The sequence below is a fragment of the Heterodontus francisci genome, unplaced genomic scaffold (genome assembly GCF_036365525.1).
Source record: "Heterodontus francisci isolate sHetFra1 unplaced genomic scaffold, sHetFra1.hap1 HAP1_SCAFFOLD_503, whole genome shotgun sequence".
NCBI lineage: Eukaryota > Metazoa > Chordata > Chondrichthyes > Heterodontiformes > Heterodontidae > Heterodontus > Heterodontus francisci.
The window spans coordinates 654,310-726,398 of record NW_027141682.1 but is presented as its reverse complement, the minus strand read 5'-3'; the positions used below and the strand labels follow the sequence as shown (position 1 = coordinate 726,398).

General features: G+C 45.5%; 1 protein-coding gene across 1 annotated transcript; it reads left to right on the top strand.

The window, feature by feature from the left end:
• The first annotated feature begins 43,222 nt into the window (after positions 1-43,222).
• On the top strand, positions 43,223-44,050 carry LOC137364383 (probable G-protein coupled receptor 139). The gene has a single exon (XM_068027636.1). The coding sequence runs from the start codon at positions 43,223-43,225 to the stop codon at positions 44,048-44,050; it is 828 nt and encodes a 275-aa protein (XP_067883737.1).
• Positions 44,051-72,089: the final 28,039 nt, after the last annotated feature.

Sequence of the window (72,089 nt, the reverse complement as noted above, 5' to 3'; positions counted from 1 at the left end):
TTTGGCCCACTCAAGGACAAAGCAGTGAATCTATGTCTGGAGCCAGAGGAAATGGGCGAGGTACTAAATGAATACTTTCCATCAGTATTCACCAAAGAGAAGGGCTTGGTGGATGATGAGCCGAAGGAATGGAGTGTAGATTGTCTGGGTCATGTCGTTAACAAAAAAGAGGAGGTGTTGCGTGTATTGCAAAGTATTATGGTAGATAAGTCCCCAGGGCTTGATGGGATCTACCCCAGAATACTGAGGGAGGCAAGCGAAGAATGTTCTGGGGCCTTGACTGAAATCTTTGCATCCTCATTGGCTACAGGTGAGATCCCAGAGGACAGGAGAATAGCCAATGTTGTTCCTTTGTTTAAGACTAGTGGCAAGGATAATCCAAGAAATTATAGGACGGTGAGCCTTACATCAGTGGTAGGGAAATTATTAGAGAGGATTCTTCGGTACAGGATTTACTCCCATTTGGAAACAAATTGACTTATTAGCGAGAGACAGCGTGGTTTTGTGAAGAGGAAGTCGCGTCTCATTAATTTGATTGAATTTTTTGAGGAAGTGACGAATTTGATTGATGAAGGAATGGCAGTGGATGTTGTCTATATGGACTTCAGTAAAGCTTTTGACAAGGTCGCTCAGGGCACACTGGTCCAAAAGGTGAAATCACACGGAATCAGAAGTGAGCTGGCAAGATGGATACAGAACTGGCTTGGTCATAGACGACAGTGGGTAGCAGTTTAAGCGTGCTTTTCTGAATGGAGGGCTGTGACTCGTGGTGTTCCGCAGGGATCAGTGCTGGGACCATTGCTGTTTGTAATATATATAAATGATTTGGAGGAAAATGTAGCTGGTCTGATTCGTAAGTTTGCGGATGACACAAAGGTTGGTGGAGTTGCGGATAATGATGAGGATTGTCAGAGGATACAGCAGGATACAGATCGGTTGGAGACTTGGGCGGAGAAATGGCAGATGGAGTTTAATCCGGACAAATGTGAGGAATTGCACTTTGGAAGGCCTAATGCAGGTGTGAAGTATCGAGTAAATGGCAGAACCCTTAGGAGTATTGACAGACAGAGAGATCTGGGCGTACAGGTCCACAGGTCACTGAAAGTGGCAACGCAGGTGGATAAAGTAGTCAAGAAGGCATATGGCATGCTTGCCTTTATCAGTCGGGGCATAGAGTATAAAAATTGGCACGTTCATGCTGCAGCTGTACAGAACTTTAGTTCGGCCACACTTAGAATATTGCGTGCAATTCTTGTTTGCCATACTACCAGAAGGACGTGGAGGCTTTAGAGAGGGTGCAGAAGAGATTCACCAGGATGTTGCCTGGTCTGCCGGGCATTAGCTTGAGGAGAGGTTGGATAAACGCGGATTGTTTTCACTGGAATGACTGAGGTGGAGGGGCGACATGATAGAGATTTACAAAGTTATGAGCGGCATGGTCAGAGTGGATAGTCAGAAGCTTTTTCCCAGGGTGAAAGAGTCAGTTGCTCGGGGACACAGGTTTGAACTGAGAGGGGCAAAGTTTGGAGGGGATGAGCAAGGCAGGTTCTTTACACAAAGGGTGTTGAGTGCCTGGAACTTGCTGCCGGGAGAGGTGGTGGAAGCAGGTACGATAGCAACGTTTAAGAGGCATCTTGACAAATATATGAATAGGATGGGAATAGAGGGATACGGTCCCCAGAAGTGCAGAAGGTTTTTGTTTAGGCACGCATCAAGATCGGCGCAGTCTTGGAGGGACGAATGGCCTGTTCCTGTACTGTACAGTTCTTTGTTCTTTGTTCCTTTCCATAACTATCTTGAAGCTAATCGAGTTATGGTCACTGGTCCCAAAGTGCTCCCCCACTGACAGATCACTCACCTGCCCAGCTTCATTTCCTAAGAGGACGTCGAATGTAGCCCCTTCTCTCGTAGGGCCATCCACACACTGCTTCAGAAAACTATCCTGGGCACACTTAACAAATTCTTCCCCATCTGATCCCTTAGCACTAAGGAAGTCCCAGTCAAAATTAGGGAAGTTAAAAAACGTACTATTACAACCCTGTAATTCCTACATCTATCTTTGATTTCCCTCCATATATTCTCCTCCAATTCCGTCTGACTATTTGGGGGCCTATAGTATAATCCCATCAAAGTGATCACCCCATTCTTATTTCTAAGTTCTACCCATATGGGCCCGCTGGACATTTCCCCCGGGATATCCTCTGTTAGTACTGCCGTGATGTCCTCCCTAATCAATAGTGCAACTCCTTCCTCCTCTCTTACCTCCACCTCTGTCACGCCGGAAGCATTTGTACCCCAGAACATTGAGCTGACAGTCCTACCTATCCGTCAACCACGTTTCTGTAATAGCTATAATATCACAATCCCATGTACTGATCCATGCACTGAGTTCATCTGCCTGTTACCTGTAAGGCTTTGTACATTAAAGTAAATGCTGTTTAGCCTCCCAGACCATCCACTCTCCCTGTCCTGCCCCTGCCCGGCCTGCCTGCTGGATTTGCTTGCTTTAAATTCTATATTTGCCTCAATTATCTCATCAGAGAGACTAATCCTTTGGGTCCCACCCCCACCCCCTGCAAGCCTAGTTTAAACCCTCCCGAATAATTCTAGTAAACCTCCCCGCAAGGATATTGATGCCCTTCCAGTTCAGATGCCACCTATTCTTATTGTACAGGTCATCTCTGTACCAGAAGAGATCCCAATGATGCAAGTAGCTGAAGCCCTCCCGCCTACACCAGCTGTTCAGCCACGCATTAATTTGCCTTTTCCTCCTATTCCTACCCTCACTAGCACGTGGCACAGGGAGTAATCCAGAGATTACAACCCTCGAGGTCCTGCTATTTAACCTTCGGCCTAACTCCCCGTATTCACTTTGCAGGACCACATCTCTCTTCCTGCCTCTTATTTATTTATTTTGTTTGTTCATTCGAGTCGCTGGCAAAGCCAGCATTTATTGCCCATCCCTAATTGTCCATGAGAGCGTGGTGGTGAGCATTTTCTTGAACCACTGCAGTCCATGTAATGTAGTTAAACCCACTGTGCTGTTAGGAAGTGAGTTCCAGGAATTTGACCCAGCGACAGTGAGGGAACGGCGATACAGTTCAAATTCCGGATGATGTGTGACTTTCGTTGCTGTGTGTGACCGGTATTTTCAGTAGACAGTCGATACCAATTTTTAATTCATATTTAGACATGTATAGATGTACAGTTCCTCCTAGAATCTTCCTGTATCATCCCGTCCTCCACCCCCCACTTTGTTAAGACCAAGATCTCATATGTTTTGCTAATTATTCTCTCCATCTCTCCTGCCGACTTCAAAGATCACTGCTCGAGCACCACCAGTTCCCTCTGTACCTGCACACTCTTGAGAACTGTGCCTTGTTCTGATCAAACAAAACCAACATGGTTTCACGGAAGATAAATTGTGTCTTTTCAGGATATATCTAGTAGGCTAGATAAAGAGGATCCAGTAGATATTTTATACTTGCATTTCAAAAAGGCTCCACACAAATGGTTAAACTGAAAGTTAAGGCTCATAGAGTCGGAGGTAATATATTAACATGAATGGAGAATCGGCTAAGCAAAGAGTAGGGATAAAAAGGACATTTTCAATTTGGAAGTCTGTGACTAGTAGGGTTCCCCAAGGATCAGTGCTGGGGCCTCAGCTATTTGTTCTGAACATATTTGTTCCGACTCTCGCTAACTTTCACTGCCTCTCTCGGTTCCTTGGTCACTCTTTGTCACTCTCACTGTCCACTTCTCTCTGTGATCCTCTGTTTAAATCCACATGCAGAACCTCAATAACAGAACACAATCACAATATTAGCCATTCAGACGGTTAATATTAGTTTACAAACATCAGACAGCCTTTTTAGGCTTGTTCCCGGTGGCCATATTAAGTTACCACAGCACTGGGACAGCTATTTCAGAGACTGACTGCTCACTAATGTAAAGTTAGTGTTTAAAACGTGGCAGAGACACAGACATGGAGACACTGAGACACATATTACTGGACAGGAGTGAATCATTCCTTTGTACTCATTGTGTACTGTATGTGTACAGCAGCTGACACGTTGTTAAATACATTCACGGGATCTGGGCATCAGTGTCAAGACCAGCATCTGCTGCCAAACTTCCCTTGGAAGTTGATGATCATCAACCCTCCTTGTTAAACCCAAGAAAAATTCAATCAAGTTAATCTGACACAATTTCTAAATGGTAATTAATATTGTTTACCAGAAATTTTCCCCAATAATTAGCCCCCCACCGAGGTGAGGCTGAGTTGCCTTTAATTATGCAGTCTACCCATTCTCCCTTTTTAAGCAACAGTACAACATTCGCAGTCCTCCATTCCTCTTGTCTGTAACCAGAGAGGATTGGAAAATTATGGTCAGAGCCGTCGCTTTCCCCCCCCCCTGTACCTCATAACAGTCTGTACCTGGTGAATTATCAGCTTTCAAAGATGCTAAACCCCTTAAATATTTCCTCTCTCACTTTTTATCCCATGCAATATTTCAAACCCGTCCTCCTTGACTATAATGTCTGCATTGTCCATTATTTTGTGAAGTCTTGTAAAATATTCACTAAGAAACATGCCCACATCTTACGCTTCCACAGGTAGGAATAATGAGGAGAGGGGATATAAACTAGAGGGTTCAATTCTAAAGGAGGTGCAGGAAGAGAGATCTGGGACTATATGGGCACAATTCATTGAAGATGGCAGGGCAGGTTGACAAAGTGGTTAAAAAGCCACACGGGATCCTCGGCTTTACAAATAGAGGGAAACGTGGAGTACAAAAGCAAGGACATTATGATGCAAAGCACTGGTTCGGCCTCAGCTGGAGTACTGTGTCACACTCTGTACTGCACCACACTTTGGGAAGGATGTGAAGGCTGTGGAGAAGGTGCAGAAAAGGTAGACGAGATTCTTCCAGTCAAAATGAACACCCTGACTTTTCTCCACAGTGTATTCCATCAGCCACGTTCTTGCCCACTAACTGAACCTGTACATATTCCTTACTCCATACCTTCTCAGTGTCCTCCTCACAGCTTATTGTCTCAACTGAATTCGTATTATCAGCGAACTGGATACATTACATTCCATCCTTTAATCGTCCAATCATTTATCCCCACGATTAGCGACCTCACTTTTATATGTTAAAGACAACAATCTGTTTCAGGTATTATTGCACGAGATCCTGCCTCTGTTCATAAAACACCAGACTCTGCCTCCGTTATTACTGCACTAGACAACATCTCGATTTGTTACCCCAGGTCAGGTCTCTGCTTATGCTGCGTTTCACCTGGTCTCAGTTTGTATTGCACACCATTTCTCTGTTTCTCATACAATAGGCCCTGCCTTGACTCCATATCTAACAGCATGCTGCCCATGCCCTGGGAATGTTTGACGGGAAAGTGCAGAGGGAAACTTTCTTCTTTGGCCTCTTTGTCTCGAGAGACAATGGTTAAGCGCCTAGAGGTGGTCAGTGGTGTGTGCAGCAGCGCCTGGAGTGGCTATAAAGTCCATGTCTAGAGTGACAGACTCTTCCACAGGCGCTGCAGATAAAATTAGTAGTCGGGACTGTTACACAGTAAGCTCTCTCCTTGCATTTCTGGCTTTTTTCCTGCCAACTGCGATGTCTCTTCGACTCGCCACTCTTTAGCCACGCTTTTATGGCTGTCCGCCAGCTCTGGCGATCACTGGCAACTGACTCTAACGATTGCCGTCAATGTCACAGGACTTCATGTCACGTTTGCAGACGTCTTTAAAGCGGAGACATGGACGGCCGGTGGGTCTGGTACCAGTGATGTGCTCGCTGTACAATGTGTCCTTGGGGATCCTGCCATCTTCCATGCGACTCACATGGCCAAGCTACCTCAAGTGCCGCTGGCTGTGTAGGGTGTATATGCTGGGGATGTTGGCCGCCTCGAGGACTTCTGCATTGAAGAAATAGTCCTACCACCTGATGCCAAGGATTTTCCAGAGACAGCGAAGATGGAATGAGTTGAGATATTGCTCTTGGCTGACATATGTTGTCCAGGCCTGGCTGCCGTAGAGCAAGGGACAGAGGACACAGGATTGAAACACTCAGACTTTTGTGTTCCGTGACAGTGCGCCATTTTCCCACACCCTCTTGGCCAGTCTGGACATAGCAGCAGACGCTTTTCCCATGCGCTTGTTGATTTATGCATCGAGAGGCAGGTTACCGGTGATAGGTGAGCCTAGGTAGATGAACTCTTGAACCACTTCCATAGCGTTTTCGCCGATATTGATGGATGGAGCATTTCTGACGTCCTGTCCCATGATGTTCATTTTCTTGAGCCTGATGGGTTCGGCCAAATTCTTTGCAGGCAGCCGCAATCGTGTCGATGAGTCTCTGCAGACACTCTTCTGTGTTGGATGTTAATGCAGTATCGTCAGGAAAGAGGAATTCCCTGATGAGTACTTTCCACATTTTGGTCTTTGCTCTAAGAAGGGAAAGGTTAAACAACCTGCCATCTGATCCTGTGTGGAGGAAAATTCCTTATTCTGAAGACTTGAACGCATGTGAGAGCAGCAGTGAGAAGATGATCCCAAACAGTCTAGGTGCGCGAGGACAGCCCTGTTTCACGCCACTCAGGATAGTAAAGGGGTCTGTTGAGGCACTGCTATGCTGAATTGTGCCTTTCATGTTGTCATGAAATGAGTTGATGATACTTAGTAGCTTTGGTGGACATCTGATCCTTGCTAGTAGTCCAAAGAGACAAGGTCTTCTGATGAGGTCAAAGGCTTTGGTGAGATCTATGAAAGCAACGTAGAGGGGCAACTCTTATTCGCGGCATTTCTCCTGTAGCTGGTGAAGGGAGAACAGCACATGTTGATCTCTCTGCTCGAAAGCCACACTATGCCTTAGGGTAGACACCGTCAGCCAGCTTCTGGTTTCAGATGACTCTTTTGAAGGCTTTCCCCACTATGCTGAGCAGGGAGATTCCACAGTAGTTCTTGCAGTTACCACAGTCACCCTTGTTCTTATAGTGGATGATGGTATTGGCATCGCACATGTCCTGCGGTACTGCTCCCTCACAGCAGCACAGGCAAAGCAGTTCATGAAGTGCCGAGAGTATAGCAGGCTTGGCACTCTTGATTATTTCAGGGCTAATGCCGTCCTTCCCAGGGGCTTTTCCACTGGCTATAGAATCAATGGCATCACTGAGTTTCGATTTTGTTTTTTGATCGTTCAGCTCATCTATGTGTGGTAGAGACTGCGCTGCATTGCGGGCAGTATCAGTGGCAACATTTTCCCTAGAGTAGAGTTCTAGCTAGCGCTCCACCAAGGGGTACATTTGCTTGTGTTTCTCAGTGATCGTTTCCTCTGATTTAGACTTGAGGGGGGCGATCTTCTCGATGATTCACCCAAAAGATCTCTTCATGCCATCGTACATTCCTTTGATGTTTCCAGTTTGGAAGGCCAGCTGAATACGACTGCAGGGGTATTGCCAGTCGTCATTTGCACAGCGCCTGGCTGTTCTTTGTGCAGCGCGTCTGGCTACTTTAGGTGCTACGGATGATAACTCGCTGGGCGCTTTCTTGTAGTTCAACCATGCAGAGCACAGAGCGGCTATGACAGGTTGCAGCTCTTCAAAGTGTGATTGAAACCAGTCTGCATTCTGCTTCTCACGTTTGCCATAGGTGGTCATTGCTGAGTCAGAGATGGCGTCTCTCATGTAGGCCTACTTCGTCTCTGCATCCCCTGCAGGAGTGTTTTGAAGGGTTTTTTCAAGTGAATTTAGAAACTTATGCAACAGCTCTGGATAAGAAATTCTGTTAGTGCTGGTGCGCGGGCGGCCCTTCTGCTTGGAGTTATGTAGCTTCTTTGGTTTGAGTCTAACTTTGCTGCACACCAGCCAGTGGTCAGTGTCGCAGCCCGCACTGTGGAAGCAGCGTGTGATTTGGATACTGTTTATAAAGGCTCGCCTTGTGACGATGAGGTCCAGCTGGTGCCAACGACGTAATCTTGGGTGCCTCCGTGAAACCTGGTGACAGCGTTCAGTATGAAAGAACAAGTTGGTGATGCAGAGGTTATGATAGGTACACACGCCAGCAGTCTCTGTCCATTCTCATTCATCTTTCCAATAAAACCGCGCCCAAGGCAGTAGGACCATGAGTCATGGTTCGCCCCATCCCTGGCGTCACAATCCCCCAGCAGGAACAAATGTTCAGTATTGGGAATGCTACTACTGATATTATGGAGTTGCTCGTCGAACTGGTCTTTAACTTCAGGTGCGGAGCAGATTGTTGGAGCAGAGATGCTGAGTAGGTGCACCGGACCAGAGGCGGTGAGCAGTCAGATGGGCAGTATGCGTTCTGAGCCATTTGAAGGTGGCTCTATCATGCTGAGCAAAGAGTTTCTGATGGCGAAGCCCACTGAATGCTGTTTTGGTTCTTCAGGATCCCTAACCTGCCAGTGGAAGGTGTATTCTTGCCCTCTTAGAGATCCACTTGCAGGAAGGCGTGTCTCCTGAAGTGCGGCAATGTCCACATTGAGTCAATTGAGCTCCTTGTTAATGATGGCAGTCTTATGAGAATCGTTAATTTGTGTAAGGTCTTCCGACAAGCCAGGACACATAGTTCTGACGTTCCAGCAGAAGATGCGTAGGTAGGTGGGAGGGAGTGGGGATCGAGTGTCTGTACAGTTGGTGCTCCCCTCCTGTCCCTCCTCTGTTAAATATGAAAGTGCACAGGTTGGAAGTGGGTTGATGACATGGTTGAGGTTTTTATGTTTTAAGCACTGAGTCGATCCCAACCCACCCAATTTTTGTGGTAAACTTTAACACCAGTTATGAGAAGCATGGCTGGACTGGGATCTCTGCCCTGCATTCTGGATATCTGGAACAAGTGCAGCGGCCTACAGACTTCTGGGATTTCCACGGGGAGGAGCAGGTGGCCCAAGTGCCCATGAGGCTCAGGGCCACAATCCAGTCATGGTCGCCCTTCCACCGTCACTGCTGGGAGCCGGGAAAGAATCTTCACCGTGAGCTGGATGGCGACCACGAGCGCAGCGAAAGCCTGGAGTGCATGGATGATGCTGACATCAAGGAGGCCGTGCAGGCTGTGGACTGGCCCGCTCTCCAGGCTTGCGACCTGCGCTGGACGCCTCCCCACTCCCACCCTCGCACCACCTTATCACCACTTTCTCCCTCGCACCCCCTTCCCCCACCCCCTCCTCCCTTGCAGCCCCTTCCCCCTCCCGCACCCCCTTTCCCCAAACCCTCTCCCTCGCACCCCTTCCCAACTCACTCCCCACCCCATTCCCCCTCCCACCACCTCCCTCCTTGCACCCCTTCCCAGCTCCACCCTCGCACCCCCTTCCCATTTCCCCCCTCGCTGCCCCTTCCCCACATCCCCTGAACCCTTTCCCCTCGCACCCCCTTACCCCTTGCAACCCCTTCCCCCCCTCTCCCCTGCAGACCCCGCTCCCCCTTCCCCTCGCACCCTGTCTCCCCTTCCCTCTCCCTCCATGAAATCGCACAATTTACTTGTTAGGGTCCCTGCTCATGGATAGGAGCTAACAACCCCACTGCCTTGTGGGTGTCCCGGGAGAGACTAAGGCTAAGGGACTAAACCATAAGAGAAAATCCGGAGCAGATCCTGTCAGGCTTTCATGTGTCAACTTTGGCATGTTTCCGGCATTTCCTGCAGCCATGCCGATGTCAAACGTCGTGCTATACACTCCTTTGGACCTCACTAGGAAGGCTGAGAGGGGTGTTTTTAGCTTGGATAACTCGCAACCACGATACATCCGCCTAGGCATGCACCATGGAGAGGTCACTCCATAGTCGCCTCACAGCGACCAAAACAATACGGAAGGCAGCAGGTATGTGTTATAAATCCAGCTCAATTGGGGATTGGGAGCCAAGGGTTGCCTTTGTCGGTGGGAGATATCATCATATCTCACTGGACAGCTACCGCCCCCTCAAACTGGGAAGCCCCCGATCAATATGGTTCTGTCCCGCCACAGTCCACCTGCTTCACTGGGTGCTTGGAGCTCTGGGTCATGGAACGACAAGTGAACTATGACTCAGCACCAAACAGCACGACAAAAAAATGGAAAGAAGGTACCAGCCCTTCGTTTTGAAAACTGGAACGTCACAAATATGTATCCTGGCCTGTCGGAATGTTTATTAACTACACACAAAACAGAAGTGCACGTGCTTTTTTTTAAAGATAGGTCAATTAAGTCATTTTTATTGTTCTTTCTTCAGGCGCCTTTTCAAAGACTGTAATAAAGCCAAAAACTAAAGAAAAAGTTATTTAACATTTTTATATCAAAAGAGCTAACACCACTTCTGAAACAAACTTTAATCTTTCCAATATATCATTTGCTTATCATTCTCTCACTAAAATCAATATCCAATTTCTGACGTTGTTACTGAAATCAGTCAGCAAGACATGTCTTCCAGTTTTAACTGCAAAATAAAACAATAGCCGATTTTAGACGTTGATCCAATAAAAGCAGTGTTTACAACTTTAAATTGGATTTCTGCCAGACATCTTCAGACTTTCAAGGTAGACTCTTATCTCTTAGAAAATTGTTAATTGCCTTTTTACAGTTGCAAAGCCAACTTTTAAAATAAAAATGTAACTTTAACTTTTATAACCCATTCCTGGGTCCACAATCTGAAATTGGAATGAACACACTCAACAGTCACTTTTCACACTCATTCAATTCCAAACAACTTACTTTAAAAATTGATTCCTGCAATGCGTTATGTATTCAAAATACCAAAATTTGTGTCAAATTCCCCGTGCTGATGCCAAGGAATGCATAGGTTCAACTAATTCACGACTAAACATGACTCAAGGTTCCAACAAAATATACACGTGCAAAAGAAAAGAAAAGGTAACAGACTCATGTTTCATCTTTAAAGCCAGACAACAAAGAGTTAACGACAGTCAGTTCTACAGAACACAAGGTGAACATCCCAAGGTCATTCATTTCATTCGTGGAAGCTTCAAACATTCACAATATGTGCTCACCTAGAGACAACAAATATTGACCCTCAAACTGAGGTGTCAACTGACGTGGTGGACAAAAGACAACTGCACGAGATACTTCCTCTAAACACTTTCATTGATACTTAGATCACTTATCTGCTGTTATATTCCCCGTAGTGATGGGGAAGCAGAATTATTGCAGTACAGAATAAGGGACAGTTTGAGGTTTCTGTCCTGCTCTGGCTTTTCACAGAAGGATGCTCACCTTTGAATGGAAGGTTTTTTAAATTTTACTTTGTGTCTTTGGCAAAGGCGAAGCGAAAAATTGATCAAGAGGAGGTAATGGAGAGGCTAACTGTATTTAAAATTGATAAGGACCCCGACCAGATGAGATACATCGAAGGATATAGAGGGAAGTGAGGGTGGAAACGGCTGAGGCACTGTTCATAACTTTGCATTCTTCCTTAGACTGACGGGTGACGCCAGAGGACTGGAGAATTGCAGATGTTACACCGGAGTTCAAAAAAGGGTGCAAAGTGAAGCCCAGTACCCACAGGTCAATCAAGTGAACTTCGGTTGTGGGAAGGTTTTTAGAAACATAATTTGCGAACCATTAAATAGACATTTGGACAACGGTGGATTAATTAAGGACAGGCAGCAGGGATTTGTGAAGGGCAAATCGTATTTAACTAACTTGCTTGAGTTTTTTTTGTATGGTTTTCAGAGAGTGTTGATGAGGGGAATGCGATGGATGTGGTGTACATGGACTTCCAAAGGCATTTGACAAAATGCCACATAACAGGCTTATAAGAAAAGGTAGAGCCGAAGGAGTAAAATGGAAAGTAGCTGCCTGGATGCAAAATTGGCTGAATAACAGGAAGCAGAAAGTAGTGGTGAATTCAGACTGAAGGAAGTTTTTTTAGTGAAGTTCGCTATGTGTCGGTCTTCGGACCCTTGCTTTTCCTGACAGATATTAATGGCCTAGACCTGAATGTACAGGGCACAATTTCAAAATTTGCGGGCGACACGAAACATGGAATTTCTGTGAACTGTGGGAAGGAACGTGGTAAAAATGAAGAGGGCATTGACAGTGGAAAAGGCGGAGAAGAAGCAGGCAATGTTTAATACAGAAAAGTGAGAATTGGTTAATTTTTGTAGGAAGAACGAGGAGAGTCGATATAATATCAAGAATGCAATTCTAAAGGGGGTGCAGGAGTAAAGGGATCTGAGGTATAAGGACACGAATCATGGGAAGTGGCAGAGAAGGTTGAGAAAGTCGTTAATGAAGCATATGGGATTCCGGGCTTCACAAATAGAGTACACAATCAAGGACAAAAGAACAAAGAACAAAGAACAGTACAGAACAGCAACAGGTCATTCGGGACTCCAAGCCTGCGCCGCTCCTGATGCCTGTCTAACCTAAAATGTCTGCACTTCCGGGATCCATATCCCTCCACTCCCATCCTATTCATGTATTTCTAAAGCTGCCTCTGAAACGTCGCTATCGTACCTGCTTCCACCACCTGACCCGGCATCAAGTTCCAGGCATTGACAGGCACCCTCTGCGTAAAACACTTGCCTCGCACATCCCCTCCAAACGTTGCCCCTAACACTTTAAACCTATGTCCCCTAGTAACTAACTCTTCCACCCTGGGAAAAAGCTTCTGACTATCCACTCTGTCCATGCCACTCATAACTTTGTAAATCTCTATCATGCCGGCCCTCCACCTCCGTCGTTCCAGCGAAAACAATCCGAGTTTATCCAACCTCTCCTCTTAACTAATACGCTCCAGACCGGGCAACATCCTGGTAAACCTCCTCTGTACCCGCTGCAAAGCGTTCACATCCTTCTGATAGTGTGGCGACCAGAATTGAACACAATATTCCAAGTGTGACCTAACAAAGTTTCTGTACAGGATTAGAATTAGAACATTAATGCGCAGTACAGGCCCTTCGGCCCTCGATGTTCCGCCGACTTGTGAAACCAGCTGCCCTCCGCTATTCCATTTTCATCCATATGTCTATCCAATGACCACTTAAATGCCCTAAAAGTTGGCGAGTCTACTACTGCTGCAGGCAGGGCGTTCCACGCCCCTACTACTCTCTGAGTAAAGAAACTACCTCGAACATCTGTACTATATCTATCACCCCTCAACTTAAAGCTATGTCCCCTCGTGTTTGCCATCACCATCCGAGGAAAAAGACTCTCACTATCCACCCTATCTAACACTCTGATTATCTTATATGTCTCTATTAAGTCACCACTCCTCCTCCTTCTCTCCAACGAAAACAACCTCAAGTCCCTCAGCCATTCCTCGTAAGACCTTCCCTCCATACCAGGCAACATCCTAGTAAATCTCCTCTGCACCCTTTTCAAAGCTTCCACATCCTTCCTATAATGCAGTGACCAGAACTGCACGCAATACTCCAGGTGCGGTCTCACCAGAGTTTTGTACAGCTGCAGCTTGACCTCGAGGCTCCGAAACTCGATCCCCCTACTAATAAAAGCTAACACACCATATGCCTTCCTAACAGCCCTATTAACCTGGGTTGCAACTTTCAGGGATTTATGCAGCTGGACACCAAGATCTCTCTGTTCATCTACACTACCAAGAATCTTCCCATTAGCCCAGTACTCTGCATTCCTGTTACTCCTTCCAAAGTGAAACACCTCACACTTTTCCGCATTACGCTTCATTTGCCATCTCTCAGCCCAGCTCTGCAGTCTATCTATGTCCCTCTGTACCCGACAACATCCTTCGGCACTATCCACAACTCCACCGACCTTCGTGTCATCCGAAAATTTACTAACCCACCCTTCTATACCCTCATCCATGTAATTTATAAAAATGACAAACAGCAGTGGCCCCAAAACAGATCCTTGCGGTACACCACTAGTAACTAAACTCCAGGATGAACATTTGCCATCAACCACCACCCTCTGTCTTCTTTCAGCTAGCCAATTTCTGATCCAAATCTCTAAATCACCTTCAACCCCATACTTCCGTATTTTCTGCAATAGCCTACCGTGGGGAACCTTATCAAACGCCTTACTGAAATCCATATACACCACATCCACTGTTTTACCCTCACCCACCTGTTTGGTCACATTCACGAAAAACTCAATAAGGTTTGTGAGGCACGACCTACCCTTCACAGAACGTTGCTGACTATCGCTAATGAACTTATTCTTTTCAATATGATTAAAAATCCTGTCTCTTATAACCTTTTCCAACATTTTACCCACAACCGAAGTAAGGCTCACAGGTCTATATTACCAGGTCTGTCTCTACTCCCCTTCTTGAACAAGGGGACAACATTTGCTATCCTCCAATCTTCCGGCACTATTCCTGTCGACAACGACGACATGAAGATCAAGGACAAAGGCTCTGCAATCTCCTCCCTGGCTTCCCAGAGAATCCTCGGGTAAATTCCATCTGGCCCAGGGGACCTATCTATTTTTACACGATCCAAAATTGCTAACACCTCCTCCTTGTGAACCTCAATCCCATCTAGCCTAGTAGTCTGTATCTCAGTATTCTCCTCGACAACATTTTCTTTCTCCACTGTAAATACTGACGAAAAATATTCACTTAAGGCTTCCCCTATTTCCTCTGATTCCACACACAACTTCCCACTAATATCCTTCATTGGCCCTTATCTAACTGCAGTCATTCTTTTATTCCTGATATACCTATAGAAAGCCTTTGGGTTTTCCTTGATCCTTTCCGCCAATGACTTCTCGTGTCCTCTCCTTGCTCTTCTTTGCTCTCCCTTTAGATCCTTCCTGGCTAGTTTGTAACTCTCAAGCGCCCTCACTGAGCCTTCACGTCTCATCCTAACATAAGCCTTCTTCTTCCTCTTGACAAGCGCTTCAAGGTCTTTAGTAATCCACGGCTCCCTCGCTCGACAACTTCCTCCCTGCCTGACAGGTACATACTTATCAAGGACACGCAGTAGCTGCTCCTTGAATAAGCTCCACATTTCGATTGTGCCCATCTCCTGCAGTTTCCTTCCCCTTCCAACGCATCCCAAATCTTGCCTAATCGCATCATAATTTCCTTTCCCCCTTTTAAAGCTGCAGCATGAGCTTGTCAATTTTTATACTCTATGCCCGGACCGATGAAAGCAAGCATGCCGTATGCCTTCTTGACTAAGTTAACCATAGCGTTGCCACTTTCAGTGACCTGTTGACCTGTCCGCCCCGATCTCTGCCTGTCAATACTCCTAAGGGTTTTGCCATTTGCTGTGTACTTCCCACCTGTATTAGACCTTCCAAAATTCATTACCTCACGTTTGTTCGGATTAAATTCCATCTGCCATTTCTCTGCTCAAGTCTCAAACCAATCTATATCCTGCTGTATCCTCTGACAATCCTCATCACGATCCGCAAATCCACCAACCTTTGTGTCCTCTTCAAACTTAATAATCAGACCAGCTACATTTTTTCCAAATCATTTATATATACTGCAAACAGCAAAGGTCCCAGCACTGATCCCTGCGGAACACCACTAGTTACAGCCCTCCATTCAGAAAAGCCTCCTTCACTCTACCCTCTGTCTTCTATGACTGAGCCAGTTATGTATCCATCTTGCCAGCTCACCTCTGATCCCGTCTGACTTCACCTTTTGTATCAGTCTGCCATGAGGTACCTTGTCAAAGGCTTTACTGATGTCCATGTAGACAACATCCACTGCCCTTCCTTCATCAATCATCTTCTTCATCACTTCCTCAAAAAACTAGATCGAGTTCGTGAGACACGACCTCCCCTTCACAAAACCATGCTGCCTCTCGCTAATACGTTCATTTGTTTCCAAATGGGAGCAAATCCTGTCGCGAAGAATCCTCTGCAATAATTTCCCGACCACTGACTCACCGGCCTGTAATTTCCTGGATTATTCTTGCTACCCTTCTTAAACAAAGGAACAACATTGGCTATTCTCTAGTCCTCTGGGACTTCACCTGTAGCCAATGAGGATGCAAAGATTTCTGTCACGGCCCCAGCAATTTAATCCCTTGCCTCTCTCAGTATTTTGAAGTAGATCCCACCAGCCTCTGGGGACTTATCTCCCTTAATGTTTTTCAAGACTCCCAACACCTCCTTTTTGATAACGACACGGCCCAGGCTATCTGCATTCCCTTCCCGAGACTCATCATCCACCAAGTCCTTCTCTTTGGTGAATACTGATGCAAAGTACTCATTTAGTGCCTGGCCCATTTCCTTTTGCTCCACACATAGATTCGCTCTTCAGTCCTTGAGTTGGCCAACCTTTTCCCTGGCTACCCTCTTGCTCTTCATATACGTATAAAAAGCCTTAGGATTCTCCTTAATCCTGTTTGCCAATGACATTCCATGGCCCCTTTTAGCCCTCCTGACTCCTTGCTTAAGTTCCTTCCTACTTTCTTGATATTCCTTAAGGGCTTTGTCTGTTCCTAGCCTTCGAGCCCTTGAGAATGCTTCCTTTTTCTTTTCGACCAGTCTCGCAATATCCTTCGTTCTCCAAGGTTCCCGAAACTTGGAAAACTTATCTTTCTTCCTCACAGAAACATGCCGGTCCTGGATTCTAATCAACTGACTTTGAAAGACTCCCACATTTCAAATGTTGATTTACCTTCAAACGGCCGCCCCCAATCTAAATTCTTCAGTTCCTGCCTAATATTGTTATAATTAGCCTTCCCCCAATTTAGCACCTTCACCCGAGGACTACTCTTATCCTTATCCACAAGTACCCTAAAACTTATGGATTTATGGTCACTGTTCCCGAAATGCTCCCCTACTGAATCTTCGACCTCCTGGCCCGTCCCATTCCTCAATACCAGGTCCAGTACGGCCCCTTCCCGAGTTGGGCTGCCTGGAGATTGTTTCAAGAAGCCCTTCTGGATGCTCCTTACAAATTCTGCCCCATCCAAGTCCCAAGCACGAACGGAGTCCCAGTCAATAGAGGGGAAGTTAAAATCACCCACCACTACAACCCTGTTGCTTTTCCATCTTTCCAAAACCTGTCGACAAAACTGCTCCTCTACATCCCGCTAGCTGTCAGGAGGCCTGTAGTAAACTCCCAACATCGTGACTGCACCCTTCCTATTCCTGAGCTCTACCCATATTGCCTCGCTGCATGACCCCTCCGAAGTGTCGTCCCGCAGTACATGTGATATTCTCCTTAACCAATAATGCAACTCCCCCACCCCATTTTACATCTCCCTCTATCCCGCCTGAAACTGGTAAATCCCAGTACATTTAGCTGCCAATCCTGTCCTTCGGTCACCCAAGTCTCTGTAATAGCAGCAACATCATAGTTCCAAGTACAGATCCAAGCTCCAAGTTCATCTGCCTTACCTTTTATACTGCTCGCATTGAAACAAATGCACTTCAGACCACCAGTCCCGCTGCGCTCAGCAAAATCACCCTGCATTCTCTTCCTCTTAGTCTTACTAGCCTTATTTACTTGTCCCCCCTCAGTCATTTTACCTGCTGACCTCCTGCTCTGGTTCCTACACCCTGCCACACTAGTTTACTCCCTCCCGAGCGATGCTAGCAAACCTCGCAGACTGGATAGTTGTGCCCCTTCAGTTTAGATGCAACCAGTGCTTCTTGTACAGGTCCCACCTGTCACGGAAGAGATCCCAGTGATCTAGATATCAGAAACCGTCTCTTGCACACCATCTGTTCAGCCACGTGATTTGGCGCCCTATCTTCCTATTTATAGCCTCACTGTCAAGTGGCACAGGGAGTAATCACGAGATTACAACCCTAGAGGTCCTGTTTTTTTAACTTTCTGCCTGACGTCCTGATCTGCCCCTGTAGGACCTCGTCACTCTTCCTGCCTCTGTCGTTGATACCAATGTGTACCACAACCTCTGCGTCTCACCCTCCCCCTTCAGAAGGTGCCCTGTCCATTCAGAGACATCCTTGACCCTGGCACCAGGAAAGCAACAGATCATCTTGGAGTCTCTTTCACGTCCACAGAAGCGCCTATCTGTGCCCCTGACGATAGAGTCCCTTATAACTATTGGTCTTCTGTGCTTTGTCCGTCCCCGCTGAACAACAGAGCCAGCCGTGGTGCCACTGCTCTGGCTGCTGCTGTTGTTTTCCCCAAGTTATGATACTCTTGTATAAAACACTGATTCGGTCTCAACTGGAGTATGAGGTTCCTTTCTAGACACCACACTCTAGGAAGAATGTTAACCCATTCGACAGGTTGCAGAACAGATTCGTGAGAATGGTCCCAGGGATGAGGAGCTTCATTTACCTGGACAGAGTGGAGATTTTGGGTCTGCTTTCCTTGGAGATCAGAAGGTTGAGAGGACATTTGATCGAGGTATACAAAATCATGAGTGGTCCAGACAGAGAAGAGAGGAGAAACCGTTCCCATTGCCATAGAGTCACAGAGTCGTAAAGCATACAAACAAGCCCTGCGGCCCACCACGTCCATGCCGACTGTAATGCCTATGTGTACTAATCCAACCTTACTGCATTAATTCCATATCCCTCTATGCCTTGTAAATTCAAGTACCTGTCCAGATGCCTCTTAAATGTCGCTACTGTTCCTGCCTCCACCACCTCCACAGACAGCTCATTCCAGTTACCCACTATTCTTTGTGTGAAAAATGTGCCCCTTTGCTCTCCTTTAAACCTCCTCACTCTCACCTTAAACCTATGCCTTCTAGTTTTATTCATGCATACCATGGGAAACAGATCCGATCTATGCCTCTCATAATTTTATATACCTCTATCATGTCCCCTCTCAGCCTCCTTCGCTCCAGGGAAACCAGGCCCAGCATTTCCAATCTCCCTTTGTAATTAAGCCCTCCAAACCAGGCAACATCCTTGTGAATCTTTTCTGCATCCTCTCTAGCTTAATCACATCTTTCCTGCAGTGTGGCGACCAGAACTGCACACAGTACTCCAAATTCGGCCTAACTAACGTCATGTACAACTGTAACATGACGCCCCAACTCTTTTATTCAATGCCTCGGCTGATGAAGGCAAGCATGCCATAAGCCTTCTTCATCACCCTGTCTACCTGTGCTGCCACTTTCAGGCAACTATGTACTTGCACCCCAAAGTCTCTCTGCTCAACATAACTCCCCAGGTCATTCACGGTTTCTGTCCTGCCCTGGTTTACCTTCCCAAAATGCATCACTTCGTACTTATTTAGAAATACAGCACTGAAACGCGCCCTTCGGCCCACCGAGTCTGTGCTGACCATCAACCACCCATTTATACTAATCCTACATTGATTCCATTACCCTCTCACATCCCCACCTTCTCTCAACTCCGCTAACACCTACTCGGGGCAATTTATAATGTCCAATTTACCTATCAACCTGCAAGTCTTTGGCTGCGGGAGGAAACTGGAGCACCCAGCGAAAACCCACACGGTCACAAAGCGAACTTGCAAACACCACACAGGCAGAATTCAGAACAGAACCCGGGTCGTTACAGCGGTGGTGCTAACCACTGCGCCACTGTGCCGCCCCATTGTCTGCGTTCAATTCCATTTGCCACTCCCTTGCCCACTTTCCCAGGTGATCGATATCCTGTTGTAACCTTAGACAGCCTTCTTCACTGTCCACGGTACCACGATTTTTTTTGTCATCTGCAAACTTACTAATCATGCTCCTTACATTCACATCCAAGTCATTAATATATATGACAAACAACAGAGGGCCCAGCACTGATCCCTGAAATACCACTGGTGACCGGCCTCCAATCTGAAAAACAACCCTCCACTACAACCCTCTGCCTCCAATCACCAAGCCAATTTTGCATTCAATTTGCTAGCTCACCCTGGATCCCATGTGTTCGAACCTTCTGGATCGGCCTGCTATTCGGGACATTGTCAAAGGCCTTGCTAAAGCCCATGTAGACAACGTCCATCGCCCTGCCCTTGTCAATCCTCTTGGTCACCTCTCGAAAAACGGAATCAAATTCGTGCGACATGATTTCTCAAACACAAACCCATGCTGACAATCCCCAATCAGACCATGCCTTTCCAGATGCATATAAATCCTGTCTCTCAGAATCCCTTCCAATAACTTTCCCACCACTGATGCAAGGCTCACCGGTCTGTAGTTCCCTGGATTATCCCTCATGCCCTTCTTAAATAAAGGCACAACATTAGCAATCCCCCAGTCTTCCGGTACCTCTCCCGTGGGTAACGATGATGCACAAATCTCTTCCAGGGCCCCAGCAATCTCCTCCCTTGCTTCCCATAGCATCCTAAGTTACACCTGGTCAGACTCTGGGGATCTATCCACTTGAATGCGCTTCAAAAGTTCCCGGCACCTCCTCCTTTGTAATCTTGATATGCTCCAGGATATCGGTGTTCCATCCCTTGAACTCATTAGCTTCCATGATCTTCTCCACGGTAAATACGGACGAGAAATATTCATTTAAGACCTCACCCGTTTCCCGTGGCTCCACACATAGAATGCCACACTGATCCTTAAGGGTCCTATTCTCTCCCTAGCGACCCTTTTACTCTTGTAGAAGGGTCGATAATGAGAGGATACAGATTTAAGGTGATTGTAAAAGAAGCAAAAACATCATAAGGGGAAAAAAGTTTTGATACAGTGACTGATTGGTATCTGGACTTCACTGCCTGACCGTGTAGTGGAGGCACACTCAATCGAAGTATTCAAAAGAGAATTGGATAATTATCTGAAGAGAAGAAAAATGCAGGGCTGTGGGACTAGGTGAGGTAACTGCCAAGCTTTGTTTGAAATGTAAACCTTGACTCTGATTGGCAGTTAACTGTCAGTCACCATAAACTGGCACATTCTCCATGACAACGTCTCGACCATTCAGAGTCCATTTTACAACAAATCAGCACTCTCTTATGCAATATAAATTTACTGTTTACCCTTGCATTGGTATTCTTTCGAAGTGTACTGATGAGTGAAAGACGAAAAGCTTCGACAAAATGTCTCTGTTTTCAGCAATTCACAAGGAAATTGGAAGTTTATGAAATTGTCTCGAAACTAAAGTTATCAATTAATTCTTGTTGGGTAACTTAAGGTCTAGTGAGAATGAAAAACTGTGTTCAATCAGTATTAGGAGGGAAATTGTGTTAGTGAAATTGATGGGATTAAAGGCCGATAAATCCCCAGGGCCTGATAATCTACATCCCAGAGTACTTAAGGAAATGGCTCTAGAAATATAAGATGCATTGCTGGACATTTTTCAAAATTATATTATCTCTGGAACATTTCCAACGGATTGGAGTGTAGCTAATGTAACCCCATTAATTACAAAAGAGGTAGAAAGAAAACAGGGAATTATAGACTGGTTAGCCTGACAACAGTAGTCTGGAAAATTCTATAGTCCCTTATAAAAGACGGAATAGCAGACCCCTTGGAGAACAGTGACAGGATCAGACAAAGTCAAAATGGATTTCCGAAAGGGAAATCATGCTTATCAAATCTTCTGGAAATTTTTGAGGAAGTAGCTAATAGAATACATAAGGGACAGCCAGTGCAGGTGGTGCATTTGGACTTTCATAAGGCTTTCCATAAGGTCCCAGAGAAGGGAGTAGCGTGCAAAATTAAAGCACATTGGATTGGGGGTATGGTACCGACATGGATCGAGAACTAGTTGGCAGACAGTGAACAAAGAGCAGGAAAAAACGGGTCGTTTTCCGAGTGCCAGGCAGTGACCGGTGGGGTACCGCATGGATCAGTGTGAGGACCCCAGATATTCACAATATATATTAATGATATAGATGAGGGAATTAAATGTAATATATCCAGGTTTGCAGACGACACAGAGCTAGGTGGGAGTGTGAGCTGTGAGGAGGATGCACAGAAGCTCCAGAGTGATTTGGACAGGTTGAGTGAGTTGACAATTTCATGGCAGATGCAGTATAATATGGATAAATACGAGATTACACTCTTTGGTGGCAAAAAAGAAAAGACAGATTGTTATCTGAACGGCGATAGACTGGGAAATGGGCAGGTGCAGTGAGACCTCGGTGTCCTTGTGCACCAGTCGCTGAAAGTAAGCATGCAGGTGCAGCAGCAGTTAAAATGGCAAATGCTATGTTCGCCTTTATAACGAGAGGATTCGAGTACAGGAGCAAAAATGTCTTGCTGCAATTATACAAGGCCTTGATGAGAACAGATCTGGAGTATTGTGCGCAGTTCTGGTCGCCTTATCTGAGGAAGGATGTTCTTGCTCTGGAGGGAGTGCAGCGAAGGTTCACCAAACTGACTCCTGGGATGGCACGACTGACGTACGAAGAGAGATTGGGTTGATTAGGCTTGTATTCGCTGGCGTTTACAAGAATGAGAGGGGACCTCATAGGAACCTACAAAATCCTAACAGGACTGTACGGACTAGATGCAGGAAGAATTTCGCGATGGCGGGGGGAATTCAGGACCAAGGGGCACAGTCTAAGGATAAGCGGTAAGCCGTTTAGGACTGAGATTAGGAGAAATATCTTCACCCAGGGATTGGGGAGCCTGTGGAATTCTTCACCACGGGAAGCAGTTGAGGCCAAATAATTAAATATATTCAAGAAAGAGTTAGATATAGTTGTTGGGACTAAAGGAATCAAGGGATGCAGGGAGAAATAAAGAATAGGTAAAATGGGAATAAGGAGGCCGAAACTGCACATAACACTCCTGTACTCGAATCCTCTCGCTATGAAGGCTAACAGCAGCTGCATGCTTACCTTCAGCGACTGGTGCACAAGGGTACTGAGTTTGGATGATTAGCCATGATCGTATTGAACGACGGAGCAGGCTCGAAGGGCCGACTCCTGCTCCTATTTTTCTATGTTCTATGCTTCTAATTCACTTCTGTCCCACTTTGTAATTGGCGGGCTTTTTTCTGCCATATTGCAAAGGCCAGTGGCAGGCTGGAAGATTGGGAAACTTTTAAAGGTAAACAAAGCGTGACTAAAAAGGTAATAAAAAGAGCAAAGGTAAGTTATGAAAGAAAACTAGTGCAAAATACAAACACGAATAACAAAAACTTCTATAATTATATAAAAGGGAAGAGAGTAGCTAAAATGTATGTTGGTCCATTGGAGGATGAGAGAAGGGAACGCAGAAATGGCAGACACTAAATCAGTATTTTGATTTAGTTTTCACGGTGGAGGACACTAGTACCATCCCAACAGCAGCAGGTAATACAGAGGTTATTGAAAGGGAGGAACTTTGAACAATCATCACCAAAAGGGAAAAAGTACTGAGCAAACTATTGGGATTGAAGTCAAACAAGTCCCCAGAGCCTGGTGGCCTACATCCGAGGGTCTTAAAGGAAGTGGCAGTGGAGATAATGGATCCATCGGTTGTAATATTTCAAAATTCTCTGGATACAGGAAAGGTTCCAGTGGATTGGAAAAAGGCTAATGCAACGCCCTTATTGAAAAATGGATGGAGGCAGAAAGTCGGAATCTATAGACCAGTTAGTTTAACATCTGTCATTGGGAAATTGTTAGAATTTATTATTAAGGAAGTAATAACGGACCATTCAGAAAGTCAGAACGTAATCCATGGTTTTATGAAGGGTAAATCGTATTTGACTAATTTGCTAGAGTTCTTCGAAGCTGCAACAAACAAAGTGGATGTAGTTTATCGAGACTTCCAGAAGGCATTTGCCGCACAAAAAGTTAATACACAAGGTAAGTTCACATGGGGTTGGGGGCAATTTATTGGCTTGGATAGAGGATTGGCTAACCAACAGAAAACGGAGAGTCGGGATAAATGGGTCTCTTTCTTGTTTGCAAGATGCAACTAGTGGGGTACCAAAGGGTTCGGTCCTCCGGCCCCAACTATTTACAATATATATAAATGACTTGGATGCAGGGTTCAGAAGGTATTATAGGCAAATTTGCAGATGGCACTAAAATAGGTGGGACATTAAGTTGCAATAAAGAAATAGGAAATTATCAAATGGTTATGGATAGATTAGATAATTGGACCAAAATTTGGCAGATGGATTTTAACGTGGATAAATGCGATGTTATCCAATTTGGTCAGAAGAATAGAAAGGCAAATTGTTATCTAAATGGAGAGAAACTTCAGGGTGTTTCGCTGCAGAGGGATCTGGGTGTCCTCGTGCATGAATCGCAGAACACTGGTTTGCAGGTACAGGAGGTGAGAGGAAAGCAAATGGAATTTTGGAATTTATTGCTAAAGGAATAGAGTGTAAAGGTAAGGAAGTGTTGCTGCAACTTTACAAGGAATTGGTGAGACCGCACCTGGAGTATTGCCTACAGTTTTGGTACACTTACTTGAGAAAGGATGCAGTTGCATTGTAGGCAGTTCAGAGGAGTTTCACGAGATTGATTCCAGCAATGAGGGGGTTATATTATGAAGAGAGATTGAGCGGTTTAGGCCTTTACTCTCTAGAGTTTATAAGAACGAGAGGAAATCTAATTGAGGTATATAAGATGATTAAGGAGATTGACAAAGTGGATTTAGAGAGGATGTTTCCTCTTGTGGGACAATCTAGAACGAGATGTCATAGTTTTAGGATTAGGGGTAGCAGATTTACAACAGAGATGAGGAGAAATTACTTCTCTCAAAGTGTCGTGAATCTGTGGAATTCATTACCCCAGAGTGTGGTGAATGGCGGCATATTGGGTGAATTTAGGGAGGAGATAGACAGTCTTTTAATTCGAAAAGCATTGAAGGGTTATGCAGAACTGGCAGGAAAGTGGAGTTGAGGCCGAGATAAGATCAAACATGATCATATAGAATGGCAGAGCAGGCTCGAGAGGCTGTATTGTGCACTGCTGCTCCAAGTTCTCATGTTCTCACCAGTCGAAAATTGAAGCCATTGACTTAATGTACTGTTTTATAATTGGCTCTCTAATTCGTTAAGAAATATAGCATTTGAGATCCCGCCGGGCGGCGGATTACTGCGCTGATGATTTTATTACCAAGGCAGTTTTGTGTGGCCACTTGGCTCCCGCTTTGTCCGGTCCTTTTCTTCCTTCGCCTCTCCTAGACATGTCGCCTGTTCACTCGAATCGCTCCTGAATGAGAAGGGAACATCTACAGGCTCCTTTTAAAAACAGCCTGTCCCAACCTACCTTAGAATCGGGACAGATGGAGCACAGGAAGGGAAGGAGACCAAGGGAGGATTAAAAGTAGGAGAGGAGAGAGACAGAGCAGGAAATGGTCTCTGATCTCTCAGCTTAAAACCGTTTCTCCATAATTGAGCCAAAGTGCCATCCCTAACAGACTGGGACTCCATCGCCAGGTATTTCCAGATGCCCGCAGTTTTTCACTTCACTTCTATCACAATGAACAGACAGTAATATTCCTGTCTAAATATTTTCCATCTTAAATCAACCTGTCTCCTTCAATTCCAGTCTGCAGGTTACTCCAGTCCTTGTGCTCCTAACCCGACTGACTCGAATTTCAACAGGGTTCCTGCTTGCACTGAATGCCCCAGAGCAGAGGAAATTTCTCTGCAGCTTTTGTATTGGATCTGGACGTCACTGGCAAGGCCAGAATCTGTTATTCATCCCTAATTAACAACTGAGTAGCTTGCAACGCAATTTCAGAGGGCAGTTAAGAGCACACCACGTGTAGTCCGGACAAGGTAAAGCCAGCAGTTTTCAATCTCTAAATGGCATTAGTGAACCAGTAAGGTAAAATTGACGATTGATTCATGGCACCATTACTGGGACCAGCTTTCATAGATTCATCGAATAGAATCATAGAAAGTTTATGGCACAGAGAGAAGCTACTTGACCCATTGTGTCTGCACCCGTGGAGAAACGAGCCACCCAGCGTAATCCCATCTTCCAGCATTTGGACCAGAGCACTGTAGGTTGTGTCACTTGCGATGCATATCCAGCCACCTTTTGAATGAGCTGAGGGTTTCAGCCTCTACCACCCTTACAGACAGTGAATTCCAAACCCCCATCACCCTCAGGGTTAAACACCTTCCCTCATCTCCCCTCGAATCTTTCCAGCAATCACTTTAAATCTATGCACTCTTGTCGCTGACCTCTCTGCTAAGGTGAATACAGATTACAACTCCACTCTATCCAGGTCACTCAGGATGTTGCACATTTCAATCAAATCTCCCCTCAGCCTTCTCCGTTCCAAGGAGAAAAATCCCATGTTATCCAATCTTTCCTCACAGCTACATTTTTCCATTTCTGGCAACATCCTCGTAAATCTCCTCTGTACCCTCTCTAGTGCAATTACATCCTTTCTGAAATGAGGTGTCTGATTTTTCAGTTACAGATTGTTTTTCTATTAATTAATTGACTTTAAATTCCACCAGCTGCTGTTGTGGGATTTGAAACCATGTCCCCAGAACATTACCCTGGACCTCTGGATTACCAGCTCAGTGACCTTACTGCGCATCGTTTTCCTTTCAGCAGAGGGAATGGGCGCTCAGCTGTCAGTTCCTTCTCAGCCTTTCAGTCTGATTCAAACAAAGCAACTCTCTCTCTACAACCTTAGCTCATTCTTCCATTCACCACCTCCCTTGCCACCACCACCCCACACCGCCACGACACATTCACATCGAACTGATTGATATGTTAACTCCAGAGATGCTGCCAGACCTGCTGAGTGTTTCAGCACTTTCTTCGTCCATGTCACCTTGAATGCTGTTGCGTTCTCCACGTTCTGCCTGCTCGCCATAAACCTTGATTCCATGAGAGACCAAAAATCTATCCCAGCCTTAAATGTATTCAATGATAGAGAATCCACAACACAATGGGGCAGAGAATTCCAAAGATTCACAACCCTTTGAGTGAAGTAATTTCTCCTCACCCTACTCCTAAATGATCACCCCCATATCCTGAGACTGTGTCCCCCTGTGTTACATTCCCTGACCAGCGGAAACAATCCCTTAGTGTCTACCCTATCTAGCTCATTCAGAATCTTGCATGTTTCAATGAGATTGCCTCACTCTCTAAACTCCAGGCAATATAAGTTCAATATACTCAGCCTCTCTGAATAGGAAAACCCCGTCATCCTATGGTTTACCTAATCTTCACTGTTCCGCCTCCAATACAAGTATACCTTATTTAAATGTTGAGATGAAAATTGCACACAGTACTCCAGATGTAGTCTCACCAAAAGCCTGTAAAATTGTAGCAAGACTTCTTTATCCCTTTACTCCAACTCCCTTGCAATAAAAGCCGACATGCCATTTTGCCTTGCTAATTGGTTGCTGTGACTGCACGCTAAATTTCTGTATTCCAGTACAACCACACTCAAGGTACTTTGAACAGCAACACTTACAAGTTTCAGGGACGGGTTAGGTACTGAATAATCAGCGCTCCGGAAGACAGTGCACAGTAAGACATTGACAGTTAGGTTCTCTCCTGACTTCCAGGCAAACTTGGCACGGATAAACTCACCCAAACATCAAAGAACAAATAACAAAGAACAGTGCAGCACAGGAACAGGCCATTCGGTCCTCCAAGCCTGCGCTGATCCTGATGCCTGCCTAAACTAAAACCTCTGCACTTCCGGGAACCGAATTCCTCTATTCCCATCCTATTCATGTATTTGTCAGGGTGCCTCTCAAACGTCGTTATCGTACCTGCTTCCACCAGCTCCCCCGGCAGCATGTTCCAGGCACTCACCACCCTCTGCGTAAAGAACTTGCCTCGCACATCCCCTCTAAACTTTGCCCCTCTCACCTTGAACCTATGTCCCCTAATAACTGACTCTTCCACCTGGAACAAAGCTTCTGACTGTCCACTCTGTCCATGCCGCTCATAACTTTGCAAACCTCTATCATGTCTCCCCTCCACCTCCGTTGTTCCAGTCAAAACAATCCGAGTTTATCCAACCTCTCCTCATAGCTAATACCCTCCAGACCAGGCAACATCCGGATAAACCTCTTGTCCACCCTTTCCAAAGCCTCCACGTCCTTCTGGTAGTGTGGCGTCCATAATTGCACGCAATATTCTAAGTGTGGCCGAACTAAAGTTCTTTAAAGCTGCAGCATGACTTGCCACTTTTTATACTCTATGCCCCGACCGATATGGGTAAGCACGCCGTATGCCTTCTTGACTGCCTTATTCACCTGCTTTGCCTCTTTCAGTGACCTGTGAACCTGTACGCTCCGATCTCTCTGCCGTTCAATACTCCTAAGGGTTCTGCCATTTACTGTGTACTTCCCACCTGCATTGGACCTTCCAAAATGTAGTACCTCACATTTGTCCGCATTAAACTCCATCTGCCATTTCTCCGCCCAAATCTCCAACCGATCTATATCCCGCTGTGTCCTCTGACAATCCTCATCACTATCTGCAGCTCCACCAACCTTGTGTCATCCGCAAACTTACTTTTCAGACCAGCTACATTTTCCTCAAAATCATTTATATATACTACAAGCAGCAAAGGTCCCAGCAATGATCCCTGCGGAACACCACGAGTCACATACCTCCATTCAGAAAAGCACCATTCCACTGCTACCCTCTGCCTTCCATGACCGAGCCAGTTCTGTATCCATTTTGCCAGCTCACCTCTGATGCCGTGCGACTTCACCTTTTCTACCAGTCTGCCATGAGGGACCTTGTCAAAGGCTTTTCTGAAGTCCACATAGGTAACATCCACTGCCCTACCTTCATCAATAATCCTCATCACTTCCGCAAAAAACTCAATCAAATTAGTGAGACACGACCTCCCCTTCACAAAACCATGCTGCCTCTCGCTAATATGTTCGTTTGTTTCCAAATGGGAGTGAATCCTGTCCCGAAAAGTCCTCTCTAATAATTTCCCTACCAATGATGTGAGGCTCACCGGCCTTTAATTTCCTGGATTATCCTTGCTACCCTTCTGAAACAAAGGAACAGCATTGGCTATTATCCAGTCCTCTGGGACCTCACCTGTAGCCAATGAGGATGTAAAGATTTCTGTCAAGGCCCCAGCAATTTCTTCCCTTGCCTCCCTCCGTATTGTGGGGTAGATCCCATTCGGCCCTTGGGACGTATCTACATTAATGCTTTGCAAGACACCCAACACCTCCTCCTTTTTGATAATGAGACGACTAAGACTATTTACACTCTCTTCCCTCGGATGAGACAACATCTGTCTCACACACAGCACTTAAGGTATGCTCTCAGACACAGTAACTGCCCACCTGTCCATACAGTCTAGGAAAGAAGTCCAGATGAGACACTGCCCCTGCGATCGCCCATCAGCTTTCCATCAACGGAGCGAAAGGCAACAATGAGATCAGGAGAAGTCCCAGATTGAGCAGAATCCCCTTCCCATTGGTACGTCACCTTGAAGAGACAAGAGATGTAGTCTTGCCCCTGACAGATATTGTACCAGAGGTAGGGACATTTTTATTCCCACACTTTGGTAAAATGTCAGCGAGTGAGAAATAACAACGTTCCAGATTAACCCTCTCTTGCCTGTTGAGTTCTCTGCAGTCTGGCAGCTGCGGGCATTTCCTTGATACTCTCAGCGATCGTGTGTATCACTCTGATTAAATTAATCTGATACTTGAGTCATGAAGAAAATTTCAAACAAAACTTGGTAGTTAACTGTCAGCCACCATAAACTGGTGCATTCTCCATGGCAACGCTTCGACCAATCGGAGCCCACTTGCCAATCAATCTCTCTCATACAGTATAGTTTAATTCCCCTTACATTGGTATTCTTGCGACTTGTTCTGATGAATGCGTGACAAAAAGCTTTGAAAAAGTCTCTCCTTTTCAGAAATATTCAAGTTCTGTCCTACCAAGCGACTATTTTAACCTTGTACTGTTACTCTCAGAGATTAACTCCTGCACGATCCCAGCAAACACACTGAGACCCTCTTCCCTCCTATCTCTCACCAGGATTGGATTGAGAAATTTTCCTTCAGGGTCACGGTCATTAAAGGTTCTTTACATCAAAAGATACTGAGAGATACTGTGACAAGGCTTGTATCTAGCTGAATAATTCTAGACTGCAAAGGCAGTTTCAATTACAAGAACTCAGTTGGACGGTGGTGAAATCAATTTCAGTCAGAAATCTTGGCGCACACTCCACTTCCAGTAGGAGGGATTGCACTGTCAAAAGTGCGTCTATCAGATGAGACTTTGAAATGAGACACTGTCTCAGATCGGCTGCAGAACATTCTAAAGTGGGAGGGTGAACAGCCAGTTGTCACTGTGCACATAGGCACGAATGATATAGGTAAAAAACGGGATGAGGTCCTACAAGCAGAGTTTAGGGAGTTAGGAGCCAAGTTAAAAAGTAGGACCTCAGAGGTAGTAATCTCAGGATTGCTACCAGTGCCACGTGATAGTCAGAGTAAAAATGAAAGAATAGTCAGGATGAATGCGTGGCTTGAGAGATGGTGCAGGAAGGAGGGGTTCAGATTTTTGGGACATTGGGACCGGTTCTGGGGGAGGTGGGACCATTACAAATTGGACGGTCTACACCTGGGCCAGACTGGAACCAATGTCCTTGGGGGTGCTTTTGCTAAAGCTGTTGGGGAGGGTTTAAACTAATGTGGCAGGGGGATGGGAACCAATTGAGGAGGTCAGTTGACAGTAAGGAGGTCGTAACAAAAGCAGTAAGGAACTAGATAATGAAGTCAGTGTGACTGAGGGGAAGAGCTGGCAGGGAGCAGATGATGAATATAAAGGGACTGGTGGTCTGAGGTGCATTTGTTTTAATGCAAGAAGTGTAGTAGGTAAGGCAGATGAAATTAGGGCTTGGATTAGTACCTGGGAGTATGATGTTATTGCTATTACTGAGACTTGGTTGAGGGAAGGGCATGATTGGCAACTAAATATCCCAGGATATCGATGCTTCAGGCGGGATAGAGAGGGAGGTAAAAGGGGTGGAGGAGTTGCATTACTGGTCAAAGAGGATATCACAGCTGTGCTGAAGGAGGGCACTATGGAGGACTCGAGCAGTGAGGCAATATGGACAGAACTCAGAAATAGGAAGGGTGCGGTAACAATGTTGGAGCTGCACTACAGGCCGCCCAACAGCGAGCGTGAGATAGAGGTACAAATATGTAAACAGATTATGGAAAGATGTAGGAGCAACAGGGTGGTGGTGATAGGAGATTTTAATTTTCCCAACATTGACTGGGATTCACTTACTGTTAGAGGTCTAGATGGAGCAGAATTTGTAAGGAGCATCCAGGAGGGTTTTCTAGAGCAGTATGTAAATAGTCCAACTCGGGACGGAGCCATACTGGACCTGGTGTTGGGGAATGAGCACGGCCAGGTGGTTGAAGTTTCAGTAGGGGACTACTTTGGGAATAGTGATCACAATTCCGTAAGCTTTAAAATACTCATGGCCAAAGACGAGAGTGGTCCGAAAGGAAGAGTGCTAAATTGGGGGAAGGCCAACTATACCAAAATTCGGCAGGAGCTGGGGAATGTAGATTGGGAGCAGCTGTTTGAAGGTAAATCCACATGTGATATGTGGGAGGCTTTTAAAGAGAGGTTGATTAGCGTGCAGGAGAGACATGTTCCTGTGAAAATGAGGGATAGAAATGGCAAGATTAGGGAACCATGGATGGCAGGTGAAATTGTGAGACTAGCTAAGATGAAAAAGGAAGCATACATAAGGTCTAGGCGGCTGATGAAAGACGAAGCTTTGAAAGAATATCGGGAATGCAGGACCAATCTGAAACGAGGAATTAAGAGGGCTAAAAGGGGTCATGAAATAGCTTTGGCAAACAGGGTTGAAGAAAATCCCAAAGCCTTTTATTCATATATAAGGAGAAAAAGGGTAACTAGAGAAAGGATTGGCCCACTAAAGGACAAAGGAGGAATGTTATGCTTGGACTCAGAGAAAATGGGTGAGATTCTGAACGGGTACTTTGCATCGGTATTCACCGAGGAGAGGGACATGACGGATATTGAGGTTTGGAACAGATGTTTGATTACACTAGGTCAAGTCGGCATAAGGAGGGAGGAAGTGTTGGGTATTCTAAAGGGCATTAAGGTGGACAATTCCCCAGGTCCGGATGGGATCTATCCCAGGTTACTGTGGGAAGCGAGAGAGGAAATAGCTGGGGCCTTAACAGATATCTTTGCAGCATCCTTAAACACGGGTGAGGTCCCGGAGGACTGAAGAATTGCTAATGTTGTCCCCTTGTTTAAGAAGGGTAGCAGGGATAATCCAGGTAATTATAGACCGGTGAGCCTGACGTCAGTTGTAGGGAAGCTGCTGGAGAATATACTGAGGGATAGGATCTATTCCCATTTGGAAGAAAATGGGCTTATCAGTGATAGGCAACATGGTTTTGTGCAGGGAAGGTCATGTCGGACCAACTTAATAGAATTCTTTGAGGAAGTGACAAAGTTGATTGATGAGGGAAGGGCTGTCGATGTCATATACATGGACTTCAGTAAGGCGTTTGATAAGGTTCCCCATGACAGGCTGATGGAGAAAGTGAAGGCGCATGGGGTCCAAGGTGTACTAGCTAGATGGATAAAGAGCTGGCTGGGCAACAGGAGACAGAGAGTAGCAGTAGAAGGGAGTTTCTCAAAATGGAGACGTGTGACCAGTGGTGTTCCACAGGGATCCGTGCTGGGACCACTGTTGTTTGTGATATACATAAATGATTTGGAGGAAAGTATAGGTGGACTGATTAGCAAGTTTGCAGACGACACTAAGGTTGGTGGAGTAGCAGATACTGAAGGGGACTGTCAGAGAATACAGCAGAATCTAGATAGATTGGAGAGTTGGGCAGAGAAATGGCAGATGGAGTTCAATCAGGGCAAATGCGAGGTGATGCATTTTGAAAGATCCAATTCAAGAGTGAACTATGCATTAAACGGAAAAGTCCTGGGGAAAATTGATGTCCAGAGAGATTTGGGTGTTCAGGTTCACTGTTCCCTGAAGGTGGCAACGCGGGTAAATAGAGTGGTCAAGAAGGCATACGGCATGCTTTACTTCATCGGACGGGGCATTGAGTACAAGAGTTGGCAGGTCATGTTACAGTTTTATAGGACTTTGGTTCGGCCACATTTGGAATATTGCGTGCAGTTCTGGTCGCCACATTACCAAAAGGATGTGGATGCTTTGGAGAGGGTGCAGAGGAGGTTCACCAGGATGTTGCCTGGTATGGAGGGCGCTAGCTATGAAGAGAGGTTGAGTAGATTAGGATTATTTTCATTAGAAAGACGGAGGTTGAGGGGGGACCTGATTGAGGTGTACAAAATCATGAGAGGTATAGACAGGGTGGATAGCAAGAGGCTTTTTCCCAGAGTGGGGGATTCAATTATTAGAGGACACGAGTTCAAAGTGAAAGGGGAAAAGTTTAGGGGGGATATGCGTGGAAAGTTCTTTACGCAGAGGGTGGTGGGTGCCTGGAACGCGTTGCCAGCGGAGGTGGTAAATGCGGGCACGATGGCTTCTTTTAAGATGTATCTAGACAGATACATGAATGGGCAGGAAGAAAAGAGATACAGAACCTTAGAAAATAGGCGACATGTTTAGAGAGAGGATCTGGATCTGTGCAGGCTTGGAGGGCCGAAGGGCCTGTTCCTGTGCTGTAATTATCTTTGTTCTTTGTCTGCCCTCTCAGGTAGATGTAACAGATCCCATGGCACTCGTCTGAAGATGAGCGGTGGTGGTGGAGGGAGGGGAGGACAGTTCTGGGGCCTAACATTTATCCCTCAACCAACATCCCCACAACATATTATCTGGTTATTGTTGCCGTGTTGTCTGTGGGATCTTGCTGTGCACAGAGTGGCTTCCGATTTTCCTACATTACAACAGCGGCGACACTTCCCACAGTACTTCATTGCATGTTGAGCGTTCGGTGATGCACTGAGGTCGTGAAAGGCGCTGTAGAAATTACACATCTTTCTTCAATGCTGACAACATATCCATGCAGGAACACAAAGTCTGAATTTCCAAGTTCAATATTTAATTCACGTGTACAAAAACCGTGTGTCAGCATTGTTAACAAAATATCAACTCTCTTTCGTACTCTGGTGCTTCCCAAATGAGGACCCATAGTTTAAGTATGAGGCTTGTGCCGTGTACTGTCATCAGTCAGGTTATAATAGATGCTCATAGTCTGTGGCCTCTCAGACGCCGAGTCCGAGGGGTCTTGCTCACAGTCTGCTGTATCATTGCTGTCGCCAGTGCAGATGGTTCCTTCCCGCATTCTGGCCGTATGGCAGTGGTGGTTTGAGGAATGGGCGCTGACAAGATACGCTGAGGTCTTGTGGCAGGGCATCACCCAGTATGGACACAGACTCCTCCATCCTCTCAGACAGGGTGAGGCAGTTCCTGGAGGTTGCCCAGTGCCTCCAGCAGTTGATGATGCACATGGAAGATCCTCCTTTTAAAGGCTGGGTTGGTAAACTGTCCATCCTTGTCCTTTTCGGCAGAGCTGGAAGCTGAGCTTGCCCTTCGGTCATCCTTCTCCTGCACTCTCTTTTCCACAATGGCCAGCTTCTGCTCACCATTCCTGAATGATTCGCTCTCCGTGCATCCTGACAACTGGACATCTCTTCCACCAGCGAATCCCGTGCTGGTGTACTGGAATCTTTGTGCTGGTGACAAAGCATTTTCTGTTCGCTGTTCCCCTTCCATCACATGCACAGCTGGTCCTAAATAATGGCTCAGACCTGGAACAGAGGAGCGAGGGGAGAGGGGCAAGTGTCAGTGTGTGATTGGAAGGTTCGACAGCGGCAAGATGAGGGGCAGCACAATGTGAGTTTAGGGGCGCCACAACGCCCACGTTTTTGCTTAAGGAAAGAGAGAGGATAAGAGGATAATGTCTTCATCTTGTGTCAACCGGCCTCCGACAGCGTCATTCTGCATTCTTCTCCAGTTGCCGAGATATATGATGTCCAGAGCGTCTTGCTCCATCTGGGTAAGTTCATGAATGCAGGTCCTCGTCCTGGGCTTGTGTGCTAGTTTGTCCTGTGGAGAGAATAGGAGGGAGTTAGTGTCTGCTTTCTGAGGCTGTAATCACGGAATCACAGAACTGTTACAGTGCAGAAGGAGGCCATTCGACCCATCATGTCCGCGATGATTGTCTGAAAGTGCAACTTCCTCAGTTCCATTTCCCTGCCTTCTCCCCATAACCTTGTACAGTCTTGCTTTTAATATCACTGTCTAACTGTCTAATTCCCTTTTGAAAGCTCCAATTGAACCTGCATCCACCACGTTCTCAGGCAACACATTCCAGACCTTAACCACTCGCTGTTTGAAACGTTTTCCCTCATGTCAGTTTTGCTTCTCTTACCAAATATCTTAACTCTGTGCCCTCTCGTTTTCGATCCTCTCACCAGTGGTAACAATGTATCTCCATCTACTCTGTCCAGACCCCTCACGATTTTGAATACCTCAATCAAATCACATCTCAGTCTTCTCTTCTCCAAGGAAAGCAGTCCCAACTTCTCCAATCTATCTTTGTAACTGAAATTCCTTATCCCTGCAACCATTCTCGTGAACCTTTCTGTACTCTCTCCAATTCCCTCATGTCTTTCCTCAAATGCAGCGCCCAGAACTGGACGCAACATTCCAGTTGAGGACGAAACAGCAAGTCTCATACAAGTTCAGCATAACTTCCTTGCTCTTGTACTCTATGCCACTATTAATAAAGCCCAGGATACTGGATGCTTTATTAACCACTCTCTCAACCTGCCCTGCCACCTTCAATTACTTATGCACATATACACCTATGTCCCTCTGCTCCTGCACCCCCTTTAGAATTCTTCCCTTTATTTTATATTGTCTGTCCATGTTCTTCCTACCAACATGAATCACATCTCATTTCTCTGCATTGAACTTCATCTGCCACCTGTCTGCCCATTCCACCAACGTGTCTATGTCCTTTTGAAGTTCTGCACTATCCTCCTCACAGTTCATAGTGCTTCCAAGTTTCGTATCATCTGCAAACTTTGAAATTGTGCCCTGTGCACCAAGGTCCAGGTCATTAATATATATTAGGAAAAGCAAGGGTCTCGGCACTGATCCCTGGGAAACTCCACTACAAACCTTCCTCCAGCCCGAAAAGCACCCATTAACCACTGCTCTTTGTTTCATATCACTCTGCGAATTTCATATCCATGGTGCTACCGTCCGTTTTATTCCATGAGCTACCAATTTGCTCACAGGTCGTAGAGAGATGCAGCACTGAAATAAGAACCTTCGGCCTACCGAGTCTGTGCCAACCATCAACCACCCATTTGTACTAAGCCTGCATTAACCCGATAGTTCCCAGCAGCCCACAGAATTCTCCGACATACGACCTACATACACTGGAAGTAATTTGCTGTGACTAATTTACCTTTCAACCTTCAAGTCTTTGGATGTGGGAAGAAAACAGAAAACCAGGTGGAAATGCACCAGGTCACAGGGAGAGCTTGTAAACTCCACGAAGGCAGCACTCAGAATAGAACCTGAATTGGTGGAGTTGTGAGGTTGCAGTGCTAACCACTGCGCCACCTTTTAAAAGTGAATGCATGCCAGCTCAGCAGCATTGCCTTATAAACCCTTTCTGTCACCTCCTCAAAAAACTCCAGCAACTTAGTTAAACATGATTTTCCCTTAAGAAATCCATGCTGGCTTTTCTTAATGAACTCGCAGTTGTCTATGTGACCACTGATTTTGATCCGAATTATTTTTTCCATACGTTTTCCCACCACCGAAGTTAAAATAACTGACCGAAGTTAAAATAACTGAACTAAGTTGCTCGTGTCGTCTCCACACTCTTTGTCTCTCTATGTCTCTGTCTCTCTGCCTCTGTCTCGCTCTCTCACCCTCTCTCTCTTTGTTATGTCCCTTTCTTTGTCTCTGCCTGTCTGTCTCTGTCTCTATCACTCTTTCTTTCTCACCCTCTGTTCCTCCCTCTCTCGCCCTATCTCTCTGTCTCTGCCTCTCTCTCTGTCTCTCCCGGTCTCTCCCTCTTTCTCGGCCTCTGTTTCTGCCAATCCCTCTATCTGCCTCTCTATCTCTCTCCCTCTCCATCTGTTGCTCTGTCTGGCATTCCAACTCCCTCTGTCCCTCAAGCTCTCTCCCCCTACCGTCCTCCTCCTCTCTCTCTTTCTTCCGCTCAATTTCTGTTTGTCTTTCCCTCCCTCGCTGTTTCTGTCTCCCCTGTCTCTATCTCCCTGTTTCTGTCTCTCCCTCCTTCTCTGTCTCTGTTTCTCCCTCTATGTCTGTATCTTTCTCCCCTCTCTCTATCTGTGTCTCCCTTGTCTCTCTGTCCCACTTTCTCTCTCGCTCTGTGTCTCTCTCACTGTCTCTCCTTCTTTCTCTGCCTCTTCCTCTCTCTCCCGCATTGTCTGTATCTCTCTCATACCATCTCTCCCTCTCTTTCTGGGAAGACTGTGCAGAAAATGAGGATTGTTACTGATTGTTACAACTTGTCTCATCCTCTCTCTGTCTCTCCATCTCATGTCTGTCTCTCTCAATCTCTCCCTCTCTCTCTCTGCTTCCTCTGTCTCTGCCACTGTCTCTCCCTCTCTCTCTCTCTCTCTCTCTCTGCCTATCCCAAGCATCCTCTCTCTCTCTGCCTCTCCCTCTCTCTCCCTCTGCCACTGCCTCTTTCTCTGTCTCTCCATCTTTCTCCGCAGCTGTCTACGACTCTGTCTGTGTCTCTCTCACGCCATCTCTCCCTCTCCTTGGAAAGAAATGTTTTTATCCATTTCTTAGTTAATTTTGAGCCTGTAAATCTTGCCCTTGCTGGAAACGTCAACGCGATTTGAAAATATCAAACACTGATCAACACTCGCCCCTTAAAATCCCGCATCAAACTCCCAATTCCGGACTGGACAGATAATAGGGATTGTTCCTGAGGTTCTGTCAAGGGCACCTCACACCCTGTCTCCCATTTCCCTGCTCTAAAGTTTGTCAGTGTTTAATAATACTTTTTCAACAACATTAAATGTCACTGCAGTTTGAAAATATCAAACACCTATCCAGCACTTGCCCCCAAAACAGTCACAGTAAACCCCCAACGTTTCCTTCAAATTTAGTTCTTGCACACAGTTATAATTTTTAATTTTATCTTTTCTAAACGTTATTAGATATAAAGATTTTCCGCTAATCTTGCACTTTCTCTCTCTATTTCTCTGACTCCCCCGCTGTCTCAGTTTCTCCTTTTGTCTCTCTCCCTCTGGCTTTGACTCCCTCTCTTTGTCCTTTTCTCCCTTTGCCTTTGCCTCTCTCCCTCTGTCTTTGTCTCTCTCCCTCTGTATCTGTCACTTTTGCTTCCTTCCCGCCTTTGTCGCTCTGAATCTGCTTGTCTCCCTCTTTGTCTGTCTCTCTCCCTCCAGCTCAGTTTCTCACTTTGTCTCTCTCACACTAGTTCTCTCTTTCTCTGTCACTCTGTCTCTGTACCATTCTGTCTGTACCTCTCTCCCTCTGTCTCGCCCCTCCTCTGTCTCTGGACAGCAATGCTTTGAGCCATTTATTGGTTAATTTTGAACACATAACTCTTGTCCTTATTTGGATTGTCACTGCTGTTTGGAAATATCAAACACATATCCAACACTCACCGCTTAAACGCTCACACTAAACCCCCAAAACAGGACTGGGCAGACAATGAGCATTGTTACTAGGGTTCTCTCTAGGTTTCATTTCGCCATCTCTTCTGCATCTCACTGTCTTTCACTTAGTCCCTCTCTCCATTTCTCCAATTGTTTCCATTTCCTCCTCTCCTCTGTCCTGCAATTCCCTCCACTTTATACATAGAGAGGGAGCTCCCTCACTTTACACATAGAGAGGGATCACCCTCAACTTTATATGTAGAGGGAGAGCTCCCTCTATTTTATACAGCTACCATAGTGGGATTTGAACCCCTGTCCCCAGACCATTAGGTTGGGCCTCTGGATTACTTGACCAGGAAATGGAAGTTATCACCATGCGACTGCCTCCCCAATGGATGTGGACAGTGTCTATCCCCGAATATCACCCACACTAGTTTATAGGCCATAACGCAGAACGTGGTCCCGAGTTTGAGACTCAAAATCCACATAACTTGGAAAAAGGCAGGAACAGTGTGAAACGGGAATGTTTTTGTCCCTGGATTCAGTGTCCACTGCAGACAGATCAGTTACATTTACAATAGAACCGCCAAGAGTGAACAAGTTCAATACAATAATATGGAAAATGTAAATGACGACATTCAGAATTGTACATCTGTCAAGTATGAGTACAGATTTCAGGTTTATTACCGAGAGAGGTCTTATGTAGAAAATGTCATTGACATTGAAATGATTGTGTTTTATCCACCACATTATTTACATCAGAGTCAAAGCTGCTGATGTAATGTGTTTGTTCAGTTGAGTGTAACAAATAGCTCTGAGCAGGGGTATAACATGTCAGTGGAGACTTACCCCAGTATAAATCAGGACCTCTTGGAATGGATCAGTTCAGAATGCCTGCTGGAGCTGTGGATTCCAAGCTAACAGCATTCTCTGCTTCTCACAGAAATGGGATATCCAGTAATTTATCAGATAGAAGATATTTGCTATCCTGTACTTGCAGCAACTGGAGTTCCTGGTAAACCAGTACCTCAGCTGTTAATGGTGTAAATCGATGTAAACTGTGCTGCTGTACTCGGTATTATTTATCATTGTGTGTGTTACACAGCCAACTGTTCTTTCCCTACCGGTGGTATTGTTACTGGATTATTCTGTTTATTGACTGCATTCAAATCAAGTATCTTTGTTAGGATAAAGAATCAGATTATCAGGAGCTTTTAACAGTTTCATGACGTTGATCTAAGCGGTCCTGGAATATATTTATGATTTTATTTTCAGTGACTGATAATGATACATCTCAAGATCTCAGTGTTACAAGGCGCACAATGTCCGCCCTGCCCAGTAACATGGCCCGCTTTTATTTGACTTTCGATGTATTTATTGGTTATCGCTGTCATCAAATATTATTTATTTCAGTGACTGTGCCTGACTCTGCTTCACAGGTCTGGCTACTGAACTGAGTTTGCTGATGACACTTTCACGTTTCCTTCTCTGCTTTATTGTGGAGCCTTCACTGTCATTGGGCAACATTGTAAAATAGAAAGTATTGATATGATGTTTTATTGGTTTACACTCTGTCAATTGTAATCTAGATTCTTTCCATTTTTGTGTAGATTATCAGCTGCAGCGCTGATATTGGTAGTTGATTAATTAATTTATGAACTTATTATTTGGAGTCTAAAAGGGATGGTTGAGGAACCAATATGTTGAGGAACCAACTACCGAACAGGCCATCCGAGACCAGGTACTGTGTAATGAGAGAGGAATAATTGACAATCTAGTGGTACGAGATCCCATGGGGATGAGCGACTATAACATGATAGAATTCAGAATCAAGGTGCAGAGTGACATAGTTGATGCTGAGACTTGGGTCCTGAATCTTAGTAAAGTAAACTAAGAAGTTATGAGGTGCGAGTTGGCTATGATGTATTGGGAAACGTTACTTAAAGGGATGACGGTGGAAAGGCGATGGCAAATATTTAAAGTGCGCATGAATGAGCTGCAACAATTGTTTATTCCTGTCTGTAACAAAAGTAAAACGGGAAAGGTAGCCAAACCATGGATTACAAGGGAAATTAGAGATAGCATTAGATCCAAGGAAGAGGCATATAAATTCACCAGGAAAACCAACAAAGAAAAAACAACAGACCCGAGGATTGGGCGCAGTTTAGAATTCAGCAAAGGAGGACCAAGGGATTGATTAAGAAGGGGAAAATAGAGTACGAGAGCAAGCTGGTGGGGAACATAAAAAACTGACTGTAAACCTTTCTATAGTTATGTGAAGAGAAAACGATTTGTGAAGATAAATGTAGGTCCCTTACAGTCGGGAACAGGACAATTTATTATGGGGAGGGAAGAAATGGCTGACCAACTGAATGCATACTTTTGTTCTGCCTTCACAAAGGAGGACACAAATATCATACCAGAAATGTTGGGGAACACAGGGCGTAGTGAGAGCGGGAGAACAGAATGAAAATAGCATTAGTAGAGAAATGGTGTTGGAGAAATTGATGGAATTGAAGTACTTAAGGAAGAAGCCATAGAAATAGTGGATGTATTGGTGGTCATCTTCCAAGATACTATAGGCTCTGGAACAGTTCCTACAGATTGGAGGTTAGCTAATGTGACCCCACTATTCAAAAAGGGAGGTAGAGAGAAAGCAGAGAATTATCCACCAGTTAGCCTGATGTTGGTAGTGGGGAAATTCTAGAGTCCATTATCAAATATTTTATAGCAGAGCACTTGGGAGAACAGTGGTAGAATCAGACAGAGTCAGAATGGATTTATGAAAGGGAAATCATGCTTGAAAAATCTACTAGAATTCTTCGAGAATGTAACTAGTAGAGTTGATGAGGGAATGCCAGTGGATGTGGTTTATTTGAACTTTTAGAAGGCTTTCGAAAAAATACCACATAAGAGATTAGCGTGTAAAATCAAAGTGCATGTGATTGGGAGTAGTGTATTGCGATGGATAGAAAACTGGATGTCAGACAGGAAACAAAGAGTAGGGATAAACGGGTCTTTTTTTCCAAATGGCAGACAGCGACTTGTGGGGTACTGCAGGGATCGATGCTCGGACCCTAGCTATTCGGAGTATATATTAATGATTTAGAAGAGGGAACCAGCTGTAATATCGCCAAATTTGCAGATTACACAAAACTGGATAGGAGGGTGAGTTGTGCAGACGATGCAGAGAGGCTTCAGGGTGAATTCGACAAGTTGAGTGAGTGGGCTAATGCATGGAAGAAGGAATTTCAATGATTGTGAGATTTATCTGGAAAAAGCTTTCGATCCTGTTTATTCCATGTATTGTAGATGAAGTGAAGAGTGTATGTGAAGATAGGGAGTTTTAGGTGCTCTATAGATACATTACATTATTCACAGTGGTTTTACCATTGAACAAACTGACTCTGAGAATAGAATCATTGAACCTGGGGCTGGTGGAAAGAACAAAGGCGCAGAATGTTAGGTTTCAATCGTATAAATCGAAAAGCAGCATTAAGGAGCAGTTTGCAGGGTGTGATAGGGAAGGAGAAAAGGAGCAGGGAGAACGAAACCGAGGGAATGAGATAAGCAGAAGTAAAGAGAAAGAGGCAGCAGTGTAAATAATTCACTATCATTAAGTGCTGGAATGTCCAGAACAATTAGTGACAGAAACTGGGAGTTGAAGTTGTCTTTTGTCAGATTGCGTTCATTTTCCTGTTGGACTTGATCATCTGTGTTGATTTCTGTCAGGTTCTCATTTCGTTTTGTACAAAGTTCTAAGCCCTTACTTAGTGACTGAATAAACAGAATAGAATCAGTTCTTCTGCGATGGTAATTCATTATTTAAAAACTGCTCTTTAAAATCTCTGTGACTGCTGAATTCAATTAAGAGCAAGGTTGATATCGGAAATATATTCTTTTATTTAACTGCCTGTACAAAATAAATAGATTGGCTATATTTTATAAACAATGAACTGTTCGACAACACCAATGACCACAGGGATTATTGTTTAAATGTAAGAATTGAGTTGTATTACTGGGATCGATAGATTAGATTTCCTCGAACACTGTGCTGCAGTCTCTCCCTGTGAATCTCAGCCTCTCCTCTCACGGTATCGAATCCTAAACCTCCTCATCCATTTCTTCAGTTTATCCACTTTCCCAAACCATCTGCTCCAGTCTCCCCTCCAGTTCCAACATGTGCTTTTCCTTCTCTCCTTCCCAATCTCACTCACTGGCTCCGCCTCTAGCTGCCTTGCCCACCCTGATCGGAATACAGGAACATTGGAGCGGGAGGAGGCCAGTCAGCCCTTCGAGCCTGTTATGCCATTATAGATCATTGCTGATACTCAAACTCAGTGGTGCAGTTTTCAACCTTTTCACATTTACTAACAATCCTGTCGGGTCCATGAACACCGAGCAGCAAACCAGCTGTACATCCCCCTCTCCCCAAATCTTCTCAACCAACAGTCTGTAGACAAATTCCGAATTAACCCATTGCACTCCATCTCTGTAAAACCTCTTCTCATTTCCCCACTAGTACTTCCAGTAGATCCGGTGCGAATTATATTCACTTTCTGTATCAATTTCCCAATTGTTAATAGTTGTGTTTTTTATACATTTCACTATGACAAAGCACTCGCCACTGTTCAATGAATCAGTTTTCACTCTTCGATGCAGCAACGAAGCTGGAAATTTCAGCCCAGATCCTGTCAAACTGCTGCTTTGTCTACAGGTCTGATCAGTAAATTTTCTGCTTCCTTTTCTCTCTCTTCCAGTTAACTTGGTGGCGATTGTGATCCTGTCCCGGGGAAAGTGCGATCTCTCCAAATGTGTCACCATCTACCTGGTGGCAATGGCAGTGGCTGATCTGGTGGTCGTTATTACTGGTCCTATATTGAATGAAATTGTTTTATACCATTTCCCAAATTCATTCCTGAGCATTACTCCTGTTTGTTCTCTCATTGCCGTTCTGCATAATGCAGCTACAGTTCTTTCTGTCTGGCTGACAGTCACTTTCACCTTTGATCGATTTGTGGCCATTTGTTGTGATAAGCTTAAAACAAAATATTGCAGTGAGAAAACGGCGGCTGTGGTTGTAGGAACAGTGAGTTTACTGGGATGTTTAGTGTCTCTCCCCTGGTACTTCACACGGAAACAATATTACATTTTTGATAATGTTCCCATGTGTTGTACTATTATATCGAACTTCTTTACTTCCCCCATATGGGAGGCGTTTGAAATGTTTGACCGCGTTTTAACTCCTTATTTCCCGTTACTTCTGATTTTGCTGCTCAATGCTCTGACTGTCAGACGGATTTTATCCTCCCGTAAAGTCCGCAGGGGATTACAGGGCCACAGCAAAGGAAAGAAACACAAGGATCTAGAGATGGAGAATCGCAGAAAATCAATTATTTTACTCTTTACTATATCCGGAAGTTTTGTACTGTTGTGGATGACACAGTCTGTGTTTATCATTTATAGGCGAATTGCAGATATTCTGTATTTTGTCTCCTCCACTGACCCTGTCTTTATCACAGAACGCACATCAAATATGCTTCAGCTTCTCAGTTCCTGCACCAACACATTTATTTACACTGTGAACCAGACTAAATTCAGACAGGAGCTGAAGAAGGCGGTGAAATACCCTCTCAATCTCATTGTTAAATTAGTGAAATCATAAAAAGAGTTGAAGGTTTTCAAACACTGGAACTAAATCGCATTTCATATTCTATTCCCTAATCTCCCCACAGGGCAGAAAATACATTTTATATTCGTAGCACTGAGCCTTGAAATTATTTTAATTCTGATTCTGAGCTTATATTTTTTGATAATCTGATCTCTTGAGGCAGGCCTAGCTCTGCAGAAGATTCATGATCTGTTCCTCAAAAAGGGTGTCAGTCCAAAGCTCAGCTGGCTTCAACTAAACCCACCCTGGACCCAGAGCAAAATGGTCAAAAGATTTCCCCAGAATTGGACAGAGAGAATTAGAGGGAGGCAAGGCTCTGAGATGGACCATGTGCATGTGAGAGAAGGGTGGAAATTGGAGACAAATTGACAGAAATGTTCCAGCTCAGGGCAAGAGCAGGAAGTGGCATGGAGACAGTCATCAATGTACCGGAAGAAGAGGTGAGAGAGGGGACGGAGATGGACTCAACAAGGAATGTTCCATACATCCTATAAAAAGGCAGGCATCGCGTGGACCCATGCGGGTACCCAACGCAACACCTATAAATTGGACCTCACATAAAATGCTAGGGAATGGCCCTGGACCTGATTTGACCACTGGTTTCTCTCTCTCTACAGATGCTACCAGAGTTGGAGAGCAATTCCCACCAATTTTGATATTCATTAGAATTGGATAACTGGAATTGTCTTTAATTACCAATCAGATTCAACTCTTGCAACCATTCATAATCCTCTGTGTAATCAGGAAGTCCATTTCCAGAAGACTCAGTGCAGCCACGGTATGCACTGAAATAGTAACTCACTGTGTGAAGATACACTGGGAAAAGTCACTGCTCTGTCAGTAAGACTGTGTCCTTCTTTTCAGGGCATTTGCTCACATAGTGATTACCCTGATGTGTGATTTCTGTCCCTTGCGATTGATAATCATTATTATCCACCATCAGATTGGTTAAGCGGCAGAATTAGCCAGATACAGTGAAGCACGTTGATTTTATGAAATCAATTTTCCCCTCTGTTGATTCATGCTCCTGATTTAAATGTCGATTCCCTCCCAGGACCTGCTGGATGTTTTGCCTTCCTATTCAGCTCCTCTGAAACGTCCTTTCAAGCCCTGTAGAGTACTGCTTCAATCCTCCTGGCCAGCGTTGTGAAATGGCTCTTGGGATGAAATGATCTGCCAATCCAGCAGTCTGTTGACTGGCTGATGTTTCAGGACGTTCCACATTGAGTTGGAGAAATTCAATGGCAGAGATTCAGTCCCGAACTGTACAGAGGCACTCCATGGGTCAGCTGAGAACAGTCAGAAGCGAAATGCATGTGTCGAGTCAGTCATTGTCCCTGGAGAGAGTATGATGTTCTCAACACTCATGTGTAGATTTGATCCAGTAATCATTGCCACTAGCTGCAATTAATGAAACATTTCCCTGGTCCCATTTACAAAGTCAATATCTAATGAAACAATTGACGAACGAATGAAACAATTTGGAATTTTGATGAACCTGTAGAGAACAGGTTCAGCCTCAACTGGAGTATTAGAACATAGAACATTACAGCACGGTACAGGCCCTTCGGCCCTCGATGTTGTACCGCACTTTCGGAAGCATGTGAAGACTTTAGAGAGGGTGCAGATACATAGAGAAGCTGGCGTTGTTCTCCTTCGGGAAAACAGAAGGTTCAGAGGTTGATTTGATAGAGGTGCTCAAAACCATGAGGGCTTTGGAGAGAGGAGATGGAGAGAAATTGTTGCCATTGGTGGAAGGGTCGAGAACAGTTGAGAAAGAAACGCTCAACTCATTTAAAAGGAGTCCTGGGACGGGGACGAGGTGGTGGGGGTAATGGAGGAGTGGACCAGGGTGTCGCGGAGGGAACGATCCCTTCGGATTACTGACAGGGGAAGGGAGGGGAAGATGCGACTGGTAGTGGAATCAGGCTGGAGGTGGCGAAAATGGCGGAGCATGATCCTTTGGATATGGAGGCTGGTGGGATGAAAAGAGAGGGCAAGGGGAACCCTGTCACGGTTCTGCGAGGGAGGGGAAGGGGTGAGGGTAGAGGTGTGGGGAATAGGTCGGACACGTTTGAGGGCCCTGTCAACCACAGTGGGGGGAAATCCTCGGTTGAGGAAAAAGGAGGTCATATCAGAAGCACCGTCATGGAAGGTAGCATCATCAGAGCAGATGCGTCGGAGACGGAGAAACTGGGAGAATGGAATGGAGTCCTTACAGGAGGTAGGGTGTGAAGAAGTGTAGTCGAGGTAGCTGTGGGAGTCAGTGGGCTTATAATGGATATTGGTAGACAACCTATCCCCAGAGATGGAGACAGAGAAGTCGAGGAAGGGCACAGTCCCCGTCCTAGGGCACCTTCCACTGCAATCGCAGGAGGTGTAATACCTGCCCATTTACCTCTTCTCTCCTCACGATCCCAGGCCCCAAACACTCCTTTCAGGTGAAGCAGCGATTTACTTGTACTTCTTTCAATGTAGTATACTGTACTCGCTGCTCACAGTGTGGTCGCCTCTACATTGGGGAGAACAAGCGCAGACTGGGTGACCGCTTTGCGGAACATCTCCGCTCAGTCCGCAAGCAGGGCCCTGAGCTTCCGGTTGAATGCCATTTCAACACTCCCCCCTCCTCTCATGCTCACATCTCTGTCCTGGGATTGCTGCAGTGTTCCAGTGAACATCAACGCAAGCTCGAGGAACAGCATCTCAGCTACCGATTAGGCACACTACAGCCTGTCGGACTGAACATTGAGTTCAATAATTTCAGAGCATCACAGCCCCCCATTTTACTTCCATTTTTAGTTATTTTTTCTTTCTCTTTTTTCTTCCTTTTTTTTACATTCTTTTTTACATTTTTTACAATCTTTTTTTTGCATTTATTTCATTTCATCTTTGTTTGTTCAGTTTGCTTACCCACTGTTTTTTTCAGGGTTTTTTTCACGTTTGCACTTGCTGCTGTTCAATATTCAGTGTATTTACACCTAATCTGTACTAATGCTTTGTCTTTCAACACACCATTAACATATTGTTTGCCTTTGCTCCGTGACCGTTTGGTCAGCTATGTGGCCTTGTCCAATCTGCACCTTCTCCTTTGTTATCTCTTGCCACACCCCCACCTCACTTGCTCACAATCTGTGACTTTTCGAATATTTGTCAGTTCCAAAGAAGGTTCACTGACCCGAAACGTTAACTCTGCTTCTCTTTCCACAGATGCTGCCAGATCTGCTGAGTGATTCCATCATTTCTTGTTTTTGTTCCTTCCTCCCTAAACAGTTTACTCTCTGGCATTGCGGCCAATCTCTAACATGCAAAGGACGAAGAGCCTTAACAATCCAATGCTTCACTAGACGTAAGGGCATTTCCTTCCCCACTGTAAGCAAATAACTGACTGCAGTGTGCAGACCTGATACAACTGAACATGAAGTTAACAAACCCCAGGCCTTGCCGGTCAGATTAACGAGAAATGAACTTTAACAAGGAACATCGAGATAGTCCCATTCCGGCCCATATTCTGCTGGGCTTGTTAGGTTAAAATTCCCCATGTGGGTGCTTTCGATCATCGGAGTCTGCTGTACTAATCCAAGTTTGCACCAGGCAGCATGTAGAACCTGGAACCTTTCAATTCCTTGGCTTTATTTCCTAACACCAGATTTATGTTTACTGCTCACATGTAAAAACGGTTACCCTCTTGCCCACGTCACAGCCCCTATTTCACGTCCTGCAAGATGTAGTGCAAAGATTTGACTTCACCCTGGAAAACCATTTCCCTTTATTTGCCTCGAAATAATCCACTGAACGTCCGTATGTGGATCTTAGAACTGACTACGTTAGAAGGTTCAGTGTAGCATGTTCAAATGCAACCTTCCTTGCTCTAAGGAGAACAATCCCAGCTACACCAGTCGCTTCGCATTAACTGAAGTCCCTCATGATTAGGAACCATTCTTGTCAATCTCCCTCTTAACCTTCTCTGCTTTAAGTCGAACAATTCCAGATTCTCAAATCGCAAAAGTGGTGAATAACCATTTGCATTTCCTCCTTTTAAACCTTTAAAGGACTTCCTTTTTTAAGTTATCATAGACTCTGCTTCATTCATTCTCTCTGTAAGGACATTTCAGTTACCCAACAACCATCTAATTGCTTTCAACATGCAAACAAACATACGAATCAGCAGCAGGAGGAGGCCACCTGGCCCCGTTCCCCCTCTGCCCTCTCTGTCTCTCCGGAGCTGGAATATGACGAATACAGCGGGTAATACAATTAGTAAATTGTTAAATGGCGCTGGAGAATAATCCTCCCATTCGCCCTCCCAGCTTTCTGTCTCTTCATGGCTGGAATATGGTTACAGTTAATTGATGAATTGAATATTAGGGATACCGTGGGTAATAAAATGAATGAAGTGTGACATTTCCCCCTCCCTCCTCTCTGTCACTCCCTGGACGGGACACAGTGAATTTAAAGGGAATGCAGGAATAGTGGAATGTTTATGAACATCTCATTTGTTGTTCGCTCTGCGCAAGCGGAACACTCCACCTGTGATATCCACTGTGCTCATGCGGAACCCTCTCCAACGTGTTATTCGCTGTGCGCATGCAGAACCCTCCCCACGTGATACCCGTTGTGCGCATACGGAACCCACTCCACGTGATACCCACTGGGCGCATGCTTGGGGGTTGGAGAAAGAGTGGGGAAGCCGAAACGGGTTTGGGAGGGAAAGAGAGTGGGAGGGGGAGGGGAAATGCGTGGGCGGGGGGGATGGGTGGGAGAGGGAAAAAGGGGGGGATGCTGAGGTTGGTGTGGGAGGGGAAGAGGTTGGGGAGGGGCAGGGCGGGGAGGGGAAATGGGTGGGGGACCAGTGGGGAAATGGGTGTGGGAGGGGAGGAGAAGTGGAGAGGGGAAATGGGTGGAGATGGGAAGAGAGGGAGAGAGATGGAAAGAGACAGGGAGAGAGAGACAGGGAGAGAGAGATAGAGAGAGACAGTCATGAAAGGCGGAGACAGATAAAGGATGAGACAAGTTGCAACAATCAGTAACTGTCCCCATCACCTGACCAGTCCTGTGTTGGAGGATTAGTGAAAGTGTTTTAGTAATGAGTGTTGTATCAGCGTTTGATATTTACAAATTGCAGTGACATTCTCTACAAGGCTTTCATTGCAGCAGCTTTTTCGGGAGCAGAGAGTGCGAGCGAGTGAGCAGCTGGGAAGCTTTTTCGGGAGCAGAGAGTGCGAGCGAGTGAGCAGCTGGGAAGGTCAGTTTGAAAGTAAACTTAATTTCCTTTTGTTTTCGGCGGAGGCCAGGGGGCTGCTGGGTAAGTAAAACACTATATATTTGGGCACTTGTAGTGTCTCCCACCCACCCTCCACCTCTAACCAAAAAAAAGGACTTGGTGAGGTGTATATAAGGCAAGGCTTTTTCTATTTCTCTTTTTTTATCGTGATTGGTAAAAACTTTTTGTTCCTTTTTCATTTAACTAAGTTAAGCTTAAGATTAAAAATGGCAGGAGATCTCAGACCCGTGTCATGCTCCTCTTGCTCAATGTGGGAGCTCAGGGACACGGCTGATGTCCCTGACTCCTTCACGTGCAGGAAGTGTGTCCAACTGCAGCTCTTGTTAGACCGCATGACAGCTCTCGAGCTGCGGATGGATTCACTTTGGAGCATGCGCGATGCTGAGGAGGTCGTGGATAGCACGTTTAGTGAATTGGTCACACCGCAGAATAGGATTGCTGAGGGAGAAAGGGAATGGGTGACCAAAAGGCAGAGAAAGAGCAGGAAGGCAGCGCAGGAGTCCACTGCGGTCATCTCCCTCCAAAACAAGTATACCGTTTTGGATACTGTTGAGGGAGATGGCTCACCAGGGGACGGCAGCAGTAGCCAGGTTCATGGCACCGTGGCTGGCTCTGCTGTTCAGAAGGGCGGGAAAAAGTGTGGAAGGGCTATAGTCGTAGGGGATTCGATTGTATGGGGAGTAGATAGGCAGTTCTGTGGTCGAAAACGAGGCTCCCGAATGGTATGTTGCCTCCCAGGTGCACGGGTCAGGGATGTCTAAGATCGGCTGCAGAACATTCTAAAGGGGGAGGGTGAACAGCCAGTTGTCGTTGTGCGTATAGGCACCAATGATATAGGTAAAAAACGGGATGAGGTCCGACAAGCAGAGTTTAGGGAGTTAGGAGCCAAGTTAAAAAGGAGGACCTCAGAGGCAGTAATCTCAGGATTGCTACCAGTGCCACGTGATAGTCAGAGTAAAAATTAAAGAATAGTCAGGATGAATGCGTGGCTTGAGAGATGGTGCAGGAAGGAGGGGTTCAGATTTTTGGGACATTGGGACCGGTTCTGGGGGAGGTGGGACTATTACAAATTGGATGGTCTACACCTGGGCCGGACTGGAACCAATGTCCTTGGGGGTGCTTTTGCTAACGCTGTTGGGGAGGGTTTAAACTAATGTGGCAGGTAAGGCAGATGAACTTAGGGCTTGGATTAGTACCTGGGAGTATGATGTTATTGCTATTACTGAGACTTGGTTGAGGGAAGGGCATGATTGGCAACTAAATATCCCAGGATATCGATGCTTCAGGCGGGATAGAGAGGGAGGTAAAAGGGGTGGAGGAGTTGCATTACTGGTCAAAGAGGATATCACAGCTGTGCTGAAGGAGGGCACTACGGAGGACTCGAGCAGTGAGGCAATATGGACAGAACTCAGAAATAGGAAGGGTGCGGTAACAATGTTGGGGCTGTACGACAGGCCTCCCAACAGCGAGCGTGAGATAGAGGTACAAGTATGTAAACAGATTATGGAAAGATGTAGGAGCAACAGGGTGGTGGTGATAGGATATTTTAATTTTCCCAACATTGACTGGGATTCACTTAGTGTTAGAGGTCTAGATGGAGCAGAATTTGTAAGGAGCATCCAGGAGGGTTTTCTAGAGCAGTATGTAAATAGTCCAACTCGGGAAGGGGCCATACTGGACCTGGTGTTGGGGAATGAGCACGGCCAGGTGGTTGAAGTTTCAGTAGGGGACTACTCTGGGAATAGTGATCACAATTCCGTAAGCTTTAAAATACTCATGGACAAAGACGAGAGTGGTCCGAAAGGAAGAGTGCTAAATTGGGGGAAGGCCAACTATACCAAAATTCGGCAGGAGCTGGGGAATGTAGATTGGGAGCAGCTGTTTGAAGGGAAATCCACATGTGATATGTGGGAGGCTTTTAAAGAGAGGTTGATTAGCGTGCAGGAGAGACATGTTCCTGTGAAAATGAGGGATAGAAATGGCAAGTTTAGGGAACCATGGATGACAGGTGAAATTGTGAGACTTGCTAAGAGGAAAAAGGAAGCATACATAAGGTCTAGGCGGCTGATGAAAGACGAAGCTTTGAAAGAATATCGGGAATGTCGAACCAATCTGAAACGAGGAATTAAAAGGGCTAAAAGGGGTCATGAAATATATTGAGCCAACAGGGTTAAAGAAAATCCCAAAGCCTTTTATTCATATATAAGGAGAAAGAGGGTAACTGGAGAAAGGATTGGCCCACTGAAGGACAAAGGAGGAATGGAATGCTTGGAGTCAGAGAAAATGGGTGAGATTCTAAACGTGTACTTTGCATCGGTATTCACCGAGGAGAGGGACATGACGGATGTTGAGGTTAGGAACAGATGTTTGATTACTCTAAGTCAAGTCGACATCAGGAGGGAGGAAATGTTGGATATTCTAAAGGGCATTAAGGTGGACAAGTCCCCAGGTCCGGATGGGATCTATCCCAGGTTACTGAGGGAAGCAAGAGAGGAAATAGCTGGGGCCTTAACAGATATCTTTGCAGCATCCTTAAACACGGGTGAGGTCCCGGAGGACTGGAGAATTGCTAATGTTTTCCCCTTGTTTAAGAAGGGTAGCAGGGATAATCCAGGTAATTATAGACCGGTGAGCCTGACGTCAGTGGTCGGGAAGCTGCTGGAGAAGATACTGAGGGATAGGATCTATTCCCATTTGGAAGAAAATGGGCACATCAGTGATAGGCAACATGGTTTTGTGAAGGGAAGGTCATGTCTTCCCAACTTAATAGAATTCTTTGAGGAAGTGACAAAGATGATTGATGAGGGAAGGGCTGTCGACGTCACATACATGGACTTCAGTAAGGCGTTTGATAAGGTTCCCCATGGCAGGCTGATGGAGCAAGTGAAGGCGCATGGGGTCCAAGGTGTACTAGCTAGATGGATAAAGAACTGGCTGGGCAACAGGAGACAGAGAGTAGCAGTAGAAGGGAGTTTCTCAAAATGGAGACGTGTGACCTGTGGTGTTCCACAGGGATCCGTGCTGGGACCACTGTTGTTTGTGATATACATTAATGATTTGGAGGAAAGTATAGGTGGACTGATTAGCAAGTTTGCAGACGACACTAAGACTGGTGGAGTAGCAGATAGTGAAGGGGACTGTCAGAGAATACGGCAGAATATAGATAGATTGGAGTGTTGGGCAGAGAAATGGCAGATGCAGTTCAATCAGGGAAAATGCGAGGTGATGCATTTTAGAAGATCCAATTCAAGAGTGAACTATACAGTAAATGGAAAAGTCCTGGGGAAAACTGATGTGCAGAGAGACTTGGGTGTTCAGGTCCACTGTTCCCTGAAGGTGGCAACGCAGGTCAATAGAGTGGTCAAGAAGGCATACGGCATGCTTTCTTTCATCGGACTGGGTATTGAGTAGAAGAGTTGGCAGGTCATGTTACTGTTGTATAGGACCTTTGTTCGGCCACATTTGGAATACTGCGTGCAGTTCTGGTCGCCACATTACCAAAAGGATGTGGATGCTTTGGAGAGGGTGCAGAGGAGGTTCACCAGGATGTTGCCTGGTATGGAGGGCGCCAGCTATGAAGAGAGGTTGAGTAGATTAGGATTATTTTCATTAGAAAGACGGAGGTTGAGGAGGGACCTGATTGAGGTGGACAAAATCATGAGAGGTACAGACAGGGTGGATAGCAAGAGGCTTTTTCCCAGAGTGGGGATTTCAATTACTGGAGGACACGAGTTCAAAGTGAAAGGGGAAATGTTTAGGGGGGATATGCGTGGAAAGTTCTTTACGCAGAGGGTGGTGGGTGCCTGCAACGCGTTGCCAGCGGAGGTGGTAGATGCGGGCACGATGGCGTCTTTTAAGATGTATCTAGACAGATACAAGAATGGGCAGTAAGAATAGAGATACAGACCTTAGAAAATAGGTGACATGTTCAGATAGAGGATCTGGATCGGCGCAGGCTTGGAGGGCCGAAGGACCTGTTCCTGTGCTGTAATTATCTTTGTTCTTTGTCTGCCCTCTCAGGTAGATGTAACAGATCCCATGGCACTCGTCTGAAGATGAGCGGTGGTGGTGGAGGGAGGGCAAGAGTTACAAGTTGAAAATTAACCATGAAATGGCTCAAAGCATTACTGTCCAGGGATAGCGCGAGGAAGAGTGATGAACAGTGAGTGGCAGAGACAGAGGGAGAGAGACAGAGAGACAGAGTGAGATATCGGGAGAGATAGAGTGAGAGTCAGAAGGAGAGTAAGAGGGAGAGACAGAGGGAGAGAGAGAGAGAGATAGAGAGAGACAGAGGGAGAATCAGAGGGAGAGTCAGAGGGAGAGTCAGAGAGACATATACAGCTGCAGTATTGTGTACAGTTCTGGTCACCACATTATTGGAGTGAGAGTAAGAGGGAGAGACAGAGGGAGAGTCCGAGGGAGAGTCAGAGGGAGATATGGGGAGAGACAGAGATAGATGAAGAGACAGAGACAAGGAGAAAGGGCGAGAGAGGGAGAAACAGAGAAAGGGCGTGGTCGAAGCTCCACCACCTTCTGAGGCAGAGAATTCCAAAGTCGCACAACCCGCTGAGAGAAGGAATCTCTCCTCATTATCCAGGATAGGCCGTCTCCAGGGTTGTCACCAGGGAAGGTTTCTAACCAAGAGAGGGTGTGACCCGTTTGTAGGTGTGTGAACCTGGCCGGCTCTTACACAGTACACATCGTCACTCTTTAAAGGGTCACTATTTTGCTCCAACTCCCTGGTTCCGTGCTTATTGGCAATGTGATTATATTACTGTAATAAAATCAAAATACTGCGGATGCTGGAAGTCTGAAACAAAAACAAGAAATGCTTCAATCACTCAGCCTGTCTGGCAGCATCTGTGGAAAGGGAAGCAGAGTTAACGTTTCGGGTCAGTGACCCTTCTTCGGAACTGACACATATTAGAAAAGTCACAGATTATAAACAAGTGAGGTGGGGGTGGGGCAAGAGATAACAAAGGAGAAGGTGCAGATTGGACCAGGCCACATAGCTGAGCAAAAGGTCACGGAGAAAAGGCAGACAATATGTTAATGATGTGTTGAAAGACAAAGCATTAGTACAGATTAGGTGTGAATACACTGAATATTGAACAGCAGCAAGTGCAAACCTGAAGAAAAACAACCTGAAAAAAATTATATTACTGGGCTGGCAGACCATAGAAACCATGGACAACTACGTCTCAGAAAGAGGCCATTCAGCCCATCATGTCTGTGCCAGTTTTCTAGCACCTAGTCTGCAGCCTTGAAATTACAGTACTTTAGCTGTAGGTCTGTGTACCTTTTTAATGAGATGAGGGCTTATGCCTCCCCCACCATTCGTGGCAGTGAATTCCAGACACCCAGCACCATCTGGGTGAAAAATGTTTTTCATATGTCCCCTCCAGTACCTCTACCAATCACCTTAAGTCTCTGCCCCAGGTAATTGACCTCTCCTCTAGCGGAAACAAGTCCTTCCTGTCTACTCTATCTAGGCTCCTCATGATTTTGTACACCTCAATTATGTCACCCCTCAGCCTCTTCTGATCTAAGGAAAGCAACCCTAGCCTATCCAATCTTTCCTCATAGCTGCAAATTTCAGGCCCTGGCAATAATCTTGTAAAACTCTTCTGTCTTCTCTCCAGAGCACTTGTGTCCTTCCTATAATGTTGTGACCAGAACTGTACACAATACTCCATCTGTGGTCTAACCAGCGTTTTATATAGTTCCAGCAGTACATTCCTGTTTTGTACTCGTTACCTCGGTCAATAAAGGAAAGCATTCCATATGGCGTCTTCATCACTGTATCTACCTGTCCTGCCACCTTAAGGCACCTGTGGACATGCACTCCCAGGTCTCTCACTTGTTGTACCCATCCAAATTTCCTCTCGTTTATTGCGTATTCCCTTGCTTTGTTTGCACTCTCCAAATGCACTACCTCACACTTTTCTGGATTGAGTTCCATCTGCAACTTTCCACCCACTCAACCGAACCATTGATATCATTCTGGAGTCTACGGCTCTCCTCTTCACTATCAACTACACCGCCAATTTTTGTGTTCTTTGCAAATTTTCCAGTCATGTTTCCCACATGGAAATCTAAATCATTAATAAATACCACAAACAGTAAGGGGCCCAACACTGAGCCCTGTGGAATGCCACTGGAAACCACCTTCCATTCACAAAAAACATCCGTCGACCACCATTCTCTGTTTCCTGTCACCGAGCCAATTTTGGATCCAACTCACCACATTCCCTTGTATCCCATGCGCTTTTACATTTCTGAGCAGTCTGACTCTGTGGGACCTTGTCAAATGCCTTACTAAAATCCATGTAGACAACATCCACTGCACTACCCTCATCATTCCTCCTTGTTACTTCTTCAAATAAAAATCATTTAAGTTAGTAAGACACGACCTTCCCTTAACAAATCCATCGTCACCATCTCTGATTAATCCAGACCTTTTAAGACAGTTTATCCTATCTCTCAGAATTGATTCTAATAATTTTCCCACCACCTGACCGGCCTATAATTAATTCGCCTTCCCCTCTCACCCTAGTTAAGCAATGGTACAGAGTTTGCAGACCTCCAATCCTCTGGTCCCTCGCCTTTATCTAGTGAGCATTTGAAAAAGGTCCTCAGAGCATCCATTATTTCCTCCGTGGCTTCCTTTAACAGCCTGGGATACAATCCATCCAGCCCTGGTAATTTATGCACTTTTAAAAATCTCAGACCCTCTCGTACTTACTCTTTCATAATGCTTATCATATCTAATATTTCACAGTCCTCCTCTTTAACTACAATGTCTGCATCATCCCTCTCCTTTGCGAAGAGAGAGACCAAATCGCATTAAGAATCCTGCGAACATCTTCTGAATCCAAGCATAACTTACCTTGTACACCTCTGATAATTCCTACCATTTCCTCAGGTTTCCTCTTGCTCTTAATGCACTGATAAAACACCTTTGGGTTTTCCTTGATTTAGACTACCAATATTTTTTCATGTCCCCTCTTTGCATTGCCAATTTCGTTTTTACTTTACCCCTACACTTTGTATACTCCTCTAGGCTTTCTGAAGTATTAGGTTTTTTGTAACTGTCGTAAGATTTATTTTTATGCTTTATCATAGGAACATACCTTAATCTGTATGCTTCTGGATAACTAGGGGCTCTAGATATGGCAGTACCACCCTTTTTCTTTGTGGGGATATGTCTGCACTGTGCCCGCAGCATCTCACTTTGAATGCCTGCCTCTGGTTTGCCACTGATTTTCCTTCAAATATCTGCATCCAGATCAACTCTCAACTTATCAAAATTTGCCTTGCTCCAACTTAGAACTTTTATTCATGTTTTATTTTGTCCTGTTCCATGATTATGCTAAAAGTAACTGCGTTTTGGTAACCATCTGCAAAATGGTCACCCACTGCTCCTTCATGCACTTGGCCAGCTTTATTTCAGAGGACTATACCTAGAATTGCGTCCGCTCTCGTTGGGCACAGATTTGGCAGGCGACAACACGGACTTTGGTGACGAAAAGAAAGTTGGAGATGGGACGGTAGTTTGCAAGGTCGGTGGGGCCAAGGGCAGATTTGAAGGATAGAGCGACAGAATGTGAAGAGAAATGATCTTTCACAATACCCTTTAACATGGGTACCAGGTGGTTAAGTGGGTGATCAGGTTAATGGAACTGGGTCGAGAGAGTAGGGGGTGGGTCTCATGGACAAGATGAACTCGTAGAGGGCATGAGGGCTGAGAGGAGCAAAACTGGAGGAAGATGTGAGTTCAGGGCAAGGGGAGGGGGATACCTTAGAGAAACTTGGGTTCAGTGGCCTAGTGGAAAGCAGGGAAGTAGCAGAGGCAGATGATTGGATGGTCTCGATCTGAATGATAAAGAAATCCATGAGCTCCTGGCAGTTGTTGTTTCAGGTGAGGGTGGAGGAGACGTGGAGAGGGGTTTTAGAAGACTGTTTGCAGTACAGAAAAGAAGCCAAGGGTTATATTTACATCCTCGGATGATGCTGGAATAGTGAGGCCCATTGGCCCGTCATACCTGTGCTGGATTTCTGAAACAGCTACCAATTAGTCCCACTCGCCGGCTCTTTCCGCACAGCCCTGGAACTTTATTTCCATTCAATTATTTTTCCAATTCCCCTTTTGTAATTTACTGTTACTTCCACTGACTTTTCAGATCACAACACTCTGTGTTAGCAGAAAGAAATCCTCATTGCCTCTTTTTCTTTTCCCTCTCACCATAAAAACAAATAGAAAATGAATAGAATAGGCCATTCATCCCATTGAGCCTGCTCCGCTGTTCAATAAGATCATATCTGAACTTCTACCTCAACTCCAGACTCCCCCACTATCCCCATATTTCTCCATTCCCTTCGTGTCCAAGCATCTGTCCATCTCTGTCTGGAGCATATTCATCCATGGAGCATCCACAGCTCCCTCAGGGAGAGAATTCCAAAGATTTACAGTCTTCTGAGTGAAGGAAACTCTCCTCCTCGCAGTCCTAAATGTCCAACCCCTTAATGTGAAACTGTGATCCCTCGTTCTAGATTCCCCAGCTGGTGGAAACCTTTCAGTATTTATCCTTTCAAACCCTTTCAAACCCTTGAAGACTTTTATCTGTTTCAATGAAATCACCACCCATTCTTCTAAACCCCAGAAAATACTGGCCAAATCTGCACAATCTCTCATCATCGGACAGTTCCCTCATCCCAAGGACCAGTCTAGTGAACCTCCTCTGAACCCCGTCTAGGGAAGGTATACCCTTCCTTAGGTAAGGAGACGAAAACTGTCTACAGTGTTGTGTGATCTCTTATTTGTTGCTAATTAAATTTGGTGCTGCAGTTGTTACTGCTGCAGAGGTGGATGGAGTGAAGATTGAACAATGTCTTTCAGATGGGACATGAAACTGTCTGCAGATATTGTGCATTTTCATGTAATTACAAGTGACCTGCTCGATGAATTAGAAAAGAACGTCTTCATTATTCTTGACAACAAGCAATGGCAAAAGATTAAAGGAGAAATATCGTCAGGGAAAAGCCGAGATCACAAATTTCTGTCTGAATCTGACTTCAATCAGAAAGAAAGATTTGGAATGGAGCAGGCTTTTTGGGCTGAATGGCTTACTCCTGCTCATATTTCCGCTGATCCAATGTATAAAATATTAATCGTGCGTCTTTAACAGATTAAAAACATCACCGGTTGCTTCAAAGGAGAGACTGTCAACCAGAATCTGACCCCAAGACACATAAGGAGATAATAGGATGGGTGAACAATAACTTGGTCAAAGAAGGAGGTTTTAAATAGCGTCCTAAAGGAGAAGAGATGTGGAAAGGTTTAGGGAGGGAATTTCAGCGATTAGGGCCCAAATCAGGTGAAGACACAGCTGCCAATGGTGGAGCAATTACAATCAAGGGATGCGCTCGAGGCCAGAAGTGGAGCAGTGCAGAGATCTCAGAGGGTTGGAGTAGGTTACAGAGATAGGGAGGGTTGCAGGGACTGGTGGAGGTGATAGAGCTAGGGAGGGTGGTTGGCCTGGAGGAGATTACTGAGTCAGGGGGAGTGTCAGCCTGGATTATGGGTCTGGAGTCTCTGGATTGAGGCCTCGAACCTACAACCTTCAGACTCAGAGATGAGAGAGAGAGCGCGACACACTGAGCCATGGCTAACAGGTAAAAGGAAGAAAGTACTCCCATTTCTGTCGCACCTGTCACCACGTCAGGACGTCCCAAAGCCTTTCCCAGGCTATGAAGCTTTCTCTGTGTGCAGTCACTGTTGTAATGTTGGGAAACGCGGTGGGAAATGCATTCACAGCAAGACCCCACAAATCGCAGCTTAATAAATGAGCATCTGGATATCTTCAGAAAGGAGTGATGTGAGGGACACTATTCTGATTTAGTAAAGCCTTTTTCCCTTACCTGCTGTGGGTGCTTCATCTTGATTCCGGGCTCTGAACCAGCCTGGAAAGAAATCACCAGAACATTTGTGTGTTAGCTGCGTCACGGTTGCTTGGCACAGAAATTTATTCAATCCTAGCAGATGCTGAGGATGCAGTGGTGCAGGACATAGTGCGGCTACAAGGCTGCCTGTTGGTCACAGCCAGTAACTGCAGCGTTACATGTTCACATGAGAAATTCCCATTATCACTGTTCACACTGATACTTGCAATGATTAGAGACGGGGTCAGTTCAGTCCATCGTGATTGCCCTGGCTCTTTTAAAGAACTGTCCAGCTTAGTCTCACACGCCCAGTTTTTTTCCTGATGGCCCTGTAAATTCATCCTTTTCAAGTACATGTTGAATTGCCTTTTGAAAGTTTCTATTGAGTCTGCTTCCAGCGATTGATATACATTGAATGAGTAAATGAAGGAAAAAGCAATAAAGGGATGAGTGGACAGGGAGAGTAAGTGTGAGTGGAACGATTTTTCCGTGTGGGAAGGGGGGTTAAATGCTTGTTTCTGTGTGTATCTAATCCGTGTGTGAGTGTTCCTCTAGATTTCCAAAGTCTTGGTGTGTCCATCATAGAAACATGGAAACATAGAAAATAGGAGCAGGAGAAGACCATTCGGCCCTTCGAACCTACTCCGCCATTCATTATGATTATGGCTGATCATCCAACTCGGTACCTTGTTCCCGCTGTTGCCCAACCCCTTTAATCTCTTTAGACCCAAGAGCTATATCTAACCCCTTCTTGAAAACAAACAATCTTTTGGCCTCAACTGCTTTCTATGGTAGCGAATTCAACAGGCTCACCACTCTCTGGGTGACGAAATTTCTCCTCATCTCATTCCTGCAAGGTTTATCCCGGATCCTTAGACTATAACCCCAGGTTCGGGACTCCCCCCACCATCGGGAACATCCTGCCTGCATCTACCCTGTCAAGTCCTGTTTGGATTTTCTAGGTTTCTATGACACCCGACCTGCACCCCTCCTCACTCTTCTGAACTCTTGCAAATATAATCCTAACTGACACAATTTCTTGTACGTCAGTCCCGTCATCCCAGGAATCAGTCTGGGATTCGCTGCAGTCCCTTTGCAGCAAAAACATCCTTCCTGAGATAAGGAGAAGAAAACTGCTCACAATATGCCAGGTGTGGCCTAAACCTGATGCCTCCCTGCATACTCCTCACAACTTACCCTCCCACCCAGTTTTGCATCATCTGCAAATTTGGAGATATTACATTTAGTTCTCTCATCTAAATCATTCATATATATTGTGAATAGCTGGTGTCTTCGCACCAATCCCTGCGGTACCCCACTAGTCAATGCTTTTCAGTCGGAAAAAAGATCCAGTTATCCCGACTCTTTGTTTCCTGTCTGCCAATCACTTTTCTATCCATCGCAAGACATAACCCCAATCCCATGCACTTTAATTTTGCACGCTAACATCTTACATGGGACTTTGTCAAAAGCCTGCCGAAAGTCCAAATAAACCACATCCACTGGCTTCCCCTCATCAACTCTACTAGTTACATCCTGGAGGCATTCCAGTTGATTTATCAAGCATGATTTCCCTTCCGCAAATCCATGCTGACTCTGCCCGATTCTACCACTTGTCTCCAAGTGCTCTGCTATAAAATATTTGATAATTGTCTCTCGAATCTCCCCCACTACCGACGTCAGGATGACTGGTCTATAATTCCCTGCTTTCTCACTGCCTCCCTTTATAAATAATGGGGTTAAATTAGCTACCCTCCAATCTGTAGGAATTGTTCCAGAGTATATAGAATCTTGGAAGCTGACCACCAGTGTATCCACTATTTCTAGGGACACTTCATTAAGTAGTCTAGAATGCATACCATCAGGCCCTGGGGATTTATCGGCCCTCAATTCCATCAATTTCTCCAACACCATTTCTCTACTAATACTGATTTCCTTCAGCTCCTCTCTCTCACTAAGCTCTGTATTCCCCAATGAAACACACAGTTCTCTGGTGTGGCCATTCGGCCAGTCCAGTCAATGCCGATCCCCTTATCTTGAAGGAGCCTGCCCCTTCCCCCCACATACACACACCGCAACAGGTACTGAGTCAACAGGAGAGTCACATGAAGTTCCCTGGTGTCGGCCATTCCTGCTCTCGCTTGGAACACGAGGGATATTTCCCCTCCTCCACCGATTTCCCCTACCCAACCCTTCCACCTTCCCCATTCATCTGCCCTCCCATCTCCCACCCCTCCTCCTCCCCACCCCTTTCCCTGCCTAATGCCTTGCTGGCCGACCCAAACCCGACCAAGCCAGACAACATGTGTCCTGCATTCGGGCTCGGCTTGGCTCGGCTCAGGCTTAATGGTACTGCTTAGCTTTGGCAGTCTTGGTGCCACCTGTCATGTCCGCTTATGTGAAAACCCCAATATAAACATATATTATGTGTTAAAACTTAAGTGTGGCATTTTTAATCCAAACTTTTCATTGTTATGATTAAAAGAAAAATATAACGTGGGAACACGTGTATTATTTTTTCCAGACTGGTTTGAAGTCTGGAATTTTTTAATGAATTGCATTTCTAAGGCAATTGTACTGAAAATGACTTGAGAGTATGAAATTCAATAGAACAAATGAGAGGCTGCCTTCTCTGTCCAATGGAAACCCAGGAGTAGATTGTAAGGTACATACATATTTCAGTGATAGCGGCTGCCAAAATGGTATTAAAATTAATAGATAATTTGAGTAATAGTCATGTGAGTTAAAATTAGCATCTAAATAAATACGAATGTCTCGTTTTATACATAATACGCGCTTAAATATAATTTATGAACTTGGCTGTTTTAACATCGCAAGTCTTCTTTAGCGTCCTTGTCTCGAGAGACAATGGGTAAGCGCCTGGAGGTGGTCAGTTGTTTGTAAAGCAGCGCCTGGAGTGGCTACTAAGCCCAATTCTCGAGTGACAGACTCTTTCACAGGTGTTGCAGATAAAATTGGTTGTCGCGGCTGTTACACAGTTGGCTCTCCCCTTGTACTTCTGTCTTTTTTCCTGCCAACTGCTAAGTCTGTTCGACTTGCCACACTTTAGCCCCTTCTTTATGGCTGTCCATCAGCTCTGGCGATCACTGCCAACTGAGTCCCACGACTTGTGATCAATGTCACATGACTTCATGTCACGTTTGCAAACGTCTTTAAAGCGGAGACTGGTATGGCCGGTGGGTCCGATACCAGTGTCTAGCTCACTGTACAATGGGTGCTTCGGGATCCTGCCATCTTCCATGCGGCTCACATATCCAAGCCATCTCAAGCGCCGCTTGCTCAGTAGGATGCATATGCTGGGGATGTTGGCTGCCTCCAGGACTTCTCTGTTGCAGATAAGGTCCTGCCACCTGATCCGAAGGATTCTCCAGAGGCAGCGAAGATGGAATGAATTGAGACATCGCTCTTGGCTGACATACGTTGTCCAGGCCTCGCTGCCATAGAGCAAGATACTGAGGGCACAAGCTTGATATATCGCAAGTACAGCCTTGGAAAACTAGCTGTCGTGCCCTGCCCAGACAACCCTGTTTGTAAGCATGTTGACGATTTGTCTTCATTGTTGAACGAGGGGTAACAAGTATACCACGGAATTCCATTGTGGAATACTTTATCTAGAATGTCATGTTGCAGCTGTTGTGTGGCGTACATCTGGAAAGCTGATACATTATGACTGTAATCCAGTGCCATTGACCACATCAATGGATCTTGTGGAGAAAATTCCCTCGGAATTATGGGATAAGTCAAAACATAGGATCCAACTTAGTTAATTTTCATGACTGAGTGGGTGAGCGACCAAATTCTACTCAACTTGTTTCAGTTTTGATAATCCAGTGTTTCAAATGCAAATAATAAAAATGATAATGCGAAGAACCAATATTCATTTTATCTTGCCTGGACGTTAACTGGCATTGTGCACACAGTTTTCTTTATACCGTATATATGGGGTGGGGCGGGGCTTGGTTGAATACTCACCACAGGCCATCGAACAAAAATTCTACATCTTTCACAGTAATGAATTAAAACACCCTGGCATATTAATGTGTCGTTACATTTTATATTAGTCAACCTAATAGTTGTCTTCCTTGAATGAAGTATTACTCTGATCCCAAAGGGCTGGTATGCTGTTCCATGGGAGTGAACAGAGAGGTCTCGATCTGCAGAAACGTTGGTTCATGTCAAAACTATTTTGAAAAATTAAACAGTGTAACATTATTCAAGCAATATTTTCCCATCTAAACTCGACAACTGTGTGGCACAGTGGTTAGCACGGCAGCTTCGCAGCTCCACCAATCCGGGTTTGGTTCTAGGTACTGTCTGTGTAGCGTTTGCAAGTTATCGTTGTGACAGCATGTGTTTTCACTGGTTGCTCTGGTTTCATTCCGCAGCTGAAGACTTGCATGTATGTAGGTAAATTGGCGATTTTAAATTGGCCCTCGTGTATGTAGGTGATAGGAGAAGATGTGGGGTTAACGTAGGGTGAGTGCAAATGGGTGGTTGGCTGGCACAGAGTTAGCGCTTCAGTGCTGTATCTCCCTATGACTCTAATTTCAAATAAGCAATGATTTCTGTCGAAATAGTATTGGTTGATATTCAAATTTCAGCTTTTGTCCCATTACTTGCCAACTGATTGTCTCACAGTAGCAGATGAGTAACATTGCAGAGAGAAAAACAACTAAAAGTGGAACCAGAAAAAATGTTTATCGAATCACGTACGCGTCGGAATAGACAGGATGTTAGGTGGTTCTTTTCCCAGAGAATGTAAAGTCTCTGGAATATATTATCAGCTTATGTGGTGGGTGTTGACTTTCTCAGCGGCTTCAAGAGGGAGCTCAATCAGTACCTGACTGTGAGAAGGATTGCATCATATAGAAGGTAAGTTTATATAGGTAACACATGGTCCATGTATTCACCTGGGCAGGTTTTCACTGCCAGGGAGCACGGCATTGGAGAGGAAATTTACTGAGTCTTTTCTCCACATTGGCCCAGGGTCTTTCATGTTTTTTGACACTCCTAGTCGATTTAGATGCGATATAGAACAAAGAACAAAGAACAGTACAGCACAGGAACAAGCCGTTCGGCCCTTCAAGCCTGTGCCAATCTTGATGCCTCTCTAAACAAAAACCTTCTGCAATTCCAGGGACCGTATCCCTCTATTCCTGTCCTATTCATGTATTTGTCAAGATGCCTCTTAAACGTCCCTATCTCACCTGCTTCCACCACCTCCCTGGCAGCAAGTTCCAGGCACTCACCACCCTCTGTGTAAAGAACGTGCCTCGCACATCCCCTCTAAACTTTGCCCCTCACAGCTTAAACCTATGTCCCCTAGTAACTGACTCTTCCACCCTGTGAAAAAGCTTCTGACTACCCACTCTGTCCATGCCGCTCATAATTTTGTAAACCTCTATCATGTCGCCCCTCCATATCCATCGTTCCAGTGAAAACAATCCGAGTTTTTCCAACCTCTCCTCATAGCTAATGCCCTGCAGACCAGGCAACATCCTGGCAAACCTCTACTGTACCCTCTCCAAAGCTTCCATGCACTTCTGGTAGTGTGGCAGGGAGGGAAAGGGAAGATGTTTCTAGCCATAAAGGTCTAGCTATCTTGGTTTGAGGCATTCTTGATGGGCCACCTACTCTTTCTGCATCAGTTCCATAAGTTTATAAGCTAGAAATTTCCATGAATGCAACAAATGCTACACGTACCTCCTCCCTGAATTAGTCTGGATGAAGAAATAAGTAGCAGTGGATCTAAAACAAACAAAGGTTGGTCATGCACTCTGGTAGCATCATGTCTGGCTTCCTGAAATGTCTGCTCATGGAAGAGTAATGTGCGTGGCTCATCCTCACCCTTGTTGACTTATCTTGTCTACCTAAGGCACTCCAGCAGAGTTTGGGAGTTATCTGACATACTATTACTGATGTAGATTTCCCAATTGCCCTACTGATAGCTGGGAGCATTGTTTTCGTTTTTAATCTACATTTAGTTTTGCTTCAATAATATGTTTGATTGTTTTTTGGGAATCGGAGCAGGCATGAAAAGAAATTGAAGGACTCGGGCCCTGGTCGGGTTCGGGTTGGCTGTTGTCTGGTTGAGTCCCGGTCTGGTATTAATTTTATACATGAGCCAGGCTTTATCACGCGGTATCCGTGGATGCATTTCATCCGCCATGGCACTTTCACCACTTTAATTACAGAGAACCTATCGAATGCACCTTCTTTCTCAATTGTGAACCCCTCTAGTCTCTCATGTACCTCTGCTTTCAACATTGCCCGGTCTGCATCTTCCTCCTTGGTAAAGGCAGATACAAAGTATTCATTTAATACCTCATCTATGCCCTCTGCCTCCATTTGTAAATTCCCATTCTGATCCCGAATCGGCCTTTCCCCTCCTTTTACCACTATTTTACTATTTATATGACTCGGGAAAACTTTAATGCGAGCTACCAGTCTCTTTTCATGCTCTCTCTTTGCTTATCTTATTTGCTTTTTCACTAACCCTCTGGACCTTCTATGTTCAGCTTGGTTCCCAATAGTATTTTATACGCTGGTATCTGTCGAAAGAACATTTTTTCTTCCTTATCTTAAGCTCTACCTCTTTTGTCATTCCTGGAGCTCTGGATTTGTTTGCCTGACTTTTCGCTTTCGAGGGAAGATACCTTGACTGTGCCCAAAATATCTCTTCTTTGAAGGTAGCCCATTGTTCTCTTACCTTCCGGGAGTGGAGCAGAGTGGACCTGAGGGGAGAACACCGAGGCCCAGTCACTTACCTTCCGGGAGCGGAGCACAGAGGAGTGGAGCAGGGAGCAGCGGAGCAGGCAGCCCACACCACTCCCATTTCTCCTCCATCATGCATTTCCCCTCCACACCCTCCCCCTCCCCCTCCCAAAACATTTCCACTCCCCACCCCCACCCTTTACCCTTCCCCCACCCCCTCCCTCCTCCAACCATTTCCCTCCCCCTCTCATTTGCCTACCCCTCCCCACCGATCTCCCCTCCCCACCCTTTTCCCCTCCCACACTCATTTCCCTCCCCACCACCCCCCCGTCTTCCCCTCCCCAACCAATTTCGCCTCTCCCCCACCCTTTTTCTCTCCCCCACCCATTTCCCCTCCCCACCCGCTTCCCCTTCCCCTCCCCAACCTCCTGCCCTGTCACTCCCGCTTCCCCTCCCACTTCGCACCCTCTTCCCCTCCCCTCCCATTTCCCTTCCCCCTCTCTGAAGCTCCGCCTTCTCGCCTCACCTTCTAAACGGTCATTCGTGGCAGGGAGCGTTCCGCACTGGCACAGCAGGTATTACATGTAGCGTGTTCCACATGCGGGTATCACCTGGAGAAGGGGGCACATGCGCACAGCAGGTGCACGTAGGGAAGGGGGCGCATGCGGACAGTGGCTATCATTTGGAGAGGCGGCCGCTGCGGACTACAGGTATCACGTGGAGAGGGGATCCCATGCAAAGTGCAAACAATAAATGAGATGTTTGTAAACCTTCCAGATTTATTTTAAAGTCCAGTGCATCACAGCTGGGGAGAGGCAGAGAAGGTGGAGGGGGAATGGAGGATTATTCCCCAGCTCCATTTCACAATTCACTCATTTTATTACCCACTGTATTCCTGATGTTCAGTTCCTAAACTAACTCTAACTTTATTCCAGCCAGGGCGAGACAGAGAGGTGGGTGGGGGAATGGAGGGGATTATTCCCCGGCTCCATTTAATAATAAACTCGTTTTATTACCCACTGTATTCCTGATATTCAATTCCTAAACTAACTCTAACTTTATTCCAGCCAGGGAAAGACAGGGGGTGAGGGGGTGGGGGTGGTTGGGGAGGGGTGTGGGGGGGTGAGGGCATGAGGGAATTATTCTCCTGCTCCATTTAACAATTCGCTTAGTTTATTACCACTGTATTCCTGATATTCAGTTCATCAATTAACTGTAACTTCATTCCAACCGGGGGGTGACAGAGAGGGGAAGGGGAAATGGAGACGAGTGGCCTCCTCCTGCTGCTAATTTGCATATTCATATATTTGTTTGAATGTTGAAGCTATTAGATGGTTGCAGGGAAACGGAATTGTCCTGCCAGAGAGAATGACAGAAGCAGAATCTTTGATAACTTCAAGAAGAGGAAAGCATTTAAATGTTTGAAGGAGGAACTGAAAATGACTATTTACTATTTTTGCTATTTGAGAAGGTGGGATTGTTCTCCTTAGAGAAGAATAAGTTAAGAGGGAGATTGACAGAATGGTCCCAGGGATGAGGGATATCAGTTAATGTGGAGAGACTGAAGAAGCTGGGATTGCTCTCCTTAGTGCAGAGAAAGTTAAGAGGGAGATTGACAGAATGGTCCCAGGATGAGGGATATCAGTTAACGTGGAGAGACTGGAGAAGCTGGGATTGTTCTCCTTAGAGGAGAGGAGGTTGCATTTGAACATGCTACACTGAATCGTCTAACGTTGTCAGTTCTAAGATTTACAGAACCGAAGTTAAACAGATTACATGGAGGCAAGTAGAGGGGCATGTTTTACAGGGTGAAGCCAAATCATTACATTACATCTTGCAGGACGGGAATTAGGGGTTGGGAAGTGGACATGAGGGTATGCATTTTAATGTGTGAACATAAAACTTAAATCTGGTGTTAGGGAAAAATGAAAAACAAGGAATTGAAAGGTTCCTGGTTCGACATGCTACCGGGTGCAAAATTGGATTAGGAGAGAAATCTCCAATGATAGAAAGCACTCACCTGGGGAATCTTAACCTACCGACCCATGCAGAAAACAGGTGGGAATGGAACTATCCCAATGTTCCTTCTTAAAGCTTATTTCACGTTGATTCTGACAGGCAAGGCCTGGAGTTTGCGCACTTTATCTTCAGTTTTACCAGGGCTGCACACTGCAGTGTTAGTTATTTGCTTACAGTGGGGAAGAAAATGTCCCTAAGTTTAGTGAAGCATTGAATTGTTTAGGCAATTTGTCCATTGTTGGTTACAGACTGGCCATAATGCTATAATGCTATAGGTATATCAGGAATAAAAGAATGACTAGTGTTAGATAAGGGCCAATCAAGGATAGTAGTGGGAAGTTGTGTGTGGAATCAGAGGAGATAGGGGAGGTGTTAAATGAATATTTTGCGTCAGTATTTACAGTGGAGAAAGAAAATGTTGTCGAGGAGAATACTGAGATTCAGGCTACTAGGCTAGATGGGATTGAGGTTCACAAGGAGGAGGTGTTATCAATTTTGGAAAGTGTGAAAATAGATCAGTCCCCTGGGCCAGATGGGATTTATCCTAGGATTCTCTGGGATGCTAGGGAGGAGATTGCAGAGCCTTTGTCCTTGATCTTTATGTCGTCATTGTCGACAGCAATAGTGCCGGAAGACTGGAGGAAAGCAAATGTTGTCTCCTTGTTCAAGAAGGGGAGTAGAGACAGCCCTGGTAATTATAGACCTGTGAGCCTTACTTCGGTTGTGGGTAAAATGTTGGAAAAGGTTACAAGAGACAGGATTTATAATCATCTTGAAAAGAATAAGTTCATTATCGATAGTCAGCACGGTTTTGTGAAGTGTAGGTCGTGCCTCACAAACCTTATTGAGTTTTTCGAGAAGGTGACCAAACAGGTGGATGAGGGTAAAGCAGTGGATGTGGCGTATATGGATTTCAGTAAGGCGTTTGATAAGGTTCCCTATGGTAGGCTATTGCAGAAAATACAGAAGTATGGGGTTGAAGGTGATTTGGAGCTTTGCATCAGAAATTGGCTAGCTGAAAGAAGACAGAGGGTGGTGGTTGATGGCAAATGTTCATCCTGGAGTTTAGTTACTAGTGGTGTACCGCAAGGATCTGTTTTGGGGCCACTGCTGTTTGTCATTTTTATAAATGACCTGGAAGAGGGTGTAGAAGGGTGGGTTAGTAAATTTGCGGATGCCACTAAGGTCGATGGAGTTGTGGATAGTGCCGAAGGATGTTGTAGGGTACAGAGGGACATAGATAGGCTGCAGAGCTGGGCTGAGAGATGGCAAATGGAGTTTAATGCGTAAAAGTGCGAGGTGATTCACTTTGGAAGGAGTAACAGGAATGCAGAGTACTGGGCTAATGGGAAGGTTCTTGGCAGTGTCGATGAGCAGAGAGATCTTGGTGTCCAGGTGCATAAATCCCTGAAGGTTGCTACCCAGGTTAATAGGGTTGTTAAGAAGGCATATGGTGTGTTAGCTTTTATTAGTAGGGGGATCGAGTTTCGGAGCCACGAGGTCATGCTGCAGCTGTACAAAACTCTGGTGAGACCGCACCTGGAGTTTTGCATGCAGTTCTGGTCACCGCATTATAGGAAGGATGTGGAAGCTATGGAAAGGGTGCAGAGGAGATTTACTTGGATGTTGCCTGGTATGGAGGGAAGGTCTTACGAGGAAAGGCTGAGGGACTTGAGGTTGTTTTCGTTGTGGAGACGGAGGAGGAGAGGTAACTTAATAGAGACATATAAGATAATCAGAGGGTTGGATAGGGTGGATATTGAGAGTATTTTTCCTCGGATGTTGATGGCAAACACGAGGGGACATAGCTTTAAGTTGAGGGGTGATAGATATAGGACAGATGTCAGAGGTAGTTTCTTTACTGAGAGAGTAGTAGGGGCGTGGAACGCCCTGCCTGCAACAGTAGTAGACTCGCCAACTTTAAGGGTATTTAAGTGGTCATTGGATAGACATATGGATGAAAATGGAATAGTGTAGGTCAGATGGTTTCACAGTTCAGCGCAACATCGAGGGCCGAAGGGCCTGTACTGCGCTGTAATGTTCTAAACAATTATCTGCTCCTCTAATAATGCCTGAGAGTAAACTGTTTAGGGAATAAGAAACCTCCTTAGGGATTTCTGCACTGTGTAACTCTGGTTTTATCCATCTGCTATCACCCGCTGGTTGTGTCCCTTCTCTGCTGCCTCTGTTGCTCTGATCATGAAAACATAAGAAATAGGAACATTAACCCAGTCTAATCCCACCTTCCAGCATTTGAGCCTTAGCCCTGTAGGTTATGGTTCTTGAGGTGCATATCCAGACTCGTTTTAAATGAGTTGAGGGTTTCTGCCTCTGCTTTTCTCTACCCTTCCGCCAATGGGAACAGTTTCTCTCCATCTCCTGTCTCAAGAGCCTTCATGGTTTGGCATGCCTCTATCAGATCACCTCCCAATCTTCACTTCTCTAAGGAGAACAACACCAGCTTCTCTATGTGTCTGCACCCTCTCGAAAGCCTTCATGCCCTTCCTATGGTGCGGTGCCCAGAATTAGGCACAATACTCCAGTTGAGACTTAACCAGTGTTTTATGCATATTCATCGTAAATGGCTAATTGTTTCAGTCATTCATTAATTGTTTCATTGGTTATTGACTTTGTACCTACGAGCAGGGAAATGTTTCATGAATTACAGCGAGTGGCAATGATTACTGGGTCAAAACTGCACATGAGTGTACAGAACATCCTACTCTTTCCAGAGACATTGACTGACTCGTCGCATGTATTTAGCATCTGACCGTTCTCGGTTGGCCCATGAAGTCCCACTGTGTAGATCTGGACTGAATATCTGCCTTTGAATTTCTCCAACTCAACGGAGAATATCCTAAAACTCCAGCCACTCAACAGACTGCTGAATTGGACTCTTATTTCACCCCAAGAGCTATTTCACAGCCCTGGCCAGGGGGATTGAAGCAGTCCTTACAGGGCTTTGAAGGAGGTTTTAAAGGAGCTGAATAGGGTGGCAAAACATCCAGCAAGCCCTTGGAGGGAATCGACATTTAAATCAGGAACACGAATCAACAGAGGGGAAAAATGATTTCAGAAAATCAATGTGTTGCACAGTAATTCTGGTTAATTCTGTCTCTGATCCAATCTGATGGTAGGAAATGATTTCTATCAATAGGAAGGGACATAAGTCACAGATCAGTGTAATGACTGTGTGAGGGAATGCCCTGAGAAGAAGGGCACATCGACAGACGAGTGACTTTTCCCCGTGCATCTTCTCACAGTGAGTGACTATTTCAGTGTATACCGTTGGCTGCACTGAGTCTTTGGGAAATGGACTTCCTGGTTGCATAGATGATGCTTGTTGATGGTGGCAAGAGTTGAATCTGGTTGGGTAATTAAAGACAAGGCACGGTGACATTAATTCCCAGTTACCCAATTATAATGAATATAAAAATTGGTTTTAATTTCTCATTAACTCTGGTAGCATCTGTAGAGAGAGAGAGACCAGTGACCCGATCAGGTGCAGAGCCCTACCCCAGCATTTTCTGTGAGCTCCAAGTTATAGGTGTTGCCATGGGTACCCGCATGGGTCCGAGCTATGCCTGCCTTTTTATGGGATGTGTTGAACATTCCTTGCCATGTCTGAATCAGTCCCCATCCCTCACCTCTTCTTCCAGTACATTGATGACTGTCTCGCTGCCACTTCCTGTCCTCACCCTGAGCTGGAAACTTTCAGTCAATTCGTCCCCAATTTTCATCCTTCTCTCTAACTCACATGGTCCATCTAGAACCCTTCCCTTCCTCGAATTCTCTCTCCCGTTTCTGGGTAAATCCTACCCGTGTTCGTTATAAGCCCATGGACACTCACAGCTACTGGGGCTACGCTTGCTCAGACCACACGTCCTGCAAGGACTCCATTCCATTCTCCCAGTTTCTCCGTCTCCATCAAATCTGTTCTGATGATGCAGCCTTAGATAGGAGCCTTTCTGATATGTTTTCCTTTCTCATCAACTAAGGATTCCCCCACATTACGATTGACAGTGTCCTCCAGCGTGTCTGATCTATTTCACACAA

What these genes read in the sequence shown, in the direction of transcription:
- LOC137364383 (XM_068027636.1), top strand. Translation starts at nt 43,223, where the DNA reads ATGGCAGTGGCTGATCTGGTGGTCGTTATTACTGGTCCTATATTGAAT.